This window comes from Cupressus sempervirens, chromosome 10, assembly GCF_028749045.1.
Source record: "Cupressus sempervirens isolate cs-2001-9-10 chromosome 10, ASM2874904v1, whole genome shotgun sequence".
Classification (NCBI taxonomy): domain Eukaryota; kingdom Viridiplantae; phylum Streptophyta; class Pinopsida; order Cupressales; family Cupressaceae; genus Cupressus; species Cupressus sempervirens.
Window position 1 is genome coordinate 198,600,668 of NC_143127.1, and position 72,089 is coordinate 198,672,756.

Consider the following 72,089-nt stretch of genomic DNA (forward strand, 5'->3'; position numbering starts at 1 on the left):
AAGATGCATGGCCTTAATGGAGCCCATACTCCATGATATTAACAATCCTCATCATGAGGTAATTTTTCTCAACTGCAATGTCAAGCCCAACTTATGCCCTTCACCCAAGGCTTCTCTTCCCTCCCAAGGGTGAGTGAAGCCTTCACACCCATAAGCACATTCAACGTTTACATTCAAACAAGAAATAAACGAGAAGAAAACAAGTAGAACATAAACCAAGAAGAAATCTCCAGGATCACATCACATTCTCACAATGCAACAACACAATATCAAAATCCATAATGCAACAAGAACACAACATATTCTCACAATACCACAACACAATATCAATCCATGATGCAAGACTCCCACTATAATGCAAACTCCATTGGCACATTCCTCCTACTTGCAAATCTACTTTACAATACTCATGAATGAGAATGAAGCATGGTTTTGGAACACTAACCTTGGTCCAAGCTAGGGTAAGGATAATTGTAGTAGAGCTCCCTTCATCTCCCTCCAAAACTTAGTTGTCTCTAAAATTAGAGAGTGGGTGAACACCTCCCTAGTTTGTCCAAGACCCTCTAATAAGGCCTTCACACTAACTTTTTTTAGCAAAAGTACTAAGCCACTTTCTCTTACAAATTTGTCTCCTCTAACTTTTTTATTTTTGACTTAGTGGGAACATAGGGAAAACACATATGACAATCTCCAAATTCGAATTAATGGAAGAATGCATGGGTAAAGGGGCTCCCTAGGCTGTCTAGGCACTCACATGATCAAAATTAGTTCCCTAACATGATGTACTATCATATGGGTAACTTATTTTCATCTAAAAGACACTTTGGGACCACCTAATGACCCCTTAAAACCCTAGGCAAGTCCATATTCGAATTTCCTATGATGGTGACCCATCCTACCCCTTGTCAAGTGGGTTTGCTAATTCATTAACAAGGTAATTAATTTTAGGGTAAAACTCCATCATAATCAAAACCCTAGATGACATGTTTTTGCACACAAAATTCACAAGTGTCAATTGACACATAAAAATACATTCTACATCACCATGACATACCCCTAATGCATCTTTACGATTAAACATTCCCTCATGCAAGCAACTCCACATTTACGAAGGAAAATACTTTCACAACAAGGCTTTTGAATCTTCCAAAGATTCGCCTTGGTTAAATTATGTTCATAAAGGTTTGGAACTAGTTTCCCCCAAGAATTTCCATGGTTCCACTTCCTGCACATTCAACTCGAGCATCAATAGTCCAAGGAGGTTACATAAATAAATATCATAATTGCATATAATGTTAAATGTTACGTAATCTTAAATTCAAATAAATTATTCAAAATGTAAGAATATTAGGATCTGCATATTAAAATCATCAAAATCAAATCAACATCTATCTGCGTATCACATGAAATCATCATGATCAGATTAACATTTATCTTCATATTACATTAAGTCATAATTAACAAATTATCATTTTTCTGCATTTAATTCATAAATCAACATGTAAAAATATTGCATCCTACAATATCCATTCCTATCATGGTAGTCAAATTCATTAGTCATCAATATGATTTATCAACAAATCAAGCCTCATATAAAAGTGTGTCAAGTGCTATTATGGGATCAAAGTGGGCCCTTGCGCCACATTTTATCCTTTTAGATCAATTATCCCTCACAAAATTACTTAAAATAGTCACTCATCATAGAGAGGTAAGCATAATTGAGTTAGGAGCATAACTCATAGAAACACTTAACTAGCTAGGATGTAACATAATGATGTCAACATATGTTCGAATTCAATCGTCAAGTGAAAGAACTACATCCTATGTTCCCAATATACTTTGAATAATAAACACTAGCATTTTATTACCATCCAATATTCTTACCTTGCAAACACTTCTTCATCTAATGGAATTTCCATATATAATTTGTAATGATTCTTTTCTTTTCTTTTTTGCCCAAGTAACCATATGCATATTCATACAAGTAAACATTATCTAGGAAAATTTTAGCATTTGGTTACCATCTTTATATTATTAATTCATAGCTTCCATAATGGTATAAATCAACACCTTTCTAAGGAAACTCCCTCATGAACTCATATGTATCCGGTAATGACTATAGAGTACCTAAAATCTAATGGCATCTCATCATCATAGTATGGGTTCAATTGCCATTCCCCAAAACATTTATTCCAAGATAAATCAATTAGGATAAATGTTCATAAGACACACATAAACCTAAGTGGAGAATATAGTTTTAAAAATATGTTTAATCATTACATACACATAAAATTGGGTCCTTAGCACATTTTATAATTATAGACACTACTGAAATAAGACATTTTCCTTCTAAGTCCCGAATATCTACGAAGCAAGTAGCCTTACCATTTCTTCAAAATTCAAATTTTCTAATTGAAATGATTTAGAACATGAAATGGAAATAATTAATCTCATCAATTAGGTCCTAATGTGCAGGTCATCAAAATGCATATATTAGAATGATAAACCTTATAGTCTCAAAAGTGTACCAAAATGTTGAACTAGAAGTATCACAATACAAATGTATCATTTATGCCATGTTGGTCCAGGTGAGGCCTCACACTTGACCTAATTAAAGAAACTAATGTCAGAGTGTTGAGTAAGATTATTGAGTATAAGATGAATTATAGTTCTGGAATGAATTTTGTGCCTACTGGATTCATTCATGCAACTTACATAATGGCAGTGTAGAGAGAGAGCGAGAGAGAGTAAATGTCTGAAATTTTTAAGCAACAAATCTTGGATAGAATTGAAAGAATTAGAATCTTCATTTTAATGATGCCAAATAATCATTACTTTTACTTTCTCGAAAATAATTGGTACTCTTGACACATGCCACTTAACTGTCACATTTATTGCCTTTTACATCTTCGACACATGGCAAGGAAGTGGGGCCTCCTTTAAGTAAAAGGTACATACTTTGCTTAACTAAATCGTTGCAAGAAGAAAACAAGTGAAAATGTTAGAAATAAAAGGGATGAAGTTGAAGTTGAAGTTACATTTTCTTGCTTCAACTTCAACTCCTTTGCATGGGATTTATTGGACTAACGGGAACACGGGGAAAAGGATTTTGCATTTGCGCAAAAGATACTAACTTGAAGTAGAAGTTAAAATAAATGGGTACTAGGTTCAAGTTCAACTTCGATTTAGCAAAATTCTGGGTATCAATATCTACAATTGGCAAGACAAATTTGGGGCTAACACAGTTAAATAAATTTTACAATTTGTACAATAATATGGAAAGATCGTGATTAAAGAGTTGTAGTTAGGCATATGATATTAGCAAATAGAAGGTTTGAAGATATACAAAAGAATATACCACAAGATTTGTACAATAAATTGATTAATAGAAAAAATGAGAGTAGTAGATGATAATAGAGGAATTACAAAAAATCAGATCAAAAAACTCTGTGAGATAAACAGTAATGATGACATGGAGAAGATAATAAAGGGTATTGAACCCTTGCTAAGAAACAAAAGGAGAGCAATTTTGTTGATGGGCAGTAATTATGAGGAAGTGAATGAGAAGACAAAGCAAGCAATTGTCAAGTTTATGACTTCTACACCAGTAGAGTTTGTAGCAGCAGAAAAGTCTACAAAGACTTTACCGACAATTATATTCGTGGTAGAAACAGCAAAGGACACCTTGATGACAAAATCAACTCCATAGATAACAATTTCTATAGATACTATGCCTATTGACAGCACCAAGGTAACTAGTGATACATCATAAGATCCTTTTAAGGATTATGACACAAATATTGTTGGCAATTTAACTAGTTACACTAGCTTCGAGCATGAAGAAGAGGAAAAAGAAAAGGAAAATGAAGAAGAAGAGAAAAGAAAGCAAGAAGAAAAGAAAAGAAAGCACAAAGAAGAGGAAAAGAAAAAGGAAGAAGAATAGAAAAGAAAGCAAGAAGAGGGGAAAAGGAAAAAGAAGGAAGAAGAGGAGAAAAGAAAGAAAGAGAAAGAAGAAGAAAGAAGAAGAAAAGAAAAAGAAAGAAGAGGAAGCAAAGAAAAGGAAAGAAGAGGAAGAGAAGAAGAAGAAACAAGAGGAAGAGAAGAAGAATATGGAAGAGGAAGACAAAAAGAAAGAAGAGAAGAAAAGAAAAGAAGAAGATGAAAAGATGAAAAAGGAGGAAGAGGAGAAGAAGGCAAGTGTACCCCTCACACTTGCAGCACTAATAGGTTATGATGATGATGATCAAACTGAATTGATCTCATCCCTAAGCAAGATAATCGATAAAAATAGTAAAGTGAAGAGTTTGCAAAGATCTCTCATGCAATTTACTGGAAATTTTGAAAATGCCTTGACTATAAGGTTAACAAAGTCAAACCCAGAGGAAAGAGAAAAAGTTGTAGCACAAGCTTTTGATGTTGAGTTTACAAGTTTGTCTGACATTGCAGCAATTCAAGATCAAAAAAACATGATTCAAAAATGTTTGACACCATCTATCAAAAAATCTAAAATGATTTGGGAGCTCTTGATGTATGTATCAAGGAGATGACGAAATGTGAGCAAGAAGGAAAGGCACTGTATGCAAAGTGTGCTTTGATATTCGAGATCACTCAAGATAGTGATAAGGAGTTGAAGAAGAAACATGAAGAGATCCGAGCTTTAGTCGATCAAATTCAGCAGCCCCATCAAAAGATGGAAGTTATTGAAGTCAAGATTGGGAGAACATATAATGAGATAAGGCTCATTGAGATGGACAAGGAAAGGATTACAAAAAGATTCTCACTTTTCAAAGAAAACTTATCTCTGAAAATAACAACATTAGAGTAGCAAATTGAAGAATGTCTTAAGACTAAGACATCATCTGAGAAATTTGTTTACTCAGACTTAAATGCAATTGAGATTGCAGCCTATGGACTTTGCACCCTTCTCAGCATATCTGAAGGAATCTGAGCATCATGGGGGAAGAAATTCAAGGATTTGAAGGCAATTTTTGATGATTGTATGACACGACTATCAGCCAAATCCAGAGGTATAGAACCAAATATTTGACTTGTATATAAGTTTTGTCACCTTTGTCATTAATGTAAAAAGGGGAGTAATATAGGAAAATTGTATAATGTAAGGGGGAGTAACAAAGTAATTGTATGATGTATTTATGTAGAAAGGGAGAGTAGTAATCATGATGGAAAGATGGTTATAAAATATGATGATCCATTATATATAAAGGGAGTGTAGTAATCATGATGGAAAGATAGTTATAAAATATGATGATCCACAAATTTTGAAGTTTTGTGAATTTTGTAAAGGCCAACATTTTGATCAACATTTTGCGACTTAGCTCATTTTTCCATATGTTGCCATCAATGTCAAAGGGGGAGATTGTTGGCAATTTGGCTAAGTAGGATAAGTTGTAAAAAGTTAGAGTTGTCATTCGTGGCAACATATACCTTGTATGAAAAAAGCAACATATACAAGATAGTTTATCTGGCAGAACAGAGACAGTTTGATATGTATGGATGACTGAGACATTATGGGCACATGTGCAGTTGGGTATGGACAGTACAGAGTATCAGGATGATGTGTGTAAGTGCACAAGTCAATATGGTCAGTATACAAGAAGATATGACAGTCTTATTAGTTGTGGCAGTATCCAAATAGGAACATAGCATAACAGAAAATAAGTAATTATGAGTTAAGGAATTATTTTGTTTATGAAATAATTACTTAACTAATTAGAGATCACATCCTATATGTTAACCCTAAGATAGAAAGGATTAGTTTTATATTTTGTCAAGCGTGTGAAAGGTCGAAGGTCGACTGGACAATAATTTGTAAATTGTAAAGGTATAAAAGGAAGAATATAAATGTGAAGTAAAGTGTGCTTCAAAGGAAGACTATGCGAACTTTATGTGAGGAGAATTGTAATGCATGATCAGAGGATTGTGAATTTTGTGAAGAGCAGCAAGTGACATATCAGATATTGAAGATATCAACATCAAGCAAAGAGGTTTTTGTATCTATCTTTTGTTTCAAGGAATTACATTGTAAGTTACTTGTTTGGGCAATGGGTTCATCTTGTACATCATTTTGTATATGTATATGTACCAACTCCTAACCAGGTTGAGGCAACTCCTAATAGGGTTGAGGCTTCTAACAAGGCCTAAGTCCTCTAACAAGGACTGAGACACTATATACATGTAATAGACTCCTAACAAGGTCAATATCTTTAACAAGATCCTTTTGATTAGTGGATTATATTGTGGGTACCATCCCCACCGAGGTTTTCCCTTGGCCAAGGTTTCCCTAGTTAACAAAATATGGTGTTATGAGATCTCTTATTGCATGGTTATGTTTATTGTTTGGTATAATTAGTTTTCTTTGATATGCAATTTATAAGGCAATTAATAATATCCAGTTTTAGGCTAAAGTTTGTAGAATACTAATTCACCCCCTCCTCTTAGTAGTCCCTATTTCTAGGAAGGTCTACTCAAAAGAATATGACAACAATTCATAGGCATAATATCACAGAAGACTTCATCATGATAATTCTCAATTTTAAATTTAAGAAGGCATTGCTCACTTACAAGTAATTTATGCTCTTGGATCCAAGCAACATGATAAGGTTAAGGATGTCTCAATCTTTGCAACTAATATGTTTTTGATTAAGGAAAACAGGTTTTGAAGGGTGTCTGAAACCCTTTACAGATCTTATAATTTTCAATGAAGCCCAAACTTAAAAACAACAAACCTTAGATGAAATAGATCGCCTAACAAAACAAGGTGACCAAGGTGGCCTCATAGATAACACAGTGCAGTACTACCACCTAAACAAGTTTTAAATGGGATCCTGAAACCCCATGGTTACAAAAGAAAACATTTAATCCCGAACCATGTCAAACTACAAAACAACAGGCCAAAGACACCAGGATAACCAAAACAAAAAGGGACAGCCTCAAAAAAAGATTAGGCGAGTAGCTGGAAAAGAAATCTGAGCCTCAAGATTTACTTTTAGATCCTATCTTTTGAGAACGTAAAGACATATCAAATGATGGAAAAGAGGGCTTGAACTTTTTTCCTTTTACTTTTGTCCATCCATCCTCCACCATCCCAGAAGCCTTCTACCAAGCAAAGTCATCCAAACCACAAGCATTCCCCAAATCCCTTTTAGCCAGGGAAGAAGTACCACCACAGCACGAAAGAGGGGCAATAGCTCCCCTCGGAGCGAGAGCCACATGAGGAGCATCAACTGAATCAAAAATAGTAGCATTTGAAGGAGGGACAATAGTATTGGCCACCACCATAGGGGAAACATTTAAATCATGCGGAGCAACAATAGAATCTGCCTCCAAAAGAATCCTGAGAAGAATCAACCAACCCACCCCCACTAGAGGGAGTTTTCTAAATAGTGTAGTGATCATCCAAAAGCCCCTTCCACCAAGAAGGTGACTTTTTCGATCTAACCAATCCAGAGGAGCATCACGCTGCAAGGTGGCTAGTCTTATGGCATTTTTGACACCTGAATGGAATACCCTCATAATCAAGAAGTTGAATCCAAGAGCCATTGGGAGAGGCCAATTTAATCATTTCTAGAAGCCCCTTAGAGACATCTATCTCCACAAGAATGCGAGCATACATCGTTCAAAACACATTGGAAGATGCAGAGTCAACTAGCAAAAAAATCCCCTAGGGCCTCCCCCACGGCCTCTAGGACTGGATCCAGCCATAAATGAAGGGGAAGATTAGGCAACCTTACCCATAGAGGAATCTTGTTGAAGGATTCAATTGATGGATCAAAATCCACATACCATAGTTTGGCCATCAACGAGAATCTCTCCTCCCAAGAGAAACCAAATGTAAGGATGGTATTTTGATCCTCGTTAGAACCAAATTTCACAATGAAAAAGCCCCTTGCCATAGGGAAAATCTGGACAATGTTTCAAACTATAGGCTCTGAAAATTTGGAAATCCAGGCATGCACATCTCATAGCAAGGGCTAGAAACCCCTAAAACAAAAAATGGCAGCAATAGAGGAGAAGTCCTCCGCATAAGTAGAAATCTCATTGACAATATTAGACTCTAGATTGATCATAATAGGGTTACTTACTGCAACAAGCACAGCAGCATGGGGCCTTGGACGCACAGACTAACCACCAAGACCAACCTCATAGGCAGCCACATTAGCATAAGAAATTACCGAACCACCAACAGCTCCTAGGGAACGAATATCCCCACCAAGAACAGGAGAAGTCCTAGCCCGAAAAGCAGTAGAAATGTTGTCCCCCGCCTTGGGAAAAGGACTAAACCCTCCCTCAAAGACCACCTGAGAAAGGGCAAGAGAAGCCCAGCGAAAGGGAACAGTTGAAGCAGGAGTAGAAACCAAGGCAGATGCAAACATAGGAGCAGAAGTCGTAGCAGGAACAAAAGCCGAAGTAGCTTCCATAAAGCCAGAAACAGGAGCTGAAGTCAGACGCAAGATTTGTTATCTTGTTGATTTCATTTACAACTAATATGTTAACCACCTCCTTAGATGCCAAATTACTAGAACTTTCATTATCAATGATTTCCCTGCAACATTTTCTAGCTATCTTACATTTGGTTTTGAACAAACTTCTTAAAACAAATCCTTCGTCAATTTCCTCATTCCACAAGATCCTTCTTTACATCAGGTTGTCACCATTTTCATGTTCATTAGGCATTTCAACACTTCTTCACAAGCCAAAGTATTTCTTCTTGAAAACCTCTAATTGTCTATACTTTTTTAGTGGGACTGAGATCGAGAGGAGCTCCAACTTCACCTACTTGGGCTTTTTTTCAAGACCACATTTCAGTTTGAGACCAGCCATGGCATCGTGGGTAAATAAGGTGTTGGGGTCACTAACCTTGCTTGAGCGACAGTGCTTCAAACATCATTTCCAGGGTACTACATCTAAGATGTCTATCTTAGACTCCCTAGTTAGACCTATTGTTCTTTATGGTTCCACCATTTGGGGGCCGTCCCTCTTGACCACCGATTGGGCTTTGGTGGAGAGAGTTCAAACTCTCCTTTTGCGGTGCCTCATCTATGGTCAGCCAACTACTCCTATGAGTATTATCTTAGCCGAGTTCAATGCTCATCCCTTTAAACTCTGCATGATATTTGATCTAGGTTGATTACTTCATAGACTCAGGGGTTTTGCGAACTCTGTTGATGGTAGATATCGTTATTCTTACTTGGCTTACTATTCTTTGGCTTTGATTGCTACCTCAGATTCAAATGGTCGTGCTCATTGTTGGTATGCTCAAGATTCTAGGCTCCTCAGCATTGTTGGTATTGATATTGATCACCTTCCCCCTTTCAGTATTCATTGGACACTCCCACTCATCTCCTTCCCCCTCAGCCGGAGTTTAACGAGATTATCAGGGTGGACATCTACAAGAGGTATATCCAAGTGACTTGGGTTGATCCGCTAGGGGGTCTCCGTCCTCATATGGCCTTCTATGTGGAGCATTTTATTAACATCTAGGATGGTATCATTGTTCATCCCTACTACTCTTCTCGTCGATGGCCTACTACTCTTCTCGTCGATGGCCCCATGCCCTATGCATCCAACTGGGTTCTTTCAAAGCAAGTTCTCACTGGCTCCGTATTCAGACATATCATCAGAGTTGAGAGGATTAGTTAGTGTTGTGGCATGGATGCGGTACAAAACAAGATACACTTTATATTCTATTCTCCCATATACTATGATATTAGAGGGAGCTTCCATTGCTTATTCAAAGAGTGCAGGTCCTCCTTTTTCAGGTATGATGACCAGCGGTGCCTTGCTCTTTTTCTACAGGAAGCTCTTTATCTTTAGGATTTCACCCTTTAGGAGTTGTCTGCCACTAGTTTTGCATCTCTCCATCTGCTTATCACTTCCTTGTTCACCCTGGTTATCTCTCTTAAGGGAACCAAGCAACCTCGATGTCTGTCCACGAATACTCACACTAGATCAAGGAGACCACGCAGAGACCACTTGCACCACCACCGCCAATGTACCTCCTCTACCCAGTGCAGGGTTCAAATTTCTCTACACACAGCTAGCTATCCTTATATTTTGAGCTACTTTTACACAGTTACGAACTGCTAGTATTACAGTTTTGTAACCCCCCTCTTTCTTTTCTTCTTGTTCTGCTTGTTTCCATTTTGTTTTGTTGTACTCGAACACCGTTTGATGACCTGGCTGCTTTCTAGCCCCTATTTGTATTTTCAGTCCCTTAGACCTGCTTGTGGTCTCTCGTTGGACATTAATAAATTATCTTATCTATTACCTCCAATCTTCTTTCTAGGGTTAGTACAATCAAAAGCTCTATGTCCTCCACATTTATAACAAGTACCTTTAAACCAAGATGTTTCTTCTCTTTTCCACCATTATTATTCCTAGTGTAACCAGTATAGTTACCTCTAGTATAATTACCTCTTCTACCAGTAGGTTCTTCCTTCCATTCTGATTTTCCTTTATCTTGCATTGTGTTGTCAAATCTTCTACCTTCCCTGTACATTTTGCCTCTGGTTCTCTTAAATCTTCCACCTCTTTCTTTGTCTCTAGTCACGTTTCTTTGCCAATATTTATTTAGCCTTCAAAGTGTATTGATCTGCTTCTTCTACACTATCCATCTTAATATAGCTTATCTCATCTTCAATTGATGTCCTCAAACCATTTAGGTATCTAGCCACTTTCTCAACTTCATCATCTACATGTCTAGATATAATATCTAATTCGGAGAATTTCTCAGTATATTCCTTCACACTCATGTCCTTTTGTCTCAAATTTTTCATCTTTCTCAGGAAATTGGGAGAAACTTCTTTTTCATCTTTCCAATTATCTTTGCTTGTGTCTTGATCTTTTCTTTTCCCCTTTTCTATTTTTCAGTTTGCAAATGGCCCCACCAAAGTGAAGCATGACCCTTCAACTTTGTGACTACTATCTTAACCTTCTTATTATCAAGAGTACCTTCATACTCAAAGTACTTATCCATCTCTACGATCCAATCCAATACAGCATTAGTCTCAAGCCTTCCATCATAGCAAGAAACTTCAACAACAGGTCTAGCGTTCGCCCTAGACAAGACTCTCAAAGGCCTTCCCTCATCTTGTTCAACCTCAGGCTCAAGGTTAAGATTTGGGGATGCTTCTTCATCATCACTAAAATCTTCAACATTTACACCTCTTCTTTGTGTTGTCTCCACAACTTCAAGTCTCATTGCAATCTGCCTTAACATGTCCATAATAGTATTATCAACATTTCTTCTACCACGAACCATCTTGACAATAGTTCTTGCAAGATTGCAACCTTCTGTAAGTTATAGGTCAAATATCAGATCTGTCATCCTAAAACCAAATTCAACAAGGTTCTCCATGATCCAAACCTCAAGAAAGAAAGAACTCTGATACCACCTGACGTAGGGACATTATAGGGAATCAACTATAACATGTGGAATAAACTCAACTTAACCCAATCAACATTCCCATCTCAGAGATGCAAATAGAAGCGACAAATAAATTAATGAAACCACAAAGTACGCAGGGTCAGATGCAGCATATTTTAGCTGTAATTATTTTACTTCACATATAAAGAAACCACAACATGCCTGACTATGAGGCCTTCCAGGTTGCAGCCTTATACAAAACGAGAATTATACAATCTCAAAGCCTTAGCTTGCATCCTCTATCTACTAGCTCTATCTTCTATCTTTCATACTTACTTTCCTACATCTAACCAAGCTTCTCTTATAGCCAGCTAAGCCACAAGTCAGCTAATCAAGCATTTAATTACAATATAGGTCCATACTTGAAAGAGTAGACCAAAAATCTATGCAAATAATGATAGGAAATAATGCACACTAAAAGGTAGGTCCACATGTGTGTCAGGAGTTAGCTCCTAATTGTGCAAGATGCCACGTAATCAACGAAAACTGCACCATTCTAAATAACATGTTACGTACGATGAAAACAAATGGAAAACAAGACCACAAAGAATGACACAAAACTTGAGAAATACATAACATAAGAATTTGCGCACTTAGGACAAGGATCAAGAACAGGTCCTCAACAAGATGACAACTACATATAACATGAAAACAAAAGAAGCAACGGCTACCTCACAAACAACAAGCTAGCACAAAAAACAAGAAATCTTTTTGGTTGATGCAAAGATTGCTCAAAGACCCAAGATGCTCCTGCATCAGTAAAAATGTTTCATCTTTTGAAGATAAGATCAGGCATCTATCATCTACAATATAAATAGGTTTATGTAGAAGAGAAGGTCTACTAGCATTCTCAAATCATTGCAAAAGTTTTCTTTTGAGTGACAGACAGATTATATTTGGAGCATAAGCTTTCCCAGCCAATTAGCCTTCCTTCCTTAAGAATATCTTTGAATGAACTGCTACCCAAACTATCTCACTTTTTAGTTGAGCAACCTTGTACCAATGTTAGGGGTTTATCCCCATGTTTTAGGTTCCACCATATGGAATTTTCCCCAAATATTGTGCTATCCTTGCTAATTGCTCCACCGATACTAATATATGATCTCACCATATCCCAGTATCTCCATATTGCTCTAAAGAGGTCACACATGTTTAAATTCATCCCAAATGAGGCTTTGGAGGGCACTAAACACATTTTACTAGTGTAGCACAAGTTATTCTTTGTTCATAGATGCATATCAACTTCATGTTTGAGTAATTTACTATATGTTCAATCATATGCAATTTTTTGTATCCCTTATCTACATCTTTGTAGATTCATTGATTCCAATAAAAAAAAGTGAAAGAATAATATCAAAATGAAATAAAATAATCCAAGAGAGTTTGTTATGAGAATAGTTACCATAACCTCAAATCCAAAGAGAGCTTTCCAAAGAGCAACACAAGTGGGGACAAATGATTATTAAAAGGGGAAAGCAAAGGAAACCCCTTGTGATTTATATGAATAAGGCAAATGCCTAAAGAATGAGAGAGAGAGGAGAGAAATGAAGTCATAGGCTCATTACAAGCAACTAGGTGTTGTAAAGAATGAGAGAGGAGCATCTCTTATATAGAGATGAGAAGAGGAGTTATTTAGTAATTCCCATGTGAACAATTGCCATATTCATAAGTGCGTGCATAGAAAATGTCATAATCCTCTTAAGGAGGAATAAACTATTTTCCTTAATATAAGGAATTACAAAAAAGGACTTGTTCTCACACATGGACAAGAGGACAAAATACATTAGGGATACCTTGGTTTATCTCATTTGATAAATACAATGAAGGAAAGATTACTAATCCTAACAAAAAGGACTCATCTTAAGCAGGCTTCAAGAGTTCATCATCATATAAACACCTTTAGAGGAGGTTTAATCCTTCTCAATTCTATTTTTTGGAAGAGTCATGTTCCCACTAGGTTTTCTCTTTTTCTTTGTTTATGAAAGGTCTTTATTTGTACATGAGTACTTATCAAGCTATGGTGTCTTTCATTATTTAGCTTTCTTCGTGTGTGTCTCCTAAGGGGGTGTGTTAGTGTGAAAAGATGTATTATCAAACTACTCATTTTTAGCCTACTTTAGCATAATCCTATTCACACTACACTTAAGCTTACTTAAAAGTTATCTAGACTTTGTCTCATAGCATGTAATCTCACCAAGTGTCTCAAGAACAGAGTTTGACACTTGTTTCATACTTCTCACCTCTTTGTGTTTGCTTTATAAAAAAGGCTCATGTTTACATTTTACAACTCATGGTTACATGCTTAAGATATTTCTCATTTTACAATTTTTAATCATTACAGAGAGATCTGGGTAATCAAAGTTTGGCACTACCTTGATTGTTTCACACTTAGAATGGTAAATAGAGTTTGACAACTACCTTCTCCCCACTTCATGATTGCCTTTATAAGCAAGGCTAGTTTGTATATTACTACTCATGAGCACATGCTTATGATATTTGTCATTTTAAAAATATTTAATTGTTGAGAGCTTTGGGTTTGCAAGTAGGCCTTGGTAACTCCAACGAAGATAAATCACCTTCTCCTTCATTGTGCCATAAAAAAGATGTGTCTTGACGTCTCCTACCCTAGAAGTTTTCAATATTTTTTACAAAAACTAATTATGAAGATTTTTAACTAAGAGCCAAGACCAAATATAAGATGATGTTTGAGAAAATCTAGAAGTTCACAATATTTTTTACAAAAACTAATTAAGAAGATTTTTAACTAAGAGTAAAGACCAAATATAGGATGATGTTTGAGAAAACACATAATGTCCATATTATCATAATGATTCATCATGACAAGAATAAAGCATGCAATTTTCTTGAACGTTCGCCAAACTAACAAGCACTTTATTGGTAAGAAACTAAAATCAAGATATGGAAGAAGACTTTAAAATGGTTATCAATCATTTTGAACTTTGACTAAGCTTCCAAAGGCACAAGTAGAACCACCATCAAGGGCAATAAAGGCCTCCATATATGATATTTTGATATACGTCTTTGAAGGCAATTATTTGTAGCATACTCAACTCAATATTCAAAATTACATTGACTAATAAAAAGGACAATTAGTTACTAATTTTTGGTAGGGCATAAAATTAGATCATGTTTATAATCTACTAAGTGCAATTTTTTGAAAGAATATTCAAAATTTATTGGTGAATTTTTTGACATTTTTATGTCATAAGCATGTACCTTACACTAACAAAGTAAGTACTTTAAATTTTGCATGTACTATCTATAATTGTCTTGCACAAAAATAACTTGGTAAGCTATGATGCATCTAAGGTGTCACATAAAGCTAGTCCAAAGACTTTAGGCAAGTAACCAATTAAATGAATCATAATCAATCCAATAGTATCCATTGTCACAAAAAGATATAAAGATGGCAATAAGAGCATTTTTAAGTATATATAAGTTTGAAATAATTTGCTGCCTTCTCATTCGTACTCCTTAATCCATTATTCAAGGATCTAAAGCATTTTCAAGTATATATAAGTTTGAAACCCCTACCCTGTAAGGAAAAAAAGACATTTGAAATTGGTGAGTTGTGTGTTAATGATGTCATCCTCAACAATTCTAACTACAAATATGAAAAGTATTTACACCCAAATTTGGCTCCTTCAAATATAATGTATTGTGTTTACTTTATAGTATTTTACTTGATTTCTACCTTGACTTCATCGTCAAGTTAATAGTAAATATCAAGGTTCTCTATATGGGCCTCAACAAAACTTGAAGGCAATTTTAAAATGTACAATAACAAACTTCTAATAAGAGCAATAATAATATCATATTGTACCATGTATGGAAGACAAGCAACCAAACTACAATAAAAATGACAAAAAAAAATACATTTTGAGTATTACACCCAAACATCCTAACAAGCATTGGCATGCTACATCTATTAAGCTACGCTACAAATTTAGAAACCTAGAATATAGAAGAGGATGTTGCCGCAAATCACTACACAACACTAGAACCAAAAACAAGGACTACAAATGGTCACATTCACTTGAGTGTGATTTTCCACCTCTCAATCACTTTCATGTATGCCAAAATTCCCCAAGACTAAGGTTATCTACATTGAAGACAAGCATCCCAATCATTGCCATCAATTGACTACGGTCATCACTATAGTTAGTAAACCATTTTGAAGGAATTATATTGTGAAGCCACTTATTAGTTGCAATGTTTCATTATGAAACAAGATCAATATTACCATTAACAAATGCTAACAAAAATCTTCCAATATTTTGTTGTGCCCCTGAAGCTCATGAACATCCTCTTACTAATATATAATAAAATACATTTCTAAGACAACTCTAAGTAATTGGCAACTCCTTTTATGACACATTAGACAACTTGTCTACAAACATTCATTTTCCTCTCTATAACAAATGTATCACCAATGAACAAGTGTACCATTATACCATCATTTTCTCTGCATCTTCAATAAAACTTTCAAAATAGAGAATTAACATAATCAATCTATAGTGCATATGGCTTGTGGCATCACAAGAAAGGAACCTACACAAAACAATATCAAGAAATTCACACCAAGCTCCACCACCAACCTAAAATAGCCACCCACATACTATCCTCATATTTCTTGCACAAAATCTCAAAATATTATTCCCAAACATTACATAATAATCCTACTAAGCGTAAGGTCATATGAGTAACCTACCAACCTACTACATTGTTAGACTGACAAATTGTCACAAGATACATTTTGTTATCCTTGATAAAGGCTTCTCGCCATCTATTAAACTCGTTAAGTATAAAAGCTTCCATCCATTTCAATAATATATAGCAAGATACCCCACTCAAGCATGCCTACTTTCATAGAGAATTGACATAATCAATCTATGACATTTATGGCTTATGTCATCATAAGGAATGAAGCTACACAAAACAATATCAAAAAATTCAAACCAAGCTCCACCACCAACCTAAGATAGCCACCCACATACTCTCACCATATTTCTTGCCCAAAATCTCAAAAAATTAATTTCCAAACACCACATAACATTCCTACTAAGTATAAGGGTATATGAACAACCTACCAATCTACCAAGATTGTTAGAGCGATATATCATCACAACATACATTTTAATAATATATAGCAAGATATCCTACTCAAGCAAGCCTATTGTTATAGGAAAAGCAATTTGCAAAAACACTTTAGCCATATATAGTTGACAACTACCACAAACTTTGCTACTCCCTTCTCATGCTATCAATTGCCTAAAAGATTCTACTAGACTTAATTTAACACCAAAATCAAAAACAACACCCCCCAACTCAAAAATTTAGCAACAACCAAATGGCCCTTACTAATATTTAAGACTAATTTAAGTCTATTAAAAATTTGACTCAAACCAAAACTATCTTGTCCATTTATCTACCCAAGCATAACCCCAGTGCCTCATTAATTACGTTGGCCAACACAAGCAAAATAAAAAGTAAACACCAAATCCACTTTGAGTTCTCTTAAGCCTAGTGTCACAATCCCAAACATTTGAGAATCATTTATGATGATGAAAAACAAGCACCAAAAGCCTAGGCATCCTTCCTTTGCACACCTTCTATACAAAAACAATACAATAACAAGTTCTCAAACTCTCACCCTCTCTTGGTCAATGCACCTCAATTGAATAAAGCAAAGACCCTTCACCTTTACCAAAGCATTGTTGGGAACCATGCTGTAACCCTTCTTTCTATCAAATACAAACTTGGAAGCATGTTTCTTGAGTTAACTTTTACCCTATGAGCAACCACCTCTGAAGTAACCATCTCTGCAATTATATTTTTGATCCAACATAACTCTTCAAGAAAGAACTCATCTTTATGTTGCTTCAACTTTCTTATTAACCATACACAAAGCATAGATCATGAAAAACACCTTTCTAGTTATTGCGCACGAACAAGCTCTCTTTCTTTTGGAGACCAAAATTGCTACATTCACCTCCTAGGGATGATGGCAGTCTTCCAAATGTTGTTGACAGCCTCAAGAAAAAAAGCTACCACCGTTGGATCGACTTCAGGTCACCCTTTTTCCTTGTTTGTCTCAAACTACTTTGATTCCTTGTACAATGATAAGAAACTTTGGGCAATCTGTCTCTTCAATCCCTTCCCTAATTTTTTTCCTCAAGAGGGGGCTTATTATGGACAGATTTGGGTTCTCTAGAGAGAATTGACTCACAAGGTTCTCAGCTCCTTACTTGTCTTGACCATCCAACTCTTCAAGACCTCACTCAAGTCAGTCATGAGCTCCCAAACTTGTTCTTCATTGGTTAAGAATTACAATTTCCCTTACCTACAAAGATCTCCAGCCATGTCCAAAACATGAGCATCATCCCCTTCAAAAGCAAACCAACATTTTTCACTTACCAATTTTCCTGATTTGTTTCTTAAAACTTGAGTCTCAAGTTATATGGCAGGGTAGAGTTTTTAGTTCAATTTAGATCTTAAGGCAATATCAATATCATTCATGCTAGGGCAGCATCTAGTCATACAAATGTCTCCAACACTTGAAGCTAAGTGAAATCAATAAATTTCCAGAAAAACAGCTTGCTCAGCTCTCTGATGCTTGAAAAGTTGGAAGCCTAATCAGATTCCTTACCGCCAATCTAAAATTTAACTAATACACAATCTCAAAAGCATGCAATTGAGCCTTAGGTTTATGTCAAAAGTTTCAAGACGGACCTGCTTTAACAAGATCTGGGTATTCTTTTAGTTGGAAAGCTTTAATGAACTGATACACAGAAAAATATGAATCTGGTTTGGCAGAAGCATTGCCCAGTGAGGATGTCACAGAACTTTGTATTAGTCTAGAAGAAAGTAAAGATGTGAAACCTGAAATTGCTTCAACTGAATTTACTTGAATATGCTAATAATTGTAAATTTTGATTAAAAGAACCATCATCAGGCTATTATGATTTTCCATATGTTCTCAATTTGCATCCAACTAAATTTACTTGGATGTGCTAGTAATTGTAAATTTGAATTAAAAGAATCATCAACAGGCTATGATCTTCCACCTTATTTGCATTAAGTTGCCTGACATTTTCTCCTTTATATTTGCCATTTTTCCAATTCATGATGAGTCCTGCTCCCTTAAAAATGCTCTGCCAGTGCTCAAAATATGCCTTAGTTCCCTATCTTCACCAGAACCATTTGTTTTGCATTAATGGACAAGGAAGCAAAGCTAATGTGAAACCTTAAGTTGCTTTGACTAAATTTACACAGATATGCTTATAATTGTGAATTGGAATTGAAAAAGCCATCATCAGGTCATGGTTTTCGCATTCTCAACTTGCACACAGGTTACCAAAAAATACTCCCCTGTATCTTTTCCATTTTCTAGATTTGTTACAAATCCCATCTAGAACAATATGAACCGCAAATCAAAGGTATGTATGGTAGTCCTATACTATTTTCATTTCTGATTATGGAACCAAATACATGGCCACATCCCAAGAAAAATTCTCATCACAAGTAATGCAGGAACAAATGAAATGAACGTACCCTCTTAATATAACCTATTGTGCTTTCAAATAAGCTCTTATGGATGCTAATGCATCTCAACCAACTAATTTGCTCATTTTGATTCCAGAATAGGAGGAAACAAGAGAAAAATGCACATATGTTTATTCTGTAAAGCCACTTGACGAACAACTCCAATAAACATAATACAAAATCAGAACATAGATGGGTAGGGAAACTAGATGAGACCAATAACATGGATAAAGTTGTTACAATAGGATAAGGAACATATTTATCTCGGGAAAGCTTATGCAGACCAGCTATAACAAGCCAATAAAAAAATGGGCTCCCAAATAGGCAATTATGCTATTAAAATAAAAAAATAAGAAAAGGAAGATAGATCAAAAGCTTAAATTAAAAAATCTGAAAAACATATACAGCTTTGCCCGCACTAACATATTCCTTACTATATGACTTGTAGTTAACAGAAAAATTTCTAGACAAAAATTGGAAGCATGTCTACTAGAGAAAAAAGGTGGTTTCTCAGACTCACAGGCAATCAACAGATGGATGTGCATCTCTCTCTTGCAAGCCACCTGGGCAACCCCAGAACCAACAAATTGACAGAAGGAATCACGAAGCAATGCAAATGGTAAAGACCTGATTGTCTCACCTCCGCACATCCAACCAGAAGACTCACCCTACCCAATTGACCATTAGCTTCAAAATCACAATTAAGCTGGGAAAGATACATGGCCCACACATAAGTAATAAAATAAATACCAACTTAATACTGGACTAAGTGTGTTAATAAAATTAATACCAACTTCATACTAGACTAGTGTAACAAGCAAATGATGAAAAAGGAGCTTGCTAAAGTGAAGTCATCTCGGCGTAATACCTCATGAAGGCATAACAAAACATAAAGCATTAAATGACAATAAATTTAGTGCACCCAGGATATTACATACTACCTCCAGAACTAGGTTAATTAAACAAGAAACTGACACAACATCCATGACACACCACAACTACATTTGAATGATTATTCAACGGTACCTTTGAGAAGACTCATAAATTCGGCTACCAGAGAAAGCCTCCCTCATATCATAGCTCTGATTCCTGTTAAAGGTATGTGGAGGATTACCATAATACTTTATTTCATCCCTGCGTGCATCATACCCTCCTGGGTAGCCCTGATGACCATCTCCAACACTACTGCTATATCCACGATTATCATTTAAATTTTCATTGTAACCAAGCATTGGACCACCACCACTTCCATGGTATTGTTTTGAAGAAGCTGGTTGACGATACTGGTCCACTTGTGACTGCATCTCATGACGCAAAAACTCTTCCCTACGCTTAGCATGCTGAGCTCTCAGGGCTTCAAGCTTGGCCTGGAATTGTTCATGGATCTCTCGTGTGCGCTGCAAAGAAGGTTCGTGCATAGAGTTTTCAGTGTTCAGAGAAACAATAGATCAAATGATTTGACCTAGAGACATTTCTGCAGATACTTAATGTATACTGTCCAAAACAGAGAATATAAAGACACAGTTCCCTTGCCACCAAGAGACAATAATCAAATTTTGATGCCAGCCCACTAATTCTGACTAGCACATACAATAAAACAAAAAGCCATGCAACTTGTCAAGAGAACACCTTATATACTCAATTACTTACAACAATGCCATCCTACATTTTCAGAAATAAGGTAAGAAAAAGCAAAAAATCAACACAATTTACCCAAATTCTCAAACACAAAATTAATATACCGAGTTGATGGATGTAACTATCTACAATAGACTCAAAACTAAATAAACCTTAACTTTGAAAGTATGGTTCTGGAAGTTGGGTAAACCAACAAAACCATTGTGTGACTAATATTCTCAATGACGTATTTACATCAGTCCAAAATAAACTAATTTATAAATTAGAAATAGACAAACATGTTATGCTTTCTCGAGACACATCACTTAAACCATTGGCAATACTATAATGATATGACAATACACAGACATAACTAGTTCTGCCATGGAAGTTTTGAATTTTACTTACCATTAATTCCTGAAAGATAATCAGATTTGTTAAAATTATGCAAACAATCACATACCTCACGATGCCGTGTATTTTCTTCATCCTCTGCATCATCTTGCTCTTTTGTAAGTTTCATCACCTCATCCACAAGTTTCTGCTCAAATGCTTCAAATGACTTGTGCAATGTTTGATCTTCAAAGCTGACATCCACTTCCACCTTCTGATTAGATTCCTTAGGCAAAACATTATTTCCTTCTGTAGGTATAGACTCTGGCATTTGACCATGGTAATAAGGACTTGCTCCATCTGAACCCCTTACTTTAGATGGAGAGATATTTCCACTAACTGGGTCTGGAGGACCTCGGCCTATATAATAAATGAAGACCGGTAAAAGAATCATTAGAAAATGAACAGGCTTAAAGGGTACAACCTAGCTTTAACATTATCAGATTTCCACAATCCATTTGTAAAATAAATTGATTTCTGGATTCGATGGTACAATCTAGCTTTAACCAAATTTGTACTTTTAAAAGCATCAAAATACAAGAAAATAAATTAGTTGAATTGTTTTGGGTAAGTATCACTAAAATACTTTTAATTTAACAAAAAAAGGGTCTTTCAAAAGCCTACCAAAGAAATCAGATAAAAACAATTCAGTAAATTACAATAGCACTCTCTGGAGGCAAATCTTTCCCACAAGGTACCTTCTTTATGAATATGAGGTAGTACAAAATTTGATCCATTTCGTGTACCTTCCCACTTCCAGTGGCCATCTCCTTGTGAAGATGAATAGCATTGCTCCATGTCTATTGGTGGGACATCTGGTATGCTTGGATAATGCTGTGTACCAGAACTATGCTGCATTCTCTGTGCAGCTATATGTTGCATTTGGGCTGCAACTAGTGAATTTGCATTTGATCCGCGACTAGAACCCTGTCGTCCCATTGCTTCGTCTCTAAATTCATCAACTTGTTCAGCCCGTTTATTAAAGCCTAGAGGTTTGGATCCTCTAGCCTTTTCAGTTCTACTAGCATGTGAGTAATATGCATCACGGCCTCCAGAAGGATGACTGTCATGTTCAAATTGGTATCCAGTATCCTTCTCAGCTCCCTGACCTCGAGAACCACTGGATCCTGTAAAACGAGGCTTGAAATTTTTGTCTCTTGTAGGGGTTCGTTCAGCACCTCCACGTGACCTCCGATTCACGCCCAACGTTGTTGGGCAACCCTGCCAAAGCACATTTCACTTCAGAATTGCCCTAATGCTGGCCAAACATACTGTAATGAATCGCAGAAATAGATTTCTCATTTAATGTCTAATGTTGATGTTATGCTTCTTTAGATTCAAGTAATATACATAAACTTACTGCTGAAATTGCAAGCAGACTACTCATTTGAACAAGATATATGGAAGCCATACACAGAAGCTGTTTCGTAACGGGTGAGATTTGAAGTTTAAAATAAACAGATAATTCTCTATCTTAGTAAATTAGCAAACCCTTCAGTCTCCACGGTATCTAACTATAGAGAAAAACGTGACCACACCGCATTCCACATAAAAAAAAAAACCTTTTAATTTTTTGAATCGTTCATGCAACATATTGACCATGGATATGTCTCCACTTGCCCTAGGCACATTTTGACCATGGATATATCTTACAATTGTCCTAAACAACTTTTGACCATGGATATATCTTACAGTTGCCTAGGCAAATCTCTAGGTAACAAATAGATCAGACTTCCTGATATGCAACCTTCTCAATACAACGTTACATACACAATAACAAAAACCTACTGCGAACGTGATATAAAGATTTCACCACTCTTCCCTAAAGACGTAGTTAGCAAAACTCTCATGCTAGATTTAAACAGATGCACTCAATAGTTAGACATGGCATTACAAAGAAATTAGATCAATATCCACAAAGAAACACTAGTTGATCAATAGGACTTGAATGCATTAAGTAATATAAAGGAGTGCAAGAGGAAAAGTACCGAGATTTAAAAAACAATAGTACAAAGAACTAAAGAAAGATGAAAATATTGAAATAACCTAAAGAGGTTATGATCACGAAGTATAAATGCCAATGTACAAACCCTCCTGTTTAAGAGATTAAGAAAACTCAAATGCAAGATTTTAGCTGATACACTTGATAGTTAGATGGCATTACAAAAAAGATTTAAAGGTTTTCAAGAGGAAAAGTACCAAGATTTTAAAAATAATAGTACAAAGAACTAAAGAAAGATGAAAATATTGAAATAACCTAAAGAGGTTATGATCACAAAGTATAAATGCCAATGTACACACTCTCCCATTTAAGAGATTAAGAAAACTCAAATGCAAGATTTTAACTGATACACTTTATAGTAAGATGGCATTACAAAAAAGATTTTTAATCAATATCCATAAAGAAAGACAAGTAGATCCATGGGACTTGAATGCATTAAATAATAATAAATAGTACTGGGGAAAAGGTGACAAAATTATGAAACAATAAATACAAAGCACTAAATAGAACTACAAATGATAAAAACTACCTACAAATGGTATTGTTAAGGTCAGACTCTGCAATGAAGAATATAGCTAGGAGTGGTGAATGAATAAACATCATGATAGGAGAGTAGGTGTCGTTTATGTAGCAAAAGCTCAGGCATAAAGAACCAACAACTACCATCATCTATCGCCAAAAAGAGCCAATGCAGAACCTGGCCAGAGTCTGAAAGCTCAAAACTCAGTAATCCAAAATTCTGAAATGGATTTGGGACTCTGTAAATTGAAAATATATATATATATATATATATATATATATATATATATATATATATATATATATATATATATATATAATGAACTTAATAATGCACAAGAGATGTACAGAATTGAAAAAAGATATATAAAAACGCAATTTGGAAAACATGCAAATCTATTTTGATCAATCGTAGTAACATTTCTTAGGAATGGGATTGCTTAGGAAAATTAGAAAAACCTATGTTCCATGGAGTTTCAAGACAGGGCAATGATGGGATCAGATGGTTTTTACAGATAGGGGGACAGATGTACTATGTACCAATGTTGGTGATGGCGCGTGGTGGCTTGGGATTTAGAAGTATGTATGTAGACACACCATGGACAAAAGCTAGGGACAGTAGACAATGGCTAGGGATGTAAATATAAAAATAGATAGATAGATTTATATCTTATTAATATATATTTATATTGATTTTAGAAAGTTCTATTACAATATATAAATATACGTCTTCCCTGCAATTTCTCTATATATTTAAATTAACTAACAAAAAACCTATTACACTGCATAAATATGTCTTTCTGCAATCAAATCCTAATTATTTCTGACTAATTTTTAATTCTCCGCAGAAATAATGTTGACACTAAGGAATCGGAATGGTCTAAATGTGAGGGTTGCACAGTAAAAGACAAGAATATTGTGATCTCTCAATCTTTTTATTTACTTTCTTCTCTGTTCTTACAGCAGTCAGCCAAAGTGCACAAACATTTATGCAAACATGATAACATCCGTCACCACTCCCTTTGCTCTCTACTAAAACCAAGGTGCCCATAAGAAAGAAGAAATTTTTGATCACCAACTTCCAAAAGATAGGAGAGAGTGTGTCCATGTTAATAAAACAATAACAGAAGTTATATTTTAATGGTCTACTTTGTCTCCAACATGTAAATATTCCTCCTTTCTTCCAAGGTCAACAATTGTCCATGCCATCATGTTGTCAGTTTGTTTAATCCATTGACACAGAGAGACTTTAGCCCTCCCATGGGATGTTAGAAAGTCGCCCAAGCCCCGTCATGGGGGATGTACCAGGGACCTCCCATGCCTCCTTAGCACTCAACACCAATGAGCCTCTTATGGTAGAGAACAGCCTCTCGGCCATATAAACAAATTACAATAAAAGTTAATTGATTGTTATTAATGACCATGCTCTCAGAAGAAAACATTTAGGATGAGACATGCATTGGAATATTAATTTATAAAGAACTTAAACATAAAGGATTGATTTAAATACATAAAGTTGCAGACAGAGCTAAGTATTAATATATGAGATTACAGATGTTCATGTTCTAATGGTGAAGAGGTGCATTCATAATAAAAGAAACCCAAGTTCACATCCTCAACCATCCATCGACCCATAACTTGGAAGGCATGCCGTAGAGGCTCGAGTACTTAAATGTGGGCAGGGTTATAGAGCATTGAGCCCTTATTTGCAGTCTAAGCTAAATAGCTTACAGCCTTAACCCAACATTGCCATAAGTGATCCAAATAATCGGGCCATTCCAAAAAAGAGCATTTATCTTCCAGTCTCTCAAAACATGATCAGATATAGACAAATATACACATGGATCCAAAATGTTACAGTAAGCCCTACTTCCAAAGATTTCGCTCACACTTGTCACCTTCATTAACAGTGTAGATCCTCTTCTAATGCATGTAATTGATTACAAACCATATTTACTGCTCTCTTTTTTCAGTGTTTATGTTAAACACAAAGTTTTGTCACTTGACAAATCGAGCCTATCCTCATCAATGCGTATGACTACTTCCATTAACTTAATCATTTTTACTTGACTTTTGAGAAAAAATCATCTGCATTAATCTGGATTGAATTTTTTAATCAAATCAATCCTTTTGTACCTCCTCATATTATTAAATTGTTTCCACAGATTACATTTAATCTTGGTTTTTCATTTTAGAATTGTGGCAATGAATGTGATGAACATTTGATTGAATCAGTTTCTTTTAGTGCTCCCCCCCTAGCACAAACTAAAGAATCTAACTTCATGATCCCCAAAGCAAAACTAAGCATTATACATTGAAAAAACAAAATAAATCTCTCAATTGAGATCTGACCTATCATAACCCTTGCATCTCAAATGTGTAAACTCGGACTTCCTCAAATTGAAGCACCAGGAAGACAAGCATCAATTGTCTCACACCAACAGTACTTTCACTTTACAAACCAACTTAGGCAAATTGCAGAACATATCATCCAGGGCTGACTCCAATTTTTCATTACAATGTAGATAGCTTGTCTACCCACATTTGAAAATGACTTGTCCTTAGCTTTAATTGAAGAGAGATGTATATTAGCAACATTACCTGAATCTGTTAACTTACCTGAGGGAAAATAGCCTTTTTCAACTTTCAAAATATGGCTCTATGGGTTGCCCATCGCTCCATTAAAATTAAGAGTCTAATGCCTCTATAAAGGAAAACAGGAGACAGGACAAATCACTACATTACCTGAATCTCTCAACATACCTGTGTAAAATGGCCTTTTTCACCACAAATACGGCATGTAAGCTCTTCTTCCTTCTTCCGTTTCCAGTTCCTTTCTATAGACTTAGCCTTTGATTCCCACACTTTAGCTTCTCGACTAGTAAACCCAGTGGGAATTGCATTTGGATCACGATTCTTTTCATCCTCATCGGACTCATCATCACTAGCAGTTCTTTTTTTCACTGTACTATTGTCACGATCTTTGAGATCAGAGGGTTTAGGGGGTCCTGTATACTCCTTTCCATAAACTTCTTTCATCCATTCCTCATCTTTTTCATCATCCTGAGGATCAGCCATTATAGATAGTGACCAAGGTAAACCTTTTTATCGCCTCCAATAATGCAGATCCTTGGTTGCGGCTACCCCACAATCCTGCAACAAAGTTCAGCAGCGTTTGTTGAGCAACGCTTGGTTCGGAGCAAGTCATAAAGAGGTCTGTGAGCTAGACATCAAGTAAAATCCGGTAACATGAACCTTATTTTGCACAGTTAAGTATATTGATGCACCACGGTTATATGCATGCCTGTTCACAAAAAAGATCTTACCCTCACATACCTGACTCTTCCTTGTTACTAGCCAAAAGCATTGATGGCCTGGCAACAAAGTAGATATAAAAGGTATTCCAGACTCTAAAACTTGGCTGTGGATATACAATGTTATTCCTCAGAATAAATAGAAAAGTCACATATATGACCATATAATTATGAATCTACTTCATTATTCCAACTGGGTGTAATCAATAACATTTTACTGGTTAAAATCCAGTGTCTAAAAGGAAAGTCTAGGGCTTTTACAGAGTCTGCACATGGAATTAGATAATTATTGCAATGCTGCATATTTTATTTCCTTAACAAATAACTGTTTGGCAGAAATTAACAAATGTATTAAGAAAATAAAATCACCATATTAGCTTTTACAATCGCCACCTCAGTGAATAAAGCATATCTGCTAGTGCTAGGAAATAAGACAAACTACAACGAATTAAATGTGTAAAACAAAAACTGAATTCTAATAGATAATGCCCCTAAAGTAAACTTTGATTGCAGCTTTGCATGGCACAGACAAGCATGCCAAATGTCAAATAATCAATAATGAAGCTGAAAATGCATAAACATATATATTAAGGCTACACAACAAGATGATGATCAGCTGCTGAGGAAAACAAAACTTCCATTAGGTGCAACTTTTGTTTGCCATGCATAGATGTTAGGATAGAAGAATATGAAAAAACTCAAAATGACAATAACTGTCATAAACATTCAGCCAACAATGAAAGTGGAAAGATCAAGCCATATGATTTGCAAATGTAATTACAAATTAGTAACAAATCAGCCTTTAAGGAATGGGAGAAACCCTTGCAATGATAAAATCCACTTATAATGGACAACATGGAAGAGTGAATTGTAATGAATACATTAGTGAGGAACATATCCACCGATAAACTTGAGAGGCTTAAGCGTCTCAAACTTTGACAAGGCCAACAAAAACTATCTAGAGTCTAATGCAGATAAATAAATTTCCAGTTACTGCTACAAAGAAATGTATAGCCTCACTGCATCCATTTGAATAGTACACTCCAAACCCATGAAAAGAATGTTTGTAGATCTAATATATTCAGTATACTGATGTCAAATTAGTCAAATGAAAAAACACAATTTGGATGGTTTTAATAATGCAATTAGATATCTCTTATGATTGAGCCAGATATATAAAAATATTATCAAATCCCCAATTTCAAGTGGTGTAAATTAAGCTCCATGACAGAATATTCAGGGAAATGAATATTGATATGACAATTCATCAGAATACCACATAAGAAAATGATCTGTGCCCCCCTATGTAAGTTGTCGATCTTCAGACTATTAAGTTTGAACTTTTAGTAATCGGCTTGGCACATGTCGGACGGTAGTGTCTTGAATTTATGAAGTACTAAATATCTAACAAAATCCATGCACACCCAGTATAAAGATAAAATCCGCCTTGAAGAAGTGATCAGATGAGTGCCACACTTCATTGTCATGGAAATGGACATTCAATCTTCCGTGGCTCCGTTATTTATTCTCCAACTTCAGAAAGTATAAATAATACATTCGCCTTCATGTTTTTTATATCAGGATGTCTCTTTCTCTCCACATACATCTACAGAACATATCGAACTTGATCTGTGATTACAGCGATGTCTGATTTCTGTTTGCAACGACAGAAAAATTTAAACAAAAAAGACATTGACGATTCCTATTGATTCTGGAAAGTATTCATGCATTTATAAACATATGTTGCAAGTAAGAATTAAGCTATGAGAAAGGGTTGTCAATTACAAGCAATGTGGACAGTTTCTAAACTGATGGCGATTGACACTTCTTGCAAGGAGAAAAAGGGTATATAGGAGTTGCTAGACATCAACAGTAAAGGAAGGTATGCAATGAAAATGCATCATCAATAGAAAAATCTTGAGGCAAAGTGAAGTAGATATCAGTGATAATAAAAGATAGATTTAGAGTGTGTTCGAATGTGTAAAGGGATCATATGCTTGAAATATCTTGAGAAAAGGAAGTTGATGCCTGAAGAATTGAATGCAGATTGTATGAAACAGGTATGAGTAATGATAATGCTTTGTAAGTATTCAAATTGGTGATGACAAAAGAAGTGATTTTGGAATTTAGACATTCTCAGAAAAAAAATGTCTACCGAAGTTTAATACAGTCCTAAGGAGGAAAGGCCACTTACTTTAAGGTCTGAAGATCAGGTATGACTGCCAGTGAATTGATTTTGGTTTTCTTTCAATCTGTTGCAATGGTAAACAGTGCTCTGATTCTGTTCTCTCAAATTTGTTCTATGATTGTAGACAAGTTTGTTTCAGAATTTGCCAATAACACAGAAAAGATTTCCAGTTACATTTGCAGATTTATATGAACTATTCCTCCACTTTGTATTCAGTTTACAGAGGCATTATTGCAGATCTTTTTGATACATCAGAAGTCTGTTTGCCTGCTTATTTTGTGAAGGAAAATCTTAGAATTTGTAATCCATTGTAAACTTATAACTGTTGACTGTAACATTCTAGAAACTGGTGCTTTAAGAATTTCTAAGTTGGTGCTCCAATCATTGAATTGTGGTTTTGGATGAGTTGATGCTCTTATAAAGGATTTGCCCTAAAATTTCACTTTGGTGTGCTCTTATAAGGGTTGGTGCCCTGAAATATTGTAAATTCTTTAACCTTGAGGCTGCATTAGGATGGTAGATCCTAGCAGCATTACTTACCGTGGTTTTTCCCATCCTGGATTTCCACGTAAAAGCTTGTGCATTGTCTCTTTGTGCGGTTTCATCACTTTCTGGTTCTAGTTTCAATTTCAGTTTTTCAGATTGAAGTTTGACAAGTTCCATTATAAGTTTATATTGATTAAGAAATAAAAAGTCTAAAAACTCTATATCTACTACTGATTCGCAACCCTTCTCCCAAAACCATGAATATTTATCATGCTTATTTAAAATGGCATTCAACTTTATGTTTGTTGTTTATAAAATGCTAAATGATACTCTAATCTTAATTCAGGCTTCTAGGCTACATATTATATATATACAAATCCAAATCCCAAAAACCAGATTCACAAACATGAACCGGACCAATACTGGACCTGGCAACTTAGTTTTGTAAGGTGTTGCCAAATTTCAGTCCCTCCTTTTAAGCTTCTAGCTTGGTCTGTTTTCATTGCATATATGTTTGAGTCCTCATCTAAGTATCCCCTAGGTGGCTCTCTTCTCATCAAGCATCCTCAAGGCTTGCCTTTTGGGTCTGGCCGGGTTTTCCATGCTCTGCTTCCCCCCACACCTCTATGCGGGATTCTTGCTTTGTCCTTGCATCTAGGTCTTAGGTGGTCTAGGTTTAGGTGGGTTATTGTCTGAGCATCTTCCCGATGAGAAGGAAGCCTATTCTACGCTGCAATTAACTCCTAATGCTAGCATGGTGTTCCTTTCGGATTCCAGCCCGCGTTGTCGAATTCCTATCGCTGGCGCACTTCATCAATTAGAATCCCGAAGAGCAAAGTATTTTGGTATCTCCAAATTTAAAAGTTGATTCATGATGAGAGGATCAAAAGAACAAGTATTTGCAGTCATGAATCACTCAGAGTACTAGTCCAAAGTCAAAATCTGTTTTTGTGCAGAGGAACGGAATTCCACCAATCTAAGCACTTTCCCCTTGGAAGCGAATGTCTTCAAGTTCATTTCCAAAGTAATGTTGAGAAAAGAAGAGAAATACTTCTAGTTGTTCAAATCTTCAGAAAGCATACACCTCTATGATACTTTCCATCTAAAAAAAATATGGAATTTCTATTCCGAAAGATATAAAAATGTGAAAATACTAAATCCGAATGCGAAGGCATTCTTTGGAAATACCACAAAGTTGTTTCCGATGGAGCAGTTTGTGAAGTGCAAACCCGGCTAAAGAAGATAATAGTCCAAGCCCTCAAGGCAGAAAGTTTATTTCACGGCTTCTCCAAGGAATGAACTAAGATACAAAGGAAAGCTTCGTGCCAAAAAGAAAGCGATGGGTATCTAAGGCACTGAAGGAGTATTGCTCATGCTGCAATCTCGGATCAAAGAAAAAGGCAAGCCTACGGAAAGATAGGCTTATGTTTCCTTCCCCACACATAAAGAATTGTGGTGTAACCCTTGTTTTGATAGCTTTTGTTAAAGCCAAAAACCTAGCAATTCAGTAGGTGAATAATTTTGCTACTAAATGAGATTTAAGTGTTTTTTTTATGAATTGACGTATGGGTAGAAGTAAAATGATTTAAAGAGTCATTAATCTACCCAATTTATTGCAAATCCATCCATTATGGTCGTTAGTTGTGTGTTAATTCGTTCAAGTGGCGCCAATGTTTGAATTTCCGAATCTATATGATCGAATTTCTTCCGTACGGAGTTTTCATGACGTAACGGCTATTTTATCAAAGTAATTTGACTTCTTTGTGTGAAAGTATAAGCTAATGGCAATCAAAGCAGCAACATATGATCATCTAATTGGATTGGAGAGTGAGTTAAAATATCTTTCTAATACTTCCTTCAAGTTTTATGACCTAGGTGATCTGCACAGAGGACTCAATACCCAACCCATCCATCCAATTACTCAGAAATTGAAACAAAGCGGATTACTTGAGGCTATCGGGTTCCCATGGTTGTGCAAGCACCAATATTGTTAAAGGAATGTATCGAAAGATACAATCTAGAGACAAAGCAGATATTGTTGCCTGATCAATCTATTCTGCTTTCTGTGAACAAGGAACTAATGCAATTTGATTTCTGGATCCCAGTGAAGGAAGAGTATTGTGGCATTGATTTTCTTACTCTACATTGATGTTTAACAAGAAGAAAACTCTCAGGAGAGAAGACATGCAGATTACATGGTTTAGACTCCTCGTAGCAAAAAAAGTAAGATGCCAAGGACTCTTTTTGGAACCAACTGAAAGAGGGAAATTGTGGATATCTTGGCATTATTTCTAAGATTAAAAAAAGAGGAAGAGATTCTAGATTTTATTGAGCATCACTTCTACTTGGTCCACGCTATTTGTGCTGAAGGCCTACAGATTGACTGGGTTCAGATTATATGTGAAGAGCTCGCCTTCTGGCTAAATTCGACAAAGGCATTCAGGCAATTCTTCATGTCTTAATATTTGATATACGCCTTAGCCAGGCATCATCTCTGGCCTGATCTTCCAAGCATTGAAGATTATGATGAGAACACCAAGGTGTATGAATTCTACCCTCATCTCCAATTGCAAAGGAGTTTTGAGGAGTATGTAAAAGGTAAATGATGCCTTCACAATGAGGTTGTGTCAGGAATTGCAAGGGTGCTCAGAGTGGAGATTTTCACCAAAAGCCATATCAACGGTCACCCAATTCGGCTGTTGTTTCATCCAATTTCCATCTTTCTCCTACCTGAGGATTTGTGCATTCGATGGCTTCCCCAAGAGGCTCCCCAGATATCCTGAAGATAAGGTAGTTCTTGTTGAGTTGTGTAGATAAATACTAGAGGTGAACACCTTACATTCCAATGTGAAGAAAATGGTCAAGATTCCTTTTCCACTAGTGGTAGGACCCTATTCTTGTGCCTCCAAATCTGATGCTCGGAATTTAATTAAAGCCTTTGAGAGCAAAATTAAATTGATTGATTATGAGGTGATAAGACCTCTGTATGACCCTGTTAACTTTGTAAAAGATCACCTGAAACTATAGTACGCTCATAGACATGTTTCGGATATTGAAGACTATTGGGCCGGGTGTTATGATGAATGCCAAACCAGAGAACGCTACTAATCTAGATTGACAATAGATGAAATTAAGGTGTATAATGATAATGTTGATGTTAGTGATCTTGTAGATGATGGCTCCTATGTGCATCCATCAAACTATGAGCAAATCAAGAACACTCCCATAGTGTCAACTCCGCATGTGGACCCTGTTATTGACACGGTTGAAGTCCTGATGTGTGGTATCATCAAGAGGACGGAAAAATGGGTGGAGTGGACCAGAGCTAGGAAGAAGAGAATTGGAACTGCAAGCTCTAATGGTGGAGTTGCTTCTGGGACAGCCCAATCTACTGCTGCTACATCCACAACTGCTGCTACATCAACATCAGCCAGACCAGCATAATCTATCAGTGGAGGAGGAGACCAGCCTCCTGAGAAGAATGTTCAAATTACTCCAACTTGTGGAGGAGGATCTCTGCTAGATACAGGAAAGGTTGGAGATGAAAAAAAGGGAGAGAGAGAGAGAAGGAGAAGGAGAAATCAATAGCCAAGGCTTCCTCCCTTGTGCCAGTCATTAACCTCGATGGTGACAATACTCCTCTAGATGGCCAAGAGCAGGAGGCATCTTAGCAAGGTGATACTCTAGCCCTCTCTATTACTAAAGCAACTTCTTTTCCTTTTGCCAGCCAAAGCAAGGTGACACCTCCAAAAGCGAGGAAGTTGTTTGATCCTACAGCTCTACAGTCAGCACTCAATGTCCTTTCAACCAAATCTTGGTTGGAAGAGACTATTGATCAGACAAAGAGGAGATGTGAGGAAAGTGCTCGATCTAAGGACCTTATCGTACAAGCAACTTCAACCCAACCAACATCAAAGAAGGCAAAGAAGCAGAAGACTATAGCAGCATTGGCCACGGATTCTTCTACTGGTCACATGCTGGTAAAGATTGCAGAACCTCAAAATGAGCGAAAATTTCATGAGTTAACTCCTAATGACTTTCAGATTAGAATTTTTGACATAGGCATTCCAGTGCACGATTCTATGGTCAACAAATGTGAAGATTGAGGATAGACTGGAGGAGTTAAGGTCAAAAAAAGAGGTACTCAAAGCCTCAAACAAGGAGTTGATGGATTACATCAGAACTGCACTTGGAAGTACCTCTACAAGCACATTCAACCCAAGTGCAGAGGAAAACAAGAATTTGCTACTTAAGCTACAGCAAGAGAAGCAATGTGGTCAAATTGGTCGTGCCTGGATTGATGAAATAAAGGCCCAAGATCCCCCCCTCATTAAAAACCTTAGGAATCTGCTGCTAAACACTGACAAATTGAAAGAGCCAGTGTAAAGCCACCAGATTTTGATGCACAAAGCATCAGATAACCTAACAGAGCAATTGGCCTTGTTGCAAGAGGTGATTGACATGAAGACTAATATCGTTGTGACCTATAGAATACTCAAAACAAGCCAAGAACCATTGCATCATTGGAAGCAATCATTGGAATTCAAAATTGAGAGCTCAGTGAAGTCTGAGCATGAGCTGAAGGATGTATATGATTTAGTGAAGAAAGTAATGGACAAGATATTCGAACATTTAAAAGCTCTGCACACTAAATCATGTCACCAATAATGGTCAGTTGGTGGACATCGAACGAATGAAGACTAAGTTTCTGGCATTCGTTGAAGATGTTACCGATCCATCAAATTTCCAGGTGGCAAAGATTCTAGAACTCTCAGCAGTAGTTTGTGTTCTGAGGTGTGCAACAGAGGAGCTCCAATCAAAAATCTCCAGAGTTGAAGAATTGACAGAAATGCATGATTATTGGATGATTAGAGTTGACGACATTCTCATTCAAAGTGTCCATGAGCTGAAGAGTGTAACTGATGCAGTGAAGGCATATAGAGCCAAGGTCATAACTCCAAATAAAAACTGATGCTCTGACAGAAGGTCACACTCTCCCTACAAACATATGACAAGTGTCACCTCTTCTCTCTCTCTCACTTTCTGATATTGTAGCCATATTTGGCATTCTCCTCGTAGGCTAAAGTTTTGTAACGGATGACCTAACCAGTTAATCCTATTTTTAGAATGTTCAAAGATGCTCTGTTGAGTAATCATGAAATGTAACTGGCCAATTCCAAAAGAGCATATAAATGTAACTTTTTGAGAAGCAAATAAGATCAGCAAAATTTTGATGTGGACAAACCCTTGTAGCTGGGACTACTGTGTGAGACTTTGCGTCCATGTTTTGATTTTGTTGTTCATGTTAGTCTAATTTAGTTCTTGTATGGTGGTTGGAATGAAATGTGTTCTTAAAGAAAATTGTGGGATTGCAAACGAACTAGGTTTTCTTTGTTTCATTTCAGTGGTTATAAGCTTTATTCCCTTGTTTGTAGTATTATCTCATTTCCTCTGTTCTATACAAGTTAGTTCATGTGCATCTTCATGGCTATGTGGGAAGTTCGGGATTTGGTTAATGTAAGCTAATGAGTGAGAAACAAACGGTTGTCGTGCAACCTCATTAACTTGTGTAATTTGGGCATTGCTTAGTTAATCATTTTCTCTTTTTATGCAGCATGCATTGTTAGTTAGTGTTCCATTGTTGCATCTTGCATTCAATAAGTAGGGTAGATTACATCTAGAAGTTGAGAAACTAAAAATGACTCATGTGCATTTATAGTTGTGGAGCTTTGTGAGTCGGCATCTCAAAATCGCCTAGGTTGTTTCAAGTCTTTAGGCAATCTGGTCATACCTCTTCTGCTCTCTGGTCAAGAGCATACCCCTAAATCTTGTTGATCTACTAAAAACAACATTCATTGCAAATCTTTGCATACAAGGGAGCTGTACCTTTTCAATTCAAGGGTCATTGATACAACACCTATATTGACCCATTCTGTTGCTTACAACTTTGTCTTTCACTACATTGGGCGCATTAAGAATCAAGGTACAAACCAAAACCAAGGAAGACAAACTGTTAACCAATAGGTGTAATGTCCCAGCTCAAAGCCAGACAATTAAAAGCAGTTGGCTATCCTTTCCTTGGAATACCCAAGAGGAAAAGGACGTAGGACATCACTGGTTAAGAAATGAAATCCTTGGCTTGTTCTAAATTCAAATTAAGTTGAGTGTACGTCTTTTGATGCAACTTAAGGGAACTTATGTTATTTTTAAGTGAGCGTAAGTAATTTTAAATTAGGCTCATCTTTTTAGGCAACTTACGCGATGCCTAGCCAACCACCTTAAATTATTCCCTCTTTTATCTACTTAAATGACTTAATAAAAATATATGACAAAAAGTCAAGGTGGACCCTAGCTTCAAAAAGTTTCATTGGTGCACACTTTAGGTATTTATTTTGAAGCGTTGCTTAAGCGGTGGAATATCAAGGGTGGAGATTAATTCATCTTTTTAGGAGCTATAAAACACCCTAAGGGCTCATTTAGAGCTCATTATGTGATGAAGATTTCTGCTTATTGCTGCTGCAACTCAGCCGGAGGATAGAAACCCTTAAGTATTCCTGATTTCAGTGAGACGCAAGGGCTCTTTTTAGACAGAAAGTGTGTTTCAGTGGAAGAATTCTGGTTTGTGAAGCCCTAGCACATTGTTAGTTCTGGTCTGCAAGTATTGATCAGGCTTGGAGACCAAATTGAGGACAATATCAATGTTGGAGGCTCAGATCTGGGGGCATTCAATGCTGCAGATCATCCATTTCTGAGTTTTTTGACAGACTGCTGCAAGTAGCTACTAGAACAGACTCTTTGGTAGTCGTTTTGGGAGTCTAGTGCTTCCCATTTTCAACAGCTTGGGATTGATCAAGGGCAGAACCAGATCCGAGGTATCTTTGTGCCTAAATCTGTCTATTTTCATGTCTATATCTCAGGAAAAAAAGGGAAAATCAGACATATGCCTTTCTAAAAATCCAGGGTTATTGTGTAATCATTTCTGATCATGATAACAGTCAGAATTTTCTATTTGTGGTTCTATATTTGATCTGAGAACTGAGATGTAATGATAATTCTTTGATACAAAGTTCATTTCCAGATTTGTGCCCTAGTTGTAAACATTTTTCTTAACAGACACTTGTGCCCTAGTTTGCATATTTCATTGCTTTCTTTTTAATATCTCATTTGGGGATATCACTATGGTATCAGAGCTGCAAGACTTGGCAGCCTACTGGGTTTTGTTGCATGCAAGAAAAACATGGTCAGAGTCTGGAGAAAATTGAAGGAACATAGCAGGTTTTAGATCAGCACCCATCATCAATTGAAGAAGCAAAACGGATGTTTTCAGATATGATAAGATTGTTGAATGATAACAATCAATATTTGAGTCTGTTGACTCATAACACAGCAAATGGTACAACACTGGTGCATAGAGAAGAGGGAGAACGAAGCAAAATTGTAGACTGTAAGGTACATTCTACAGGCAGATCCTCGCAGTCCAGACCATTTATGCCCACTTTTATACAAGAGGATAAACACGCACAAGTAGAACTGGTGGAGGAAAATGAGAACAATGAAGACAGTAGGTACATTCTACAGGCAGATCCTCAGAGTCCAGACCATTTATGCCCACTTTTATACAAGAGGATAAACATGCACAAGTAGAGCTGGTGGAGGAAAATGAGAACAATGAAATATTAGCTAATTATCAAGCCCTAGGACCAAATTTCCAGTCAGCCATCTCTTTTAAGGACTACTTGGAATTTGCCAAGCATACAAGGCCTAGACAGAATCGGAACAATCAAGGAAAACAAAATTATGGGCTGCAGAAAAAGTTGGGAAGTTTGTCTATACCTAATTTTGAAGGATCAACTAGATGTACATCGAAAGCTTGCGTTCAGAAATAGGACACCTACTTTGCCTCAAACCAAAAGGAAAGTGATGCCATAAAATTTGCTATGCTTCACCTTGAAGGGGTTGCACATGAATGGTGATATCACAGTTTACTAACACAAGGACATGACACCAGTCTCTTATGACCAGAGAGTTGACAGCGGATTTGGAGGCATATTTTCGAGAATTGGATCAGTTGAAACAAGTTGGCACAATTGATGCTAATATTTCAGAATTTCAGCAATGCTGGTTATGGTTACTGATATGTCTGAAAGGGGATTGATTTTTTGGTTTATGGAGGTTTGGCTGAACCTGTTAAAGGTTGGGTCAAAGCTTTTGACCCACCATTCTTGCTAGATGCTATTAAGCGTGCAAGCAATTTGGAGTTATCCTCACCACAAGCAAAGTTTCCACAAAGATCCTCACCATAAATTGGCCACAGCAAAAAGACAAGAAACCTGAATATACCAAACCAGCAGGAGAGATATCTCAACCAATCAGTAGGATAGCCTGTGATATAAGGGATGAGTTGAGACGAAAGAGGCTTTGTTTTGATTGTCATCAGCCTTGGACACCTGGACATTGGTGTAAAATTGGAGGCAAAGCCCATTGAATTGAGGCATTTGAGGAGCCTAGTGATAATGAGTTGGAGGAGACATGATTTCAGGATGCACAACAAGAGGAAAAAGATGGAGATTCAAACAAAGATGAGCATCAGGATGATTTGGCACAGATGGAGGGTGCGATAGCAACTCTCTTCACCACTCCTCATTATAGTTCTTTCAGAGTTATGGGCGTTGTGCAAGGACAGTACATTGTTGTATTGATTGATAGTGGGGCTACCCCACAACTTCATTGATGCATCTTATGTAAAGAAGTGGGTTTCAAGTTGAGGGGCATGAAGGCTTCCGTGTGAAGACAGCAAATGGCACATTCATTCTACAACTCTTGTTCCACAATTGAGCATGGTATTTGGGTAATTACACCCTTGCAGACAACTTTTATGTGATCGACATTAAGGAGACCAATGTTATTTTGGGTGTTCAATGGTTGCATCCTGTAAGTCCATATCTGACAGAGACTATGCAATTGAGTTTTACAGCGCATGGTTAAAGGGTGGTATGATGGGGCTTATCTTTAGACGCACCTAGAGATGTTTCAGCTGGGAGAATGGATAGAATTTTTCAACATTGAGAGGATGAGTGGGCAATGCAATTTTTGATTACAGGTAAATCCACAAATACGAGACAAGGATATCACGTTAACAAACTGGTGTTTTCAAATTTGCCCAACAGTTTACCTTCAAATCATGGTTTTGCGGATGTCATTGAGCTTGTGGATAGCAAGCCAATTGTTACAGATCCTTACCATCATCCCAAACGATTCAAGGATGAGATTGAAAGAACTATTCAGGAGTTGTTGGATGTAGTGTGATGTTCCCTAATTAGCAGGTTTCAGGAGTATTATCATGTTAGCTCATCATTGCAACCATTGTGAGCTAACAATTGGATTTGATTGTCTTTGTTGGTAGACTTACTATTTATAGTAAATCAAGAGAATTGGTTTCTGTTTTTAGCAATATGGTAATGCTTTTGGTTGGGCCATATCTACATCTGATGGAATTCTTGACAAATTCTTTTTTGTGGAGTATAAAGAGAAGTAATTAATTAAGTTTTACTTAATTAATTAATTATAAGCCTAAGTCAAGTATTAAATATAAAGTGCATGGAGTTATTAAATTTAAAGAAGGGGTGAACACATATCTTAATGCAAATTCATAATGCAAGTGAAAAGTGTAAGCATGAAGCTTCTTAAGTGAAAACTGTGAGCTTGAAGCCTTAGCCGTTGGGTGTCATGAAGAAATTTTTGAATCAAATGTTATAAATACAACTCCTTGCAAAAGTTTGATTCATTCTATTGCTTATGATTTTGTGTGTTTGAAGACTTTCAAGGGTAGTTGTTGATGGAGGAATTGTGAATTCCTTTCTGATCTGTGCACTTTGAGTTGGATATTAATGACCATGAATTGTGTTTTTCTTGAGGGTAGTATAGCTGTGATCTGCATTGGGGTTAATAGTTACGATTCATGTTTAAGTTTGAACCAAATTGCTGCTACTGGTTGGGTATTTGGACAGGCAAAAGCTCTGATACTTAAGGGCCAAACTGAATAGAATTTGAACTTCAACAAGTTTTTTTGACTCAAAAAAGAGAGCATTATAGAGGTAGACTTGGACTTGATATGAGACAGAGGCCTAGGCAGAATGATTTGAAGTAGGCAACCGACAAGATTACTTTTGACTCACTTTGATGTAAGTGGAAAAGGTTACAGCTAGAGCTTGTATTCACAAGCTTGATAAATATCTTTCATTTGGATCTATGACTGAGGAGGATGCTATCTAGTTTGTTGTGTTGTACTTGGATGGTATAGCCCATGACTAGTGGTACCATGGGTCGGTCACTTTACAGTACAATCAGATTACATCCTACCAGGAGTTTGCCGATAGACTGGTACAGAGATTTGATCAAAAGGATGCAGAAATTTACTTCCAAGACTTTGCTCAGCTCAAGCAAACAGGCAGCCTGAAATCTTTCATTAGTGAGTTTCTAAGACTCTGTCATGTTTCCTAATGTGACAGAAAAACGCTTGGTTAAGCTATTTACGGAGGGGTTACAGGAGCCACTCAGAGGGTGGCTCAAGGCATTTAATCTTCCTTCCCTGTTGGGGGCCATCAAGAAGGCCAAGAACATGGAGCTTTCAACTCCTAAGAGGCAAGCACTACCTAAACTTCCCACTTTGCCTGTAGATGAGGTACACCCACCAGCTACTGATAAAAAAAAGAAAACCAGTTGTAAAACATGATGAAGAAACTCGTGAGGCTCCTGTGCAACACAACCAATTTTCTGTGTTGCACTTGGATGGTATAGCCCATGACTGGTGTTACCATGGGTTGGTCGCTTTACCGTATGATCAGATTACATCCTACCAGGAGTTTGTGGATAGACTAGTATAGAGATTTGCTCAAAAGGATCTAGAAACTTACTTCCAAGACTTTCCTCTGCTCAAGCAAACAGGCAGCCTATAGTCTTTCATTAGTGAGTTTCTAAGACTCTTTGTCATGTTTCCTAATGTGACAGAGAAACGCTTGGTTATGCTATTTACAGAGGGGTTACAAGAGCCATTCAGACGGTGGCTCAAGGCATTTAATCTTCCTTCCCTGTTGGGGGTCATCAAGAAGGCCAAGAACATGGAGCTTTCAACTCTTGAGAGGCAAGCACTGCCTAAACTTCCACTTCACCTGCAGATGAGGTACACCCACCAACTACTAATGAAAAAAAGAAACTCGTGAGGATTTGAGGAGACAACTTTGCTATTGGTGCAAAGAACCTTATTACAGAGAACACTCCTACCCTTTAAGGCCTAAGGGAGAGGCAAACCGTTCTATGTAGGTGTACTATGATGAGGTTGAGGTTGAATCTTCACATCAGCCTGTTGGTTCAGATGTTGATGATGCTCAGAGGATCCCTACACAGTTTGGTCTTGATGTGAGGTTGTCACCTATAGTGTTGTCAACTACTATACCACTTCCCTCCACTTTCAGAATGCAAGGATTGGTAGATGGACATCATTGCATCTACATGTTAAACACCAAGGCCACGCACATTTTCATACTTGAGGGTTTTGTTAGTCAATGTGGCCTTCAGGAGGAGGATTTTGTTGGGGTTTGACTCAAGGTGGTAGATGGCTACACCCTTACCTGTACCAAGCACATACGATATCTTTCTTTATTTCTTTCTGATTATGAGATGCAACCATATTTTTATGTGATCAACTTGGGAGGGATGGATATTGGGTCGGGGATCTGTGATGGAGATGAAGTTTGAGTATTGAGGCAAGAGATATGTGTTGCAAGGTATCACAGACGGGAATATATGTAGTATGTACTATGTCTCTTTGTGCAATGGATAGTAGGGATTTACAGAGGCGTGGTATAGTTCAGGTGGAGCAGGTTATACACATGATGTCTCTCGTGGTTCACAGTGAACTAGTTCAAATCAGCATATTGGTATACTTCACTTTGTGAACAATCCCTTGTTTGATATCAATGTTTCCTTCTCATATGATAATCCATTATTTGAGGTTGGGGTTGGTCTCCCTCAGGTGATGAATGAGGATGATATTTGGGATTCCACCAGTACACCAGGATGTCAGTCAATCCTTGCAAGTTTCCAAACGGGTCTTACTAAGGAGTTCAAAGAGGTGTATACAGTGAGGAGTGCATATAGGTTCACATAAATCCTCGTGTATACAATTTCCATCGGATGCAGAGTTAGTTTGTGCATGAGTCTAATGTTTGGTATGATAGCTTGGTACAGAAAAAGGAGGCGAATCTAGACTACCCCTATCAAGTTCTTCCATGTGTCGTTTCAGCTTCTGAACCACCAATATTGGCTCTGAGATTAGTTTTACAGGGTATGTTGATCACATAGATGGTGTTGTATTTACAGGGATTATTTGGTGATGACAAGGACATTACATGCATTTTTTTGTGGGATCCTGGTGGACATTGGAATTCGATGAGCTACTGAATTGTGATTGCTTTAGGACAAGCAATCTTGGAGAGGGAGGACTGTAATGTCCCCAAAGTATGGTTATGTTAGCTCATCATTGCAACCCTCATGAGCTAACAATTGAATTTGAGGGTCTTTGTTGGTCGACTTCTATTTATAGAAAGTTAGGAGAGTTGGTTTCTATTTTTAGCGGTGCACTGTGGTGATGCTTTCAGTCAAGCCATATCTGCATCTAGGTGAATGCTAGACAAATTCTTGTTCTTGAGTATAAAGAGAAGTAATTAATTAAGTTTTACTTGATTAGTTAATTATAAGCCTAAGTCAAGTATTAAATATATAATTCATGGGGTTATTAAATTTAAAATGGGTTGAACATATATCTTAATGCAAATTTCACAATGTAAGTGAAAAGTGTGAGCTTGAAGCCTTAGTCGTTGGGTGTGATGAAGAAGCTTTTGAGTCAAATGTTATAAATACAACTCCTTGCAAAAGTTCAATTCATTCTATTGTTTATGATTTTGTGAGTTTGAACACTTTCAAGGGTTTGAAGAGTTGTTGGAGGAATCATGAATTCCTTTCTGATCTGTGCACTTTAAGTTGGATATTAATGCCCAATGTATTGTGTTTTTCTTGATGGTAATATGGCTGCGATCTGTATTGGGGTTTAAAGGAACAATTCATGTTGAAGCTCGAACCAAATTGCTGCTACTGGTTGGGTATATGGACAGCCAAAAGTTTTGATCCTTAAGGGTTGAATTGAACTGAATTTTTGACAAGCACGTGGGAGTATCCATCATCCCAATTTAGAAGTGCTGGAAACTATAGCAGACCTGTGTCTTACTTATACAGGCTGCATTTCTATGGGAAGGAGCGAATTTAATTAATTTGGGCCATTTACAGCACCCACGTTAATACCAAATCAAGTCTTATTGCTGCAAGGGATCAACATTGGCATTTGTCTTGCCGAGTTCTTTAAAAAATTCTGAATTAATTGTGTTGCATTCAGCATTGTAAACATTTGCATATTTCCTTTTAGTCCTTATAGCAAATAAAGTTAGTATGCAAGTTAGAGTGGTTTTCAATTTCTATGCAAAATCTCATTTCAAATTCTGAAAAAAAAAAGCATATATTTCAAAAACACAAAAAAAATTGCAAAACTTTCAAAAAAAAAAGAACAATATCATTTCTAAGCTATGTTACCCCAAGTTTCCGGGACAGGGGGACGTGGGGACAGGGAAATGGGTTTCCGGGACGGATTTTTTTTTCCCCGAAAGAAGGGATGGCAGGGGACGGCAATGGGAACAGCTATATAAAAAGTAGGAAAATTTTAAAATATACAGAGAAATTTTAAATATTCATATAAAAACATGGATAACGCATGCTTATATAAATTATACAACCTTAACATATAATGTTTGTGTTAAATAATTTAACTTTAGAGTTCACATGAGAGTGGAAATCAAATAAATTATCAAAACTGAAACGTTAATTTTATGGGACAGCCAAGGGAAAGGTTTCCAGAAGTTTCCGAGTTTCTAGGATGGGGGGACGTGGGGACGAGGTCAATTTTTGCCGGAAACGCGTCCCCGGGTAACATAGTTTCTAAGGCATAGTTGGAATAAAGAGCCAACAGGGCTCTTTACATGTAGGACATAAGCAACCCAATTCTAGCCATTCACTTTTTCTGTGGTTTTGGCGAAGAAAGATGGAACTATGAGGATGTGCATTGATTATCGTTCACTTAATAAGAGCACCAAGAACAAGTATGCTATTCCACTTATTGATGAGTTGTTAGATGAGCTACATAGAGCAATCTATATTTCAATAATAAATCTTAGATCAGGATACCACCAAATTCAACTTCAAGAGCAGGATGTGTAGAAAATTGCTTTCAGGTGCCACTATGGACATTATGAGTATGTACTCATGCCCTTTGGATTATCTAATGCTCAAGCCACTTTTCAGTCTTGTATGAACCATATGTTCAACAAGTAATTGCGGAAATTTGTGTTGGTGTTCTTTGATGATATTGTAGTGTATAGCAAGACATAGGAGGAGCATCGTTGTCATCTTGATGAGGTATTGAAAATTTTGGCAGAAAATCCCCCTTTTACAAAAGTATCTAAGTCTGAGTTTGGTATGACTGAGCTATTGTATCTTGGATATGACATTAGGAATGGTGGAGTAAAGGCACATAGGGAAAAGATTTACATTATACTTGACTGGAAAAGATTTACATTATACTTGACTGGCCACCACCAAAGAATGTATCACAATTTAGGAGATTCATTGGTTTATGCACATACCATAGAAAAGTTTGTGAAGGGATTTTCTTCATTGACCGCTCCTTTGACAGATTTGATCATGAAAGATGCCTTTGTGTGAACAGATGAATCTCAAGGGATTGTGGAACATCTTATAATGGTAATGAGTAGTTGTTTTGTTTTGGCTTAACCAAATTTATCAAGTCTTTTGTACTTGAATGTGATGCATGTGGTATTGGTATTCGGGTTGTTTTTATGCATAACAAGCATCCCATTGCTTACGAGAGCCAAAAATTGAATGAAGTGGAAAGGAGATTTTCTACCCATAATGAGATGTTGGCAATCATGCACGCACTTAAGAAGCTTCGCCAATATCTTGTGGGCAGCAGATTCGGAGTGAGGATTGATCATAACAGCCTCAAGTATTTCATGGAACAAAAAAGGATTGAATGAAAGACAGCAGCATTGGGTAAGCAGGTTGTAAGGGTACGATTTTAATATTGAATTTGTTAGAGGGAAAAATTATGTTGTTGCTTATGTATTATCTAGAAATCCTACATTTTGTTTACTTTCAGAAATTTCATTCATTTGGAAGGATCACATATTAGTAGAATATGTAAAAAATTGTGTAGATGATGAAAGGTATAAGGTGTTGCAAGACACCATCCATTACAAGGAACAAATCTATCTAGTACCAGAAAGTGAATTCAAATACAAAATTCTTGTTCACAATAATCAGCTGGTTGGTCGACCTGGTTATTTTAAGACATAGTACTATAACTCGGGTGAAGCACATAGGGTGAGCGTACGCCATGCACCTGAGTACCCCCACAACGCAAAAAGTGTGGCCGCATCGGTCAAAGCACCCGAGTGGGATGCGGGGGTACGGAGGTGCGCGCTGGGTGCGCACCGACATGTTGGCTAAAATGTAAAAAAAAAAGATTTTTTGCAATTGTTTTTATTGTTTCTTTTAGCGATGAGGACTTTGGTATAGGGGATGGTTAGAGACCACTTGGGATGATTCCATTCTCATTATTAACATTTTGTCATTTTGTTGATTGTACTCACTTTGATATGGCTATGATACATTATTTCATTTCATTGTTTCATGCTACTCGGCTCATTGTCATCATGACCATCTTTATGATATATGATATTCATATTTGAAAAATGAATTTTGAATCTTTCATCTTTGTCATTTGATAAATTGATAGTCAATGGTTGACTTACATGGTACTGTGTGATTTATATTTTTCATTTATCATTATCATTATTATATTTAAAAGTTTTAGTATTTTACTAAGTTCAATGGTCATTGGTAGTGGTTATGAAATTTCAAGTTTCACGTTTGAACTTATGGTTCGTGAATCACATTTCAATTTTCTATATTCAACTATATTTGGTATGTTATATTGAAGTATCATTTCATAATTAGCATTTTCAGTCATATATATATATATATATACTATGCAACCCGCCCCCCTCACCCCCCCGCCTCCGCACCCCTGTCGCTGTCCCCCCGCACCCGTCCGTGGGTGTAACACTGAGACATACAGATGTATTCGTGAAAGATTCTCACGGAAGAGAATGAAGGATGTTCTTAAACATGTAAGATAATGTTTTTAATGTGAAAGAAACAACATTGAAACTTCTTTTCCAGCAGGGTTGTTACAAACCACTTCCAATTCCAAATCAGAAATGGAAGCAAATATCAATAGATTTTATTACTCGATTGTTTAAAGTGAATGGTACGGATTGTATTTTGTTGTGTTAATGTTAGATCAAATTTATATGCAATAGGAATTTTATCAAACAATACTTTAAATATCTTTTGTTGATCACAGCATCACAATTATAACAATTAGAACTATGTCAATACCAATTTGATATGAGTTGATATCGATATGCTATGATTTCAATATCGATATCAATCTGATATATATAATGACAATGTTACTTCCTTATGAATCAGCATTGAAGTACAATGTTATTGCGATGTGATTGTGAGTCAATATCAAACTGAGATAATGCAATGCTATTGAGGTATCTATCGCTGTTGCATCTTGGTTTTGCACTAATTGATTTATGTACATTATTCAAGACACCGAGACCAGTCTTCATATAGGAGACATGTATCCCGTAGAGACATGTCTCTACATGAACATGGTTCACATAGAGGGATGTCTCTATGTGAGACATGTTATCTATCTGATAACAGATCTCAGCAATCGTTAACAGATTGTAACATATGTTGTGATAATCATAATGAACATCGATACGTATTATCGATACATGACATGATTTATAGTTATTATATTAAACCTAATCATGCCTGTATATATTTAATAATATATACATGTATGTATGTTATTAGATATAAAGATGTGTGATTATTAACTAAGTATTGATCATGTACTATGATAATCATAGCTAATAATCAGATCAATAACAGAAAGGATAAGAGATCAAATGTTCAAGACCAATAGGCCACTTGCGCATTTGATTTCATCAGTTAGAGTAATCCAACCAAAGCTACAATTTTCTAACACTCCCTCTTGGCAAGGGAGGAGAACTTCTATCCATAATGTGATGAGCACAATGGATCCATTTATTGTGAGAGAACGATATCACTCCAGTGTGATATCAGGAGTTATGGCATATCCACAGATATCAAATCTCATGATATCCACCATACTCGCAATATCCACTGTAGTACGTGGACAGGCATCAAGTCACATGATGCTTACCATGAGGATATATGTTCATGGCATGTCCACAAATATTACGTTACATAATATCCACCATGAGTATCTCTATAATATTATGGCTATCCATAGATATCAAGTCTCATGATGTCCACGAAAATTACTTAAATGATATTTAACTATCATGACAGGTCCATGTCTATAATCCATCATCATAGTGTGTTTAGATATTGTAAAGTCGTCACTTCACAATAACAACCAGAAATACAAGTGTGTATCATTGAAAGATCGTCATCTCTTAGTGATGTTCAAAGGAGCCCATAAAGTCACGGAGTCACACACATGACAATAAAAGAGTTTATACACTAAACATCTTTAGAATATATTAGTACAACAAATTATATTGTTGAGACTCAACCTCAAATAACATTACAATTTTTTAACCATATCAAGCTTACCTAAGTATTCAACCTTTGTCTTGGAGAGAGGATTGGTGAGACTGTCTATCGTTTGTTCACCTGTACTAATATATCTCAACTGGATAGTTTTCCCCTCCACCATGTTTCTAACATAATGGTAGGGAATTTCTATATGCTTTGATTTGTCATGGAAAACAAGATTCACTGAGAGCTTTATACAACTCTGGTTGACATAGTGAATGATGATAGGATCCATTAATTGTCCAAACAATCCTACAAGAAGTTTCCTCAACCATACAGCTTCTCGAGCTCCCATCAATGTTGCAATATACTCAGTTTTCATGGAACTTTGTGCAACTAAAGATTGCTTCCTACAAAATCGGGAGATCATAGCTGATCCTAAGCTGAAACAACACCCTGAAATGCTTTTTGATCAACTACAATTCCATCCCAATCTAAATCAATATATCCATGTAGATTTCAATTTACATTATTATATTTTAGACCATATCCAATTGTGCCACGTAGGCATCTCAGAACATGTTTTTCTGCAACTAGATGTAATTGTCTTCGCTCACACATTAACTGACAAAATGTTTTTGCTGCATAACAAATGTCTGATCTAGTGTTGACCATACACATCGAGGATCCAATTGTCTGCTGGTAGAGAGTGGAGTCTGCCAATTCTGATTTTGATGCAGCTCCTTTTAACTTATGTATAGATTGTTTCTGAGTGGTCATGGGTTGACAATCCATCATTCTAAACCTTTTCAAAATGTCAATACTGTATTTTTCTTGATTTGGCTTAATACCATCAGCCTGCTACCATATTTCTAAACCAAGAAATAGTGTAGGGCACCCAGATCCTTCATGTCAAACTCCGATGCTAGGTCATGTTTACGTTAGGTAATGAGATGGCCTTCTCCTATAAATTGCAAGTCATCAACATAAAGAATGAGAATCAACATTTCCCCATTAATTACATTTAAGTATAGATTCGGATCTGCATCACTCTTGGAGAAGCCCAAGCCTAAAAGATAGTGATCTATTCTCTCATACCAAGCTTCAGGAGCTCGTTTAAGACCATAGAGAGCCTTCTTTAATTTGCAAACATGAGAACCATTTCCATGTATTACAAATCCTTCGGGTTGCTTTCGGTACACTTCCTCTTCTATTATGCCATTAAGAAAATAAGTCCATTTGGTGGATTTTCCATCCTTTTGATGAGGCAATAGCAATCACAGCCTGACGGAGGTGTATCTAGCAAGTGGAGCAAATTTTTCATCATAATCAGTTCCTTTTGAGAAAAGCCTCTAGCAACAAATCTTACTTTATATCTTTCAGTACCGCCATCTGCATCATATTTGATTTTGAAGAGCCATTTAGATGAAACCATTGATTTATCTTTCGATCTAGGTTCAATGTCCAAAACATTATTCTTAAGAATAGATCGGTATTCTTTTGTCATGGCATCTTTCCAAACTTGATGTGTGAAAGCTTCCTCAACACTAGAAGATTTTGATTTTGATTTCACTCATAAAGGCGACATTGCTGGAGTATTTATGATGTCTTCTGCTTTCCCTAAAGGTTCCTTTTGGTGTTGCATTATTTTCAGCCTCTTCGATCATTTTCCTTGCCCTTGGAGGTCTTTTCCAATTCATGGTAGTGTCTCTATGCTCATCAGTGGAATTCATAGGTTCATATTGAGTATCATCTTCCATATGTTCATGGATCTCCCTTTGAATCTCAGAAGCATGATCCTCTTTCATATTTTGTGGAGACTCTTGATCTTCAATATTTATTCCATGAATGTTTTGGATCTTTTGAATGCAACATCTTCTTCAAAGATTACATTCCAGCTTAGCTTAATTAAGTTTTGCCCAAGGATTCTAGTTTTGATCTCTTTTCTTTGGATAGGTGAATGTAAACAAGACAAGCAAAGATTCTCAAATGGCTTTTATCAGGTTTTATCCTTGTAAATGCTTCTTCAAGGATTTTGTTATCCAAAAGGGAGTAGGACATCTATTTCAAATATAGACAGCAGTACTAACAGTTTCAACCCAAGACGAGGTACGGAGGTTTTGGTCATGCATCATGGCTTTGGTTGCTTCTACAATTGTCTTATTTTTTCTTTATGCTACCCCATTTTGTTGAGGGTTGTAAGGAGCAGTAAGCTCCATCTTAATCCCAACATTATTACAAGAGGTTTTGAAGTTATCACAGATGCGTTCCCCTCCATTATCTAACATTACCGTTTTGATTCGTTTACTTGACATATTTTCTACTAGAGCCTTGAATTCTTTAAAACTCATAATGACTTCATCAAACTCTTTACATTTCAAAAAATATATCCATGTTTTCCTAGAATAGTCATCTACAAAAATAACATAGTACAAAAAACCACCTAAAGAGGTTATTGTCATAGGTCCACATAAATCCGAATGAATAAGTTCTAATGCATCTTTATATCTACTTTCACTACTATGAAAGATACCTTTGATGTTCTTTCCCAAGGCACGCCCTTTGCAAGTTCCTTTATGTTCTTGTTTAAGTTTAGGTGGGCTTGTCACCATTATCTCTATTGAAGGTAGAGCAGAAAAGTGGAGATTCCCTAATCTTCTATGCCAAATCTCACATGTATTAGATGATTCATGAATTAAGGCTTAAGAAGGAGATATGCAAAGTTTGTATAAGCATCCATGTCAAACGCTTATACTGTGAACTTTCTTGATGTTTTGAATTCTTGGACCCTGCTAGAATTTTACCATCCATGAAGGTAGTTTGATATCCTTTGTCTTCAAGGGCTGAGATGAAAACCAAATTACATTTGATACCTAGTACAAATAATACACCTATGAATTGGAGAGAGATGCCTGATTTTAATTGTATAGTGCGAGTTCTGATTCCTTTCACAGGGCAGTTGGAATCATTTCCAATGGTAACTTAGGGTAGTTGGAATCATCTCCAATGGTAACTTCCTCATCTAAGTTTTCCACCAAGCTATCTAGGTGTTATCTAAATCCTGTGATATGACAATATGTTCCACTATCAATTCCCAAGTGTTAAGACTGAAGACACATGACTCAATAGGGTTAAATAAATACAAGTCTTTCGGAGTCCTTTTTTGAGCTCACCTTACTAACTTCAACAATAGAGACTTCAGGTTTAGGCCTGTTTGGACACTTCATCGGATAGTGACCATATTTGTCACATCTAGAACATTGTACTTTAGACAGGTCCCTCCTCTTAGCTGAGCTTTTTCCATTTGAGTCATTGTCTTTCTTTTGAAGTTCTCTTTTACCCTTCTTGTGAGTGAAAATTGAGTACTTGAATATCTTCATTTGTGGAGTTTAAAATCTCTGCTTACAGATTTGATTTAGATCTTCCTTAAACATGTTAAAGTTAGATCAGATTTATATGTAATACAAATTTTATCTTTTAATCATTGTTTTGCAGATGTATATGCAGATCAAAGAATGCTTTTAATATCATTTGTCGCTCACAATATCACAATAATAACAATTAGAAATATATCAATATAGACCACATGGAGTGCTTAAAAGAATTCTACGTGATAGAGACTGCATATTCATCAGTACTTTTTGGTAAAAACTGATGAAGTTAGCTGGAACGGAACTTAACCATAGCACAAGTTATCATCCTCAAAAATATGTTCAAACTGAAACTGTAAACAAGTGGCTTAAAGGCTATTTAAGGAATTATGTATCTGGGCAGCAAAAAGCATGGGCAAAATGGTTGCATTTGGCAAAATTTTGTTGCAATAATAAATATCATCTGAGCATTGGCATGACATCTTTTAAAGATTTGTATGGTTATGAAGCTTCTACATTTGTGGATTTCGTCTTTTCTGATTCTAGAGCTCCAATGACTCTTGGGGGCGCTAAGAAAATCAAGATATCCTCAAAGCGCTCAAGCAAAATATACAGATTACACAAGAGCAGCAAAAGAAATACACAGATCGTCATCGAATTGTGAGGTCTTTTGAGGTGAGAGACTTGGTATTTATGCATCTTCAACCTTACAGACAATGCGCATTAATGATAAGTGGGGGTGAAAAAGCTCAACCTAGATTTTATGGACCTTTCAAGGTTACTAGAGAATTGGTGAGGCAGCATATGAGCTGGAGCTACCAACTACCAGCAAGATTCACAATGTATTCCACATGTCATACCTCAAAAAGGCACTTGGACACAGCAAGTGACACCTTCAATTGAGTTAACCCCCATGGATGAAGCGGGGAAATCAATACTCATACCAGAAACATTTCTAGAAGCAAGGGAAAAAAAGGCTAAGGAAAAAAGGTAATATTTGAATATCTTATCAAATAGAAAAACTTCCCTTTGGAGGATGCATCATGGGAAGGAGAGGAGATACTCAAACATCCTAGTCTTCAAATGATTGAGGATAAGCATTCTCTGGGTGGGGAGGACTGTAATGTCCCCATCTCAAAGCAAGACAATTAATGGCAGCCGGTTGTCCTTTCCTTGGATTACGCAAGAGGAAGAGGACGTAGAGCATCATTGGGTAAAAATGAAGTCTTTGGTTTGTTCTAAATTCTAATTATAAGTTGAGTGCACATCTTTTGATGCAACTTAATAGAACTTAAGTTATTTCTAAGTGAAGTTAACTTACTTTAAGTTAGGCATGTCTTTCTAGGCAACTCAAGTGATGCCTAGTCAAGGGACTTGAATTATCCCCTCTTTTATGTACTTAAGTGATTTAATAAAAATATACGACAAGAAGTCAAGGAGGACCCCAACTTCAAAGAGTTTCATGGGTGCATACTTCTGGTTTTTATTTTGGAGCGTTGGATTAAGGTCAAATACCAAGGGAGAAGATTGATTCATCTTTTTAGAAGGTGCTCTAAAACACCCTAGGGGCTCATTTAGAACTCATTATGTGATGAAAGATTTCTGCTTATTGTTGCTGCAACTTGGCTGGAGGATTGAAACCCTTAAGTACCCCTGATTTTGGTGAGATGAAAGGGCTCTCCCTAATCAGAAGAGCGTGTTTCAGCGGCAGAACTCCGATTTGTGAAACCCTAGCACATTGTGAGTCCTGTGCTGCAAGTATCAATCAGGTTTGAAGACCAAATTGAGGACAATATCAGTATTAGAGTCTCAGATCTGGGGACATTCATTGCTACAGAATATCCATTTCTGAGTTTTTTGAGAGACTGCTGCAAGGAGCAACTAGAACAGGTTATTTGGCAGTTGTTTTGGGAGTCTAGTGTTTGCCATTTTTGACAGCTTGTATGATCAAGCGCAGGAATAGATCTGAGGCATCTTTGTGCCTAAATCTGCCTATTTTCGTGCTTATATCTTAGAAGAAAATAGGGAAAATCAGACGCATGTCTTTCTGAAAATTTTGGGTTATTTTGTAATCATTTCTGATCATAATAACAATCAGATATTGATATTTATGGTTCTATATTTGAGAACAACTGGATGCAAATTTCCTTTCCAAATTTATGCTCTAGTTGTAATAGTTTTTGTTAAAAGACTTGTGCCCTAGTTTGCATATTTTATTGTTTTCTTTTAGTATCCCATTTGGGGATATTACATGAGGAAATACCAAATCCTTATTTTTTTGCCATATCAGCATACCACACCCACGTACACATACCTGATTCAAATTTTGATTGCATAATTTCAGTCAAAAGTTCAATAAAATGCTCAAAAAAACCCAAAACACCATTACCACACATTTGAGCAGGCAGCGACCAAATTTCATCCTCAACAACAAAAAAGGTGAGAGTGTTTATGTGCCTGTGTAAATAGTATGCAAGTATTTAGGCAAATGAAATACTATCAAAATGCCACTAGGCACATGACTGTAGGTAAGTACTAAGCACAGAACAGTGAGAGTGTGTCCACACCTCTGTAAGCAGTATACAATTTATTTTGATATATGAAATACTATCAAAACACCACTGGGCACATGACTGTAGGTAAAATGCTTAAAATTTTAAAAAGAGTGTTCTGTTTTTCATGGTGTGATTATATTCTGTGTCACTTGTATTTTGCTCATGAAATTGGAAATAAACACTCCCAAATTTGTCATGGAGTCAGAAAAACCCTGAAGTTTAATCAAAGCGGGAGCAATTAGAGTCAGAATTTGAAACAGGTTCCCTTGGGTTCATCACAGGTGATCCCATGGTGCTTTTATGGAACTAAGGACAGATCCCCAGCCAAACCAAACCTGGATCAATATCCAAGCCCGATGAGACCCAGAACTGCAGGTTCAAGGGGGTGAACCAGCAATGTGGTAAGATTGATACTTTTAAGTCATCGATAATTTATGTGGAGTGAAGGGTTAAAATGATTTTTTAAGGTAATCAATATATGAACTTGATTCCTATTTTTTATCTTCAAATGCATATGTACTTAAGAATTTTATGTGTTTTCCCTGTGGAGGATGGCAAGAGGAGGGGTAAGAAGAGGACTCAAAAGAGAATGAACATGGAGGAGAAGGCAGCTGGAGGACAAGCAAGATGGCAGTGCATTTATACCAGTAAGAATGGCCAGGTGTTAATATCCAGGATGGGGTTCCATATCTGTGGCTCACCTAGCATAAGGGCCAGGATTAAAATCCTTGCATTCCACCAATCAGAAAAAATTATGTCTTATTTGTATGGACAAACCCGATCGTAAAAAACATTTGTCATATCTGAATACCAAACCCCTCACCCGGAAACAGTAACTTAGGACTCCTAGGTACCCATTGTAAATAATACCATTTGTAATAAAACCCCAGTTAAAGGAATTTACCATAAGGGGATTTTGGTTATCAACATTTCATTGTAACAGGCAAGTAGGCGCTGGACAAATAGACTTTAGAAAGGCAAACAAGAGACTCAAAGTTAAGCTTCAGTCAAAAGCTGTGTACAGAAGCTTTTGAATTTTTGCAGAACACACAAACGCAGTCATCAGAAAACGGTAGGACATGGTGAGGAAAAAAGGCCTTGTGTGAAACAAACAGCAATATTTTTTTCCCTCTGTCAAATAAACAAGAAATGATAAAACATACAAGGGTTTTGTTTGGAATTAAAAATTTAAGGGCTTTTTCAGTTTCAAACCTTCAATGCAATCAACCTTGTGGGCATTACTGGTGTTCAAGCACAATAATAACAGGGTGGCTAGGCAGGGAAACCTCTAATTAAAAAAAAAACAAGATCAAGAAGGGTTTCCAAATTCATGATAAAGGACATTAGTCACTTCCACACCATTCCAATTTCAGCAAATATTTTTAAGTGATATGGTTTAAATGAAATTAAAGCTAAAACTAACCTTATTAATTCTGTATTAATAAACCACATTTCAAGTGCATTACAGACCAAACTCATTCGCATTTAAACTTAGATAGAGTGCATATTAATTTTCAATCTTTTTTAAGGGGTGGAAGGTCAATTTGAGAAAGAGTTATCGGAAAGGTTAGAAGGGGGAGGAAGTCGGAAGAATAATTTCAGAAGGTGTCACCATTATCAGATGCTCCATATTGTCACCGGAAAGAAAATTACATTAAATGTTTCCAGGTCTTGCAAGCAGTTTGCTTTTTAAGTTTTTTGATTGTTTGGTTCTGTGATGGCTATGAGAAAGAGAGGTTTTTAGTCCCAGCATTAAATCTACCAGTGCCATTTTCAGGGCATAAATTACCAGATAAATATACCAGCCATCACATGACAACGGCCATAGGATAAAAGTGAACAGATAATAGTGCAAAAGCTAAGTTACTGGTTCGAGTTTGAGTTCGAAGAACCATTTCGCTGGTACAGCAAAATTTTGGAAAGGGGTTTGGGTTCTTTTGGGTTCATTTGTAGAAAAATATTTATTAATTATAATATTTATAAATATACATATTTATGAAGCCTAGAAGCATGAGTTAAAATTACAATGTCACGTAGTAACATAAAATCATATGATTTAAACAACAAAAATACCATAAACTTTAAAACTTGTAATCATAGCACCATGAATCGAGATCGTGCCATCATATATTTGATATTTCAAGTTCAACATCAAAAATTCAAAACATTAAAAATTAAATCATGACAGCAAGAGCTAGTATTATTGTTTCAAGTTCAACTAATGGATTAAAAATTGCAATGTTGTCTGTTAAAGTTGCATTTTTTTATTTTTTGGTTATGGGAAGTTGGTAGTCAATTGAGCAGTTGGAAATACTTGTAAATGCATACATATATAGTTCAAACTTGAATGCACAGGTTGAAAAAGGAAGAAATAGCTGGTTAGGCCTCTTATCACTATGTTTTTCACAGATTGCAGTCCAATTTCTTGCTTTTGTACAGACTGTACTTTCATGTGATGTTTTGCATGTGTTTGAGGATGTTCAAACAGTGAATTTATTTCCACTGCATTTGGTTTCGTTTGATTCAAAATAACCTACATGCACACCACAAATGAGAATTAGAAGACAACATAAGCCTTTCACTTACACATTTTAGGGTTAAAGGTTGTGAAAACATTATAAAATTTGCAAAAAGAAGTCACTTTTTAACCATCCACGGGGTCCAGTTCATCCAAGTTCAACCTTAGTTCGATCTGGCCTAGGCCAGTGACCATGTCCGTCCATCATGGCAACAAGTTTGAACTTAGATCCAAGAATCCGAACCCTGACCAAACCATGTAGCAAACTGTACCTGAAACAGATGAAAGTTCGTACCCAGGCATAATCCGGAGGGGGTATGAGCGTACCTAACTAAGTGTAAAAATAGTGAAATATTCAAACATGACCTATTTGAACATATCAGATATTTGTCACTAGAAGGCAAATCTCAAAGGAAAGATTTTAGGCCTAACCTTCAAACTGATGGGTGCTGATATGGCAGCCATACTCATTTCAATGTCACTTATAAGTCCGGCAGATATACTTCAATGCTAAATGTTTATGCTATAAAGCAATCTATAACCTTAGCTAATATACAGCAGGATAGGCATGGTAATAATGAAGTAAATCAACCACGTCCCATGTACATAAATCTTAACAATCAAGTCAAAGCATCGGCCGTACGTCAGTACAAGGCATCCCACGACATCAACTAACATAAATTTACATTAATTGCATTATTTTCCCAGCATTTGTTTTTGAAGGTAAACATACAAGCTAGTGGATATGAGGCAACATATATGCACCCCTCCCAAGTGTTAAATAGTGGAAGTCTTTTATACTTCCATTGAATAGTAATGTAGACAGGGCCAACATACAAGGAGTAGTAATGTAGAACATAACTGTAGTTCAATTATGACCTGATTGAGGAGACAGTAAGATCATTCGTATATACAAATCACAACCATTTAAATGTCTGAGTCATACAAGCACTGATCTGAAAGATTGGTAATAAAGCGACTCAACTGTCACTGTGATGCGAATAACGGTGAACCATAACTGTGAGAGGTGTCACTCTACTATGGTGGTAAACGTACGATATCAAACACATATTTACGTATCTCAAGAATGATCGGCCCGAGTATGATATTCTACACTTACACACAAAGGAGCTCATTGCTTCACGCAATATTTATCAAGCAAATGTTAAGAAGAGAAAAGAAAATTGCATTCAGTCCATCGTTACAGTTCGTGACTCTGAGCCTTGTTTTGTCAGTAGCAACTCAAGATTTACAAAGAAAATATGAAAGGCTTCGGAAAAAATGTTTTAAGACATCACTGCTATCGACTTTCGAACATTCTTTCTCAAACTATTAATGTCTGAAATGCCTTCAACCATCCAGTGTATTCAACTCCACCAAAAACTCATATTTTATATAAAGGGCATCTAGTTCTCGGTGTTTTCTCTTTAGCAATAGCAAGTAGGGTGTACAAGGCCCAATGAGAGTTTAAAAATATAAATTTCAGTTAAACACCTGCATGTACAGAATCGCTAACGTTTTAAAAACAAAAACGCCTGCGACAAGGTTTACAATGGTGAGCAAAATCTTCATGCAAGACAGTCATAGTGCTTTTGCGTTTTTCCCCCGTCGAACAAACAGGGAACAACAGTGTTTAAAAGGTTTTACAGAAAATTCAATCCAGGGGTTTTCAAGGTCTCAAACCTTTAATATAAATTAGGGTTTCTGACGATGCTGGAATTCGAATGCACGATCTTCCCGTCCTTCGCGTTGAGATTGAAAGAACAGGAAACCATCGAGTGAAAGACATACAATTTAAGTGAGGGTTTAAGTTAGGGCAACTTTATGATCCGAGGACCGTTCCAATTTCGTTAATTTTTCCACTAAATCTGTGTGAAATTAAGGAGTGAAAGTAGCATTTTTACCTTGGGGACACTAGTGTCTGTCCTTTCCTCCAGTTTTTTTAGTGCTATCTTAAGTTTCCTTTTCTGTGTTCTCATGTTCCTTCCTTGTAAGTTTTGGATTTCATATTTATTACTTATGCATGTATTTATTACTTATGCATGTGACATTAACTTTGACCAATCAAATCAAAGAATTTAAAAGTTTATATGACACTTAAAATGTGTATATCTATTTTCCATTTTTCCTTATTTTATAAATATCATTTTGTGTTCATTCTATTGGTCCCTACTATTTTTGATAGGGAGAAAAATCAATTTTCCTTAACAAAAATTTACATATTTTTTCAACAAAATGATGTCATGCATTAATGATAGCTTTATCTTTTTCACAATTGTGACAAATTAATTAGAGTTTCCAAAAAGTAATTATTTTATCTTTCACCTCACTATCTAAGACATAAATGCATGTCTAACGAACAATAATAACAAAATCATTTTTCTTATTTTTACCAAAGATTATAAATATATCAATCTATTATTTTTAACATCTTGTGAGTTTAAGTTTATTTAAAATCTTTCTTAAAAATTAATTATCATATAATTTTAGGCAAGAACCTACAACACAATGGTAAATTGTGAACCTCTTATTTAAGAGGTCTTAGGTTCAAATCTGCTCGAGTGCTTAATAAATAATAAATACTTAATCATAACACATAATAATTAATCATGGCTTCAGCCTCTTACCAATCTTTAAAAAAAAAATTTAAAAATTATCATATCATTTTAAAATATATTTATTTAATTTTTTCTTCACAATAATTTAAAATTATTTTATTCTAATATTAAAATTAATTTCTTATTCTAGGCAAGAGCCTACAACACAATGGTAACTTGTGAGCCTCTCATGTGGAAGGTCTTGGGTTCGAATACACTTAACACATAAAAATAATTAATTACAATAAATAACAATAATTAATCTTGGCTTCAACCATTTATCGATCAAAAAAATAATAATAATTTTTTATTCTAAATTATAATTAAATTTATTTATTTTTTGCTCGGTAAACGGCCTAAGCCTTGATAGATTTTATTAATAACTTAAATAAATATACAAGTATTTTCCATTTTGACGAGCACAGGTAGGAAAGAACGGGGTAAGAAAACCTCTTGTCTTGCCCGGGACCTCAGTCCTATATTATACAATAGTTGAAGGGGCATACCCCAGTGATTACATCAAAATATTTTTCAGATTAATACAAATGTCTATCAAAGAGGAATATGTTAGGAGGGAAGATAATCAACATCTGTCTACATTCACCAACATCAACAAATGTTAAGGGTTAAATGTATCTAAAGACAAAAACCAATTATAATAAGTAGCCACCAGGTCCTCTACTTAGGATGAATTACATGCTGATATTTAAAAAAGGTTATTAATAAATCCAGTTTGTTATATTGTTAATTAGAACTTTACCATAATTATAAGATCTATCTTAATTAATATTTTATTGTTGTTCAGTTAATGTTATAATGTTAAAGATTTTGAAATAAAGATAAAGTACAAGTGTGGAACAAGTTCTTTAATCTTTTAAAGATTTAGTTCCCTACTTAATTACATGAAGGTTTTCTCACCAGTTGAAATGATAAACAAGAATCCACGGAATGGCTAACTGAAAATCCATCAATAATGTTGGAGAGTTTTAAGATATCGAAAAAAATCTATTACGAGGGTTACAATTTTAAATTAACATCTCATAAGCTTAATACTTAGTTCCATATAATATTTGTTTTGTAATTAAACCAGAGACATGCAAAGCAAAAGCCATTTCCACATATGAAAGGTTGTTTAGAAGTTAAATATTTTTTCTATTAATATATGATAGTATGTACAGTAACCACCATAGCCATTGAAAAGATACATAAAATAAAAGTGTAGGAAAGGCATATTCGCTCGATTATCTAGCAGAAACGACTTATCTACAGAGGCACCCTATTTTAAAATCGGGTGATACAAACCAAAATTTGATTTATGAGAGTATTCATGTTGACCAAAGAGATTATTTAGACTTACTTTTTAAAAACCATTATAACTTTTGACGCTTCATGCAGAGAGCTAGCTGTTGATCCAGGGGGAAATTCATATGTTGACCTACTCCTACTGGTTTTGTCATAGTTTGGAAGACAAAATTCCACTTCCTCCATGTTGTTGAAATCCACATTTGGATGGATATAGGCATCGTATGCCCTCAGATAGCCAGTTAACCAGTCCCTTCCTTGGTCTTCGATGATACCCCTCCATCTCATCATAAAATTTATGCTTGTCTCCATACGCGGCCATTCATTGTAAAACTTGATATTATCCCTAATAACCATCCAAGGGCGTCTTGGGCTCCTTTCCAATTCCTGACTATTGACTTCAAATTCCATGTATGCTTCTGGGAGAGGAATGCGGAGCCAAGCATCAATGATTGCAACAGCAATTTCCAAGCTCACTAACCAGCAAGGATCGAAAATATTGTGGGTGATCTTGATAATATCCCATTTTTTAATTCCTGCCCGAGCCAAACAACCTATCCATAGCCCAACTATGTCGATGTTAGTCCTCCAAGAGTAGTCATAATTGAATACTCCTTCCCCTAATGTCCGACTGACTGCTATATGGCTCATGTCATCTATGAGCCTCAAAATCCTGTTCCATCGCTCTTGCGTGATTGGCCCACAGAAAGCCATTGTGCGGTTTTCATGAGCGTGAAACAAACTGATATTCGAATCCATTTCTCTCAGCCTACTTTGTTGCCTGGTTTATAGCTAAACTCAAATGCTGAGAGAACGTTTTGGGAAAACCCCTAAAATAGTTGATGAAGGATGTGTCGAAATTTCTAGATGCCTAATAATGGGAAGGCATGTGAATGATTAATACAACTCCTCTCAAGATCATCATGTCGAAAAGATAACTAGCGAAAGTGAGGGATTTCCTGTAAATAGGTACTTTGTTTGATACATGTGAGATCTTACTAAATATTGAAGTAGGAAAGAGTATGATTAGTCCCTTTTTGATGTGTGGATTTTTAATGATTGAAAGTTAAGGAATTAATTCCATCAATTCCTAGATTTGCTAATGTATCAGCCTCTCTATTTCCTTCTTTGAATATGTGAGCGAATCTTATATCTTCAAATGCCAATAGAGACTTTATAATAGTTTCGAGTTAAGAGTTTAGCACCTAGTTTGCTATGTCTCCTTTACGAAGCGTGTTAATAATGATTTGGGAGTCCCCCTTCAATTATAAGTTTTTTAATATTTGATTTAATACATAGATTAATTCCTTCTTCTATTGCTTCCAGTTCAACCATATTATTGGAAAATCTTCCTAATGATTTTGATCTTTTAATAATCCAATTACCTGATTCATCGCTAATGATACATCCTATTCCCGCTTTCCCAAGATTTCCTCTTGATGCCTCATCGAAATTCAGTTTCTTCCACCCAGATGGGGGAGGCTCCCATTTGTAGGAAAGTCTAGCCAAGTCATTCTTCTTTTTATAAGTTAATGGGGGATTTATTAATAGTGGCCACAGCTTTTTAATTTTTGCATCCTAGTCAGAGAAGGATCCCTCTTCTCTAGGTCTCTTTTCGAGATCACTATTCATAACTTCCGAAATTGCTACTTCTATTTTTTAAAATAGATCTGTTTCTGAGAGAGATTGTTTTGAGAAAATTCAACAATTACATTCTTTCCAAATTTCCCAAATGACTATTGCCAGTGATATATTCCAGAGTTTTCCATATATTTTCTTAGGATCCTCTTTTGGCCATCCCATCAAATGACCTTCCCAATGTCCTGCTAATGGGGAAGACCAATTGAGTTTCCTTTATATCCATCTCCAAATTTCCTGAGAGAATTTGCATGAGAATAGGAGGTGATCTACGTCTTCTTCTTCTTCTTTAAAAAGGGAGCATCTAGATGGTCCTTCAAAACCCATTTTCCTAATCCTATCCTCTATTAATATTTTCTTTTGCATAGCTGTCCAGAGAAACATTCCTGCTTTAGGAAGATTTGTTGGATCCCAACATAGGTTCAAAGGTAGGGTGTTGACATCCCATTGCTGTGAGTTGGTTTTTATCCTATATCTGTCTCTAACTTTATAGATTCCATCCTTTGATGCTGCCTAGATAAGTTTATCCTCCTTGTCTTTACATGCAATAGTTTGATTTTTTAGTAATAGTTCCAATTTTTTCTTGTCTTCTGGATTGATGTCGGTTTCTGAAACTGATTTCCATTTCCATACCTTTCCCCAGTCTGATTCAAATTCCTCTGGGTAATCTTTGACTTTAGTGCCCCATAGGGTTTTCAGTTGTAATAAAGTTTCAGGGGAGAAGTTTGAACTAATCAAAGGAGAATTTCCATTCCAGGAATCTTCCCAAAACAAAGCTTCCTTTCCATTCCCTATATCCCATGTCAGATATTTAGAAATCAAACTACGATTATTCAGTAGAAGGTTCTAGATGGCCGATCCTTTGGGAGGAGTATTAATTCTAAAGAGTGAGGTTTTATCTGAAGGGTTGAGATATTTATTGTATAAAAATTGTGCCCATTTCCTGTCGCTTTCTTGATATAGTCTCCATACTTGTTTTGCTCCTGATGCTTCGTTCTGCCACTCGAGGTTTTTGACACCTAATCCTCCATATACTTTTGGTCTACAAATCTTTTCCCAACTGACTAATGTTGTTTTTTTCTTGTCTTCCAATCCTTTCCAGAAGAAATTTCGAAGTTTACTTTCTAGATTAGCATTGATTTGTTTTGGAAGATGAGAACATGATAATTGATAAGAAGGGATGGTTGTCAATACTGCCTTAATTTTAGTTGCTTTCCCTGCCTTGGTTAACCATCTACCTTTCCAAGATTCAGTTTGGCGATCAATTTTACTAATTATATGCTCCCATCCCGGATTACTTTGCTTGTTTTTATCTAGGTAAATTCCCATATATCTAAATGGAAATTTGCCTTTTTTAAATCCTAGTTTTTGACATATTAGATTTTCCACTTCAGGTTCAGTATTTAAAAAGAAATTTTTTGATTTTTTGGCATTTATCATTTGCCCAGATGCCTTTGAGTAAGTCTTCAGGATGTGTTGCATCTGATCTGCCTCTTCCAATGTGCTTATTCCGGCAAGGATTGTGTCATCCGCAAATTATTGATGGGTAGTATTTTCAACTCCTTTAGCAACTTTAACCCCGACAATTTTTCTTTCTCCTTGCGCTGCTCTAATAGCCCTTCCAAATGCTTCTGCCATTATGATAAATAGGAAAGGAGAAATGGGATCTCCTTGTCTGATGCCTCTTGAAATATTAAAGAAACCTTCCGGGGTGCCATTGATGAGGATAGAGATTTTGGAGGTTGATAAGCATTGATAAATAATGTTGATCTATTGTTTGGAGAAGCCAAAGGCTTCTAAAGTTTTGCATAGAAATATCTAGTCTACCTTATCGTATGCTTTCTGAATGTCAAGTTTGAGTAACATACAAGCTTCTTTATTTTTTAATGTTGAGTGGATAGTTTCCTAAATGATTGATATGCCATCTAGTATGGATCTGCCTGGAACAAATCTAGTTTGTTCTTCCAAGATGAGTTTGGGCAAGAATTTTTTGAGACAATTTGCTAGAATTTTTGAAAACACTTTGTAGATAGTGTTGCATAATGCAATAGGCCTAAAGTCTCTCGGTGCAATACTTACTTGCTTTTTAGGTATAAGTGTTAAGAATGTATGATTGATTTTAGTTAAGATGGAGCCTCCTTTACGAGTTGCTTCTAATGCTTTCCATAAATCCTCTCCTAAGATATCCCAACATTTTTGAAAGAAGAAAGCTTGAAAGCCATCAAGGCCCGGGGATTTGTTTGGGTTCATACTAAAGAGTGTGGTCTTGACCTCTGAGAGGGATATAGATTCATTAAGGAATTTATTATCTGCCTCTGAGATTAGCTTAGGAACATGTTTCAGCATTTCCTCTTGATCACATTTGTTGGAGGATTCAAAGTCGTTGAGTATATTATGGAAGTATTCAGTAAATATTTCTGCTATTTTTACTGGATTTTCAGTTTGCCTTCCCTCTAAATTCTTAATTTTGGTTATATTGATATAATTCCTATTGTTAATGGTGCTGTTGTGGAAAAATTTTGTATTACAATCTCCTTCTAGGAGCCATTTTTCTCTAGATTTCTACCTCCAAAATGTTTCTTCTTTTGCTAGGATTTCTTCATGTCTTAAAAGATATTCTTTTTCCAATTGATATGATTCATTATTCATTCCTTTCGTAATATTTCTTTATTTAATTTACTTATTTTATCTTCAATGTCTAATTTTTCTTTAAATATATTTTTGAAATGTTGATTGTTCCAATTCAGAATCTTATGTTTTAAGCTTTTGAGTTTAGAGACCAAGCAAAACATTTTAGATCCTTCATACTGATCCTTTTGATCTGCTCCATGAAGGTTTTGTCTAAAAACCACATTTTCTCACATTTGAAAGGATTTCTACTAGGTTTACTTTGTTCCTTGATTTCCATTTTTACTAGAAAATGATCTGACCCTGCCATAGGTAATATTTTTGATGTTATCAAATTGTCTGTATTTAATTCACCTTTTAGAAGAAATATGTCTAATCTTTCAGCAATATAACAAAATCCTTTCCTACGGTTATTCCAAGTATAAATTCCATTCTTGGTTTTGATGTCCAAGAGAGAGTCCCTCTGGATCTAGCTTTTAAATCCTTCCATGGCTTTATTTCTTTGACTCATCCCTCCTTATTTTTCTTCCTTACTTGAGATTGCATTGAAATCTCCACCTATGATGGCTCTTTCCTTTGGCATTGAACTGAGGAAAGAACTGATCTCATTCCAGAATATCTATTTATCATCTGTAGAGGTCGGTCCATATACATTAATAATTACTGTTTACAGGTTTGAGTTTGTGCTAATAGCTCTCATTCCCATCCAATTTGCTTGAAGAGAGAGTAGTTCCATATTAGCTTGTCGGGGGTTCCAAAATATTCCTATTCCTCCTGAGGCTCCTTGAGACTGCTAGAATACTGATGTTCATTTTCCCAATTTCTGACTCATTTTTAATCCTTCTTCTTTGTTGACTTTAGTTTCTTGAATTAGTAAGATGTTTGAGTCAAAAAGGTTGAGGTTATGCTTTAATAAGTGCTTTTTGCTAGGGATATTCAAGCCCCTAGCATTCCAAGTTGTTATCTTCATTGCTCCTTGGGAAGGAACTTCCCCTTCCCATTGTTCAGTATGTCAGAGATCTTTGTTTGGTCCTTGACCTGCCCTACTGCCTCTCTAAGTTCTTTAAGTGATTTCCTTCCTTGTATTTGTTTAGATTTCCCACAATTTGGCATTTTCAATCCTTCTTGGTTCATTGCAATACCTAATTTGTCAATATTTTGTTCATCCCATACCTTCTCTGTTATTAAGGAAACCTCCTCTTCCTGTACATCCTCTGAGATTATTTATGTGATTAATTTCTTACTAATTTGTTGATTCTCTCATGTTTCTGTTTGGGTGCCCTTTAATTCCTCATTCTCATTGAGGCCATCTTTATTGATGGGACTCTGTCATTCTTCATTTTCTCACAAGGATTCTATATCATCTGAGCTTGGATTTAATTTTGTGACTGAACCATTATCCTCTCTATCTAAAGCAAACATATCTTTCCCATTACTAGGGGTTTTCCAAAATTTGTACCTCTTTCCTTTTCCTTTCTTTCTGATGGTTATATTGCTCCACTGTGCTGAGTCTGCTGGCGAAATGTTTACTTCTTGTGTATTTTCATTGTTTGGATTAACCATTTCTTGCCATGTTTCTAAAACTTGTTCTATTCTACTTTATGTTCTTTGCTCCTTTATTTTAAGTTCATTCGATCTAATGTGAATCGAGTCTTCCTTCCTCTTTGTTCCTAGCATCTGATTTGCCCTTGTTTCCAATATGCCTTCCGATCCGAAGTCTTGAATATATTTTCCTTTATGTATCTTATGTGACTCTTCTGCTAATAGACTCTAGTCAATTAGGTCATTTTGTATCAGTAGGATTTCATGGTAAAGCTGATTTAATTTAACTATATTTGATTCCATTTCTACGATATTCTCTTTTTCTTTCTGACAATCCTTGCAATTCTTGATTTTGTTGAGTGAGTGCTAGTAACTGATTTGCTCTTCTACTTCTGTCTCCCTTGATTTATCCCCATTTTCTTCATTTGTTACTACTACCATCTTACTATTCAGGGTCCTTAGTTCTACAAATTTTCCTCTTTCTTGTGAGGTTGGATTCGTTGCAGTATCTTCTTCCTTGCTTTTTGCCTTCTTGCCTGAATTTCTTTTAGTTTTCAATTGTTCTTTAATGTTATTGATAGTTTGAGATTTGGAAAAGTTAACATCTAAAATTTTATGAATTTCTCCTGTGTATTCTTTAAATGTTAATTTATATATGGAACGATTTGTGATAATCTTTCTATTTATAGGTTGATTTTGATCAGATTTAACCAAAACCCTAATCCTATTTTCTTTATTAGGGTTATCTTCAAATCCAATTAAATTTCCTAATGAATTGCCAATTTTTTTAATGGTGGTTTTTCCATTAATTTAGATGGGATTTCTTTGCATTCAATCTATTTAATCGTTTCCACACTTTCAATATGATTTTTATTGAAGTTAGGTTGCCATTTTAGAAGTTTAATATGGTGGCCTTTGTAAAATAGTCTATCAAATTTCAGAATTTCTTCCTTATCCTATTTAGTTTTACATAAAATAAACTAAAATTTATCTGCAAAAGTGTTAAGGGTACTTACCTTGTCACTCGATATCATGGTCATGATGTGCACCAGCCTGGATCTCTTCCTTGATAAACCATTCCAATATACATAGATGCCTTTATTTTTGCAGTCCTTCCATTTTTTTCATTATACAAATTACTTATAATAATTTCTTCATCGGTGGTTTGCAGCTCGGTGTATATTAGTTTAGGACCGCCTTGGATCCTTTCTTTTTGCGTTGATTGATCTCTTTTTTGGTGCGGAGGTATATATACCAATTTCCTTCTATCTGTATTGAAGATTTCCTTATCTTTCTCATTGGGTTGCTTCGATGGAGCCTTCCAATTAATGTGACAATTTCCTGTTTGTTTTCCAATAGGGATTGCATTAGCTTCTCATATCCTATGGGGTTGTTTTGGGAGCTCCGTTTGATGTGGATTCTCCTTTGATTTTGAGATAGGGTTAGATTCGTATTTTGCCACATAATTGATTTGATGGAGGTATGATTTTTCCTTTGGATTTTTTCTTTTCCTGATATCTATCTTTTGCTGAAAACAGGTTGGGTTCTTCCGACTCCGTACTGTTTACCAACCATCTTTTATTTGGTGAGATTGATTTTCACAGATTTTTGAGATTCGGCTGGAATGGAACTACACAAATGTTTCAAAGCTATTATTGATTGCCCTGCTGGTTACTCCTTTCCCTATTTTTGATTGCGAGAGGACATCAAATGGTTTATTGGTTGCCAAAGAGGGTTGTAATGAAGTCTTTTGCTGGTGCATGACCGATTTCATGAAGGGTCGACTGAGTTTGGAATATGAATTCGCATTTTTTGCCATAATGTTAGTAAATTATAATTAAATTAATAAATAAAAAATATATATTTTTAAGAATATTATTATTTGATAAATTTTTACTAAAAATACTTATAAATTTTGTTAAAAAAATAAATAAATTTAGTTTTTAATGTTTTATATTTTCTATTTTAAATATATTTATGAGTTTTACATTGTCCCTTACTTTTGTCAATCGTAAAATTCTAACTTTTTTCACACTATGTTTAACTAGCTATTTTTTCTAATCTTGTTTTAATTCTTTTTTGCATTTTAAAATTTGTAAAACTAATATTGTTCTTCAAACTTGGTAACTCTTTTGTTGGTTTGGATCATGCAGTCAACAATTTATTTTAAAAAAATTAATATTTGAATTTATATTGGAAAATGTTGAAACAAATACTTCATTGATTTAACCCAATTTTATAATTGTTATTTAAATATTTCTTAAAATAACATAATCCTTAATCTTTCTTTTTTTAATTCTCTTCCAACTATCTCTATTTAGTGTCCCTATAATAACATGTCAGTCTCTCTCTTTTAAGTCTCTTCATATCCTTCATTTCTATCTATAAATCTCTATCATCAGTATCTCTCTTTTCAATCTGTCTTCCTATATATAAATCTCCATTTCCTTCTTTTCTAACTATTACAACAGATATATCTCTTTTAAATCTCTCTTCGTATATTTTACTCTCTAATTTCCTTCTTTCCTAACTATTGGCAGGAACTTTGATGCAATGTGCCTCTTGTTGTTGATCTCATTAGATTAGGTTATAAGTGATTAAGTTGGAGAAAATAGTTGGAAGTTCTTTTTTCATTTTTATTAAGCTAATAGTTAAGCCAATAGGCTTATATGTGGGAGCTTTGTTCATGGTTTTTACAATTTCTCGCCAAAAAATTGTCAGCCTCATTGGAAAATTGGTTGAAATATGTAAAAATTTGAATAAAAATTAAATAGAAATATTTTTGTACATTTAAAAAAAAAAATAGAAAGATTTTATGTCTACATTTTTAAAAAGATTCTCCATATATCTAAATTTTAGTTTTAGATTTATATACTAATTGAAATTTAAAAAAAAACAATGTAATTCAATTTGAAAGTTGAATTTATTTAAATGTAAAAAGGAAAATAGAATTAAAATTATTATTTAAATATGTAGATTAATTTCTATTTAAACTTTCACAGCTAAAAAAAATATTGTATCTATTTAAAGTCACTAAAGTTCTACGTATAAGTTTTGTCATAAATGTATTAGTATAAATAAATATAATAAAAAATACTAAATCACTATTTGATATTTTTAAAATTTTTAATGCTGTTTATCTAATATTTTACTATAAAATATAATAGATATTAAAAAATTTACATTTGAATAACCTTGACTAAATGAATTATAAGAAAAAATACATATAGTGTATCTACCTTACAGTTTAAAATAAAATAGTATTATATATAAATTGGATAATTTATAAACTAAATACTGAACTTAGATATGGTTATGTTGTCAATTTGGGTTATGGTTTTCAAAGAGAGGGTTGTGGATAGGGTTACATTTATGGTTATGATTAGAGTTGGGGTTTACATCATGCTTAGGGTTAGTATTAGGTTTATGGTTAAGGTCAAGCTAGAGTTATGCTTAGGATCAGGGGTTAAGATTATGATTAGCATTTACATCATGCTTAGGACTAAAGCTAGGGTCAATGTTAACATTAGGTTTATTGTTACTCTTAGGATTAGGAGTATCTTTATGTTTATTTTTAGGTGACGCTTAGGATAAGGGTTAATATTATAGTTAGAAATAATATTAGAGGGATACAATAAAAATTAGCATAAGTTTTTCTCTCAAGATAGTAGTTAGGTTTTTTTATGTTAGAATGATAATTACACTTCAGTTATGAGATTCAACCCATGCTTAGGATTATGATTAGCAAATTTACATCATGCTCACCACTAGAGATAGGGTCAAGGTTAACCTTAGGCTTATCGTTGCTCTTAGGATTATGACTAGATTTTTAGTTATAGATGTAGATATCTTTATGTTTATTATTAGGTAAAGCTTAGGATATGGGTTAATATTATAGGTAGAAATAATAATAGAGGGATAAATTAAAAATAATCATATGTTTTTTTCTCAAGATCGTAGTTATGTTTTTTTAGTGTCGAATGATAATTGCAATTAAGTTATGAGTTTGATTAGACTAATAGATATGGTAAATGTTATGGTTAGAGGTTGAGATAGGCATAATCTTATGGTAAGCTCTTTATCAATATGCTATCAACTTATTAAATCTTTGGGAAGTCATTTAGTTATGTGTTAATTACTATTTGTGATTAATTTTTCTCATTCAATTCAACAAAACAAAACACTCCTATTGGCTCATCGTTGGACGTACAAAAATGTGCAACTGCTAGTTTAAGATTATTTTCTTTTATTTTCTTTTTTATGTTTTTCTAGACTATTTCTTTTTGTAGTTTCTTCATGCTAACCACTTAATATTTATTGGTATCTTTTGATAAGCTTATAAGTAAGTGATTAGATTGAGGAGATTAGGGGAAGTTATTTCCTCTGTACAACTTTTTAGGATTGTTGTAAGTTGTACCCTCATCATTTTATAGGGTTTATCTCAAGTTCTTCTCTTTTTGCAGTCTTACAAGGCTATTGTAAGTTCTTACAAATTATCTATTAGAGCTAACCACTTGGTATTTATCATTATCATTGGATGAACCTATAAGTAAGTAGTTATCAAAAAAAAAAAGTTTCTATAGGTTGGGAAGACTAATTGAAAGTTATTTCCACCTTATTGTTTTCTAAGGATATTACAAGTTCTTTCCTACTCGCACTTTTCTAGGGCTAACCATGCTAGAATTAAACCACAAACAGAAATAACAATTACATGCAACTATAAACAATATCTAGAAAATATTGAATCACACAAAAGAGAACACAAGACACCAAGATTTAACGTGGTTCACCCAATCCTTGGGCTACATCCACCAAACAACAAGTCCAATATTATTATGATCCAGTGATTACAAGTTGATTACAATTTGTAATCCCTTACAACTCAATACCGTTGCAAGAAGAAATTTTTGTATACATATTATGAAAAGATACCTAACCCTAAGCCCTTTTATACAAGTATTTTTCCCACTTTAGGGTTACAACATGTCGGCCACAATGTCGAAGTATGTACAATACTTCCCTAATCAGTCGCCACAAACTAACAAACCATTTAGTATCTACCATTATCTTTCATGAGGTTATAAATTAGTAGTAGTTGAAAACTAGGCTTCATATTCTGGGGAGACTAGTTGCAAGTTCTTTTCTCATTAGGTTTTCTAGGCCTGTAGTTGTTTCTTTCCTCCTTGTAGTTTTCTATGTCTAATCACTTAATGTTAATTATTATCTTAAAATGAGGTTATAATTAAGTATTAATGAAAGCATATTTAAAATTTTAAGTACATTCTTGATAAATAAATAAACAAATATATTTTAATTGTTTATATTTTGAGATAATAAAAGGAGAAGGAGCTATGTTGTGATTGATCACATGTTGGGGCCTTTGTACCCTAGCTCATTGTATTGGTGCTCTAGTTCTTAGCATTCATTAGGGGGTCTTCTTTATGGATCACAAGGGGTAGCTTTGTGTCAAAGATTTTTTACCTGCTTTACCTATTGTGTATCATATTTGGATTTTGGATGTCAACTCACATTCTACCTGGTGCTTCTTATAGTGCCCACCCATTGTTTGTTTTTCCATCATATTTACCAAACTCTTTTTATGCCTATTTCATGCATGTGTTAGTTTCAAGGATATTAGATTTATAATTATGACATTATTTCATGATTCAAAGTACATATATATTAGTAAAGAATCACTTAGTTGATTATATTTCACATGTTGATTAATGATTATGATTACTAGCACATTAATGATGTTTAATGGTTCTTAATTAGTAAATATGATTATTTTCTAGATGATATCAAATGACAAGTATTTTATAATCACAATGATGAGTTTTCCATGTTTGAATATGTGATGATTTGTACTCAAGACTTATTATTTTACTTACCCCATACTTGCATACGTATGATGTGTATGTTTGTTTTACATTTCTATTTGACATATATGATGTGGTTAAGGGAGGGATTCATAGTCACCTGCTAGTCGAGATCTACATGATGCACCACTCCCCATCATTGCCTATTTAGTTTAAATATATAAGCATATGTACATGTTCAAATTTTATGCAAAATTGCAAGTACCTGGCATCGACTTCCCTGAATTGTCAGGATAAGCAAGCCCTATCGCAATAACTCAATGGTAAGAATGGGAGGATAATGTTCAAGTCCAATCCTTGCCATAACCTAAATACTTGTCTTGCAAGGAGGACTTGTAACTAACTTTTCGCCCTTTTTAAAACTCGTGAGTTTATCTTTTTCTATGTTTTTTGATTTTGAGTTTTGGTCTATTTTGGCAATGTTGCTCTTATGTGGATTTCACTATGTGATTTATTTGGTAAATAATTTAATTATAATATTTTGTTTAATCATATAATATTAAGAATTATTAAATATTATTTGACTAAAAAGAAAATAAAGTATGAAAATATTTAATTTATTAAAAAAAAAATTAAATGTGTTTAAATTTAGAAGTCTAAATTTAGAAAATTGGTTAATGAGAAATTAGAATATGATGTGACTTGATCAATTATAAATTAATTGAATATGTACTTCAGATTAAAATATTTAATTTAAAAGTCTAATTTAAAAAGTTGAACAAAAGAGAATTAAAATAT

The 72,089-nt window shown here is 35.5% G+C and overlaps 1 protein-coding gene across 3 annotated transcripts; it reads right to left on the reverse strand.

The window, feature by feature from the left end:
• Positions 1 to 19,868: 19,868 nt before the first annotated feature.
• On the reverse strand, positions 19,869 to 57,764 carry LOC149533321 (uncharacterized). 3 transcript variants are annotated; one of them, XM_089803364.1, is made up of 5 exons: positions 57,670 to 57,764; positions 26,307 to 26,696; positions 21,721 to 22,243; positions 21,093 to 21,382; positions 19,869 to 20,409 (listed from the first exon to the last, which is right to left on the reverse strand). In XM_089803364.1, the coding sequence occupies exons 2-5, from the start codon at positions 26,619 to 26,621 to the stop codon at positions 20,029 to 20,031; spliced, it is 1,509 nt and encodes a 502-aa protein (XP_089659490.1). In that variant the 5' UTR covers positions 26,622 to 26,696; positions 57,670 to 57,764; the 3' UTR covers positions 19,869 to 20,028. The 3 variants fall into 3 exon arrangements, with proteins under 3 accessions (XP_089659490.1, XP_089659491.1, XP_089659489.1); XM_089803365.1 differs by lacking the exon at positions 57,670 to 57,764 and adding an exon at positions 57,449 to 57,530 and having other exon boundaries at positions 21,769 to 22,243; XM_089803363.1 differs by lacking the exon at positions 57,670 to 57,764 and adding an exon at positions 57,449 to 57,530.
• Positions 57,765 to 72,089: the final 14,325 nt, after the last annotated feature.

What these genes read in the sequence shown, in the direction of transcription:
- LOC149533321 (XM_089803364.1), bottom strand. Translation starts at nt 26,621, where the DNA reads ATGGCTGATCCTCAGGATGATGAAAAAGATGAGGAATGGATGAAAGAA. An exon ending in AAAAAGGCCATTTTACACAG is followed by an intron (nt 22,244 to 26,306) that starts GTATGTTGAGAG and finishes GTGCTTTGGCAG; the next exon opens with GGTTGCCCAACAACGTTGGG. An exon ending in AAAATACACGGCATCGTGAG is followed by an intron (nt 20,410 to 21,092) that starts GTATGTGATTGT and finishes CCTTCTTTGCAG; the next exon opens with CGCACACGAGAGATCCATGA.